The sequence below is a fragment of the Lissotriton vulgaris genome, chromosome 1_1 (assembly GCF_964263255.1).
Source record: "Lissotriton vulgaris chromosome 1_1, aLisVul1.2, whole genome shotgun sequence".
NCBI lineage: Eukaryota > Metazoa > Chordata > Amphibia > Caudata > Salamandridae > Lissotriton > Lissotriton vulgaris.
Genome location: NC_141685.1, coordinates 1,135,264,354 through 1,135,336,442, shown reverse-complemented (window position 1 = coordinate 1,135,336,442; position 72,089 = coordinate 1,135,264,354).

Here is a 72,089-nt window from a genome sequence, read left to right as displayed (position 1 = left end):
CAGAGTGGGAGGGACAGCAGAGTGAGAGTGACTGCAGAGTGAGAGTGACTGCAGAGTGAGAGTGACAGCATGAGTGACAGCAGAGTGAGAGTGACAGCATGAGTGACAGCAGAGTGAGTGACAGCAGAGTGAGAGTGACAGCAGAGTGAGAGTGACAGCAGACAGAGTGAGAGTGACTGCAGAGTGAGAGTGACTGCTGAGTGAGAGTTACTGCAGAGTGAGAGTGACAGCATGAGTGGCAGCAGAGTGAGAGTGACAGCATGAATGACAGCAGAGTGAGTGACGGCATGAGTGAGAGTGACAGCAGAGTGAGAGTGACAGCAGAGTGAGAGTGACAGCATGAGTGACAGCAGAGTGTGAGTGACAGCATGAGTGACAGCAGAGTAAGAGTGACAGCAGAGTAAGAGTGACATCATGAGTGACAGCAGAGTGAGAGTGACAGCAGAGTCAGAGTGACAGCAGAGTGAGAGTGACTGCAGAGTGAGAGTGACTGCAGAGTGAGAGTGACTGCAGAGTGAGAGTGACATCAGAGTAAGAGTGACTGCACAGCAGAGTGAGAGTGACAGCAGAGGGAGAGTGACAGCAGAGTGAGAGTGACAGCAGAGTGAGAGTGACAGCATGAGTGACAGCAGAGTGAGAGTGACAGCATAGTGAGAGTGACAGCATGAGTGACAGCAGAGGGAGAGTGACAGCATGAGTGACAGCAGAGTGAGAGTGACAGCATGAGTGACAGCAGAGTGAGAGTGACTGCAGAGTGAGAGTGACAGCAGAGTGACAGCATGAGTGACAGCAGAGTAAGAGTGACAGCAGAGTAAGAGTGACATCATGAGTGACAGCAGAGTGAGAGTGACAGCAGAGTGAGAGTGACTGCAGAGTGAGACTGACTGCAGAGTGAGAGTGACTGCAGAGTGAGAGTGACTGCAGAGTGAGAGTGACTGCAGAGTGAGAGTGACATCAGAGTAAGAGTGACTGCACAGCAGAGTGAGAGTGACAGCAGAGTGAGAGTGACAGCAGAGTGTGAGTGACAGCAGAGTGAGAGTGACAGCATGAGTGACAGCAGAGTGAGAGTGACAGCATGAGTGACAGCAGAGTGAGAGTGACAGCATGAGTGACAGCAGAGTGAGAGTTACTGCATGAGTGACAGCAGAGTGAGAGTGACAGCATGAGTGAGAGTGACAGCAGAGTGAGAGTGACAGCATGAGTGACAGCAGAGTGGGAGTGACGGCAGAGTGAGAGTGACTGCAGAGTGAGAGTGACTGCAGAGTGATAGTGACTGCAGAGTGAGAATGACAGCATGGGTGACAGCAGAGTGAGAGTGACTGCAGAGTGAGAGTGACAGCATGAGTGTAGGCAGAGTGAGAGTGACAGCATGAGTGACAGCAGAGTGAGAGTGACAGCATGAGTGACTGCAGAGTGAGAGTGACAGCAGAGTGAGAGTGACAGCATGAGTGACAGCAGAGTGAGAGTGACAGCATGAGTGACAGGAGAGTGACTGCAGAGTGAGAGTGACTGCAGATTGAGAGTGACAGCAGAGTGAGAGTGACTGCAGAGTGAGAGTTACAGCATGAGGGACAGCAGAGTGAGAGTGACAGCATGAGTGACTGCAGAGTGAGAGTGACAGCATGAGTGACTGCAGAGGGAGAGTGACTGCAGAGTGAGAGTGACTGCAGAGTGATAGTGACTGTAGAGTGAGAGTGACAGCATGAGTGACAGCAGAGTGAGAGTGACTGCAGAGTGAGAGTGACAGCATGAGTGTAGGCAGAGTGAGAGTGACAGCATGAGTGACAGCAGAGTGAGAGTGACAGCATGAGTGACTGCAGAGTGAGAGTGACAGCAGAGTGAGAGTGACAGCATGAGTGACAGCAGAGTGAGAGTGACAGCATGAGTGACAGGAGAGTGACTGCAGAGTGAGAGTGACTGCAGATTGAGAGTGACAGCAGAGTGAGAGTGACTGCAGAGTGAGAGTTACAGCATGAGGGACAGCAGAGTGAGAGTGACAGCATGAGTGACTGCAGAGTGAGAGTGACAGCATGAGTGACTGCAGAGGGAGAGTGACTGCAGAGTGAGAGTGACTGCAGAGGGAGAGTGACTGCCGAGTGAGAGTGACTGCAGAGTGAGATTGACTGCAGAGTGAGAGTGACTGCAGAGTGAGAGAGACTGCAGAGTGAGAGAGACTCAGCAGTGTGAGTGTTCCAGAGAGAGCAGGGTATGCTTGTGCGCTTACATGGTGTACTGACACACATGAGCTAAAACAAAGAACAGCTGAACACGTGTCTTGGAAGCTTCATGGAGGCAGCCACCCTCGGTGAGGGGAGCAGCAAGGAGGGGACGCCCCAACCAATCAAGCGCAACTACTCACAACCTACTGTACGATTACAACACAGGCCAAAGGGCAGAGCTAGGTCTTTTCGCATTACGTAGGGTGAGCAGTGTGTGAGTGTGTAGGGTGAGCAGTGTGTGAGTGTGCAGGGTGAGCAGTGTGTGAATGTGCAGGGTGAGCAGTGTGTGAGTGTGCAGGGTGAGCAGTGTGTGAGCATGCAGGGTGAGCAGTGTATGATCATGCAGGGTTAACAGTGTATGAGTGTGCAGGGTGAACATTGTGTGAGTGTGTAGGGTGAGCAGTGTGTGAGTGTGCAGGGTGAACATTGTGAGAGTGTGTAGGGTGAACAGTGTGTAAGAGTGTAGGGTGAACAGTGTGTGAGTGTGGAGGGTGAGCAGTGTTTGTGAGTGTGCGGGTGAGCAGGGTGAGAGTGTTTAGGGTGAGCAGTGTGTGTGTGTAAGGTGAGCAGTGTGTGAGTGTGCAGGGTGAACATTGTGTGTGTGTGCAGGGTGAACAGTGTGTGAGTGTGCAGGGTGAACAGTGTGTGAGTGTGCAGGGTGAGAAGTGTGTGAGTGTGCAGGGTGAGCAGTATGTGAGTGTGTAGGGGCAGTGTGTGAGTGTGCAGGGTACGAAAACCCAAACTAAGTCCACCACACACACACACATAAGACCACACACATAGTACCACACACATAAGACCACACACACACCACACACACACACAAACCACCAGACACACACTCTCACACCACACTCTCACACCACATACTCACCACCACTCACCACCACACACTCACCACCACACACTCACCACTACACACAAAACCACACACGCAACCACACACACAACCACACACACACACACCACCAGCCGTCAGTGCACGCTTTCACCGGGCACAAACACCACCAGCCGTCAGTGCAGGCTTCCACCAGGCACACACCACCAGACGTCAGTGCACGCTTTCACCAAACACACACACACCACCAGCCATCAGTGCACACTTTCACCAGGCACACACAACACCAGCCGTCAGTGCATGCTTTCACCGGGCACAAACACCACCAGCCGTCAGTGCATGCTTTCACCGGGCACAAACACCACCAGCCGTCAGTGCAGGCTTCCACCAGGCACACACCACCAGACGTCAGTGCACGCTTTCACCAAACACACACACACCACCAGCCATCAGTGCACACTTTCACCAGGCACACACCACCAGCCATGAGTGCATGCTTCCACCAGGCACACACACCACCAGCCGTCAGTGCACAATTTCTACAGGCACACACATCACCAGCCATCAGTGCACACATCAATTGTTAAACGCATTCACAATTAACTACTGTAGCAATCGCAGTATGGTGCACTTTACTTTTAAACATATTCATCTAAAGCGCAGCATGCCACTATTGCTACAATTCCAATCCAACCCACATAATTCCACTACACACCACATGCATGCACTTCATAACACATGGCTAAAAGACATTGCCATTCACAATGCCATTAGCTCTAACTCAAATAAATCCAAGACCTATTGCATTTACAATGCTTGTTTTTTTTGTTTCGTGCTTTCACACACACAAACACATATAGTCAAATATATACACTAGTGCACGTATTCACATACTCATAGGGCTTTAAGTGGGCCGGGTCTGAGCACCGGCAGATTTTTAAAGGGGGCCTCGAAAGTGGTCTCTATCGGGCTCTGTTTTGTGCCCTGGAACAGGCGGCCCGTTTTTTCCCAGACTGCAGTGACAGCAGGCACATGGATGTGCATGTGCGCACACTTCTCACTAGTGGAGAAGTTACGGCATGACGTCATGTGATGCCAGTTGAGAGTTGTAGGGGAAGGGAAATCCTTTAAAGAGAATTATTTTCTCTCTGGATTTCTCTTCTCTTTCTGAAACTCGGTAGCAGCAACATAGACATAGCTGACAGAAACAGAAAAATACATGTCAGGCGGCGCTCTATGCTAAGCACAGATTTTTAGCTTACGTGATTTTAAACCACGCTCTTAATTACACTGGCCACGCTCCTTAAAGAGACCCCCTAGTTTTGTCATCCCTCTTAAAGCCCTGCATACTCACAATTACATGGACACACATGCTTACACAATCTCTCGCACGAGATCTACCGCTAAAAGGAGCACGTGCTGGGCTGCTTTCTAGCGACTCTTTGAGTGGACAGTTTCTTTGTCAGTAACATACGTTTGAGATTACATACGTTATTGGGCGACGCAAGTCTATTTTATATTGAAATTCACATAGGCATGCACTTTGTGCATTATTTGGTGCTACTAAACCTGGCAGCATTTTGTAATGAACGAAGTGCCTGTGCTAGCTTCACGTTACCGCTGGCGCTTTACCACCTGAATAATGAGCCCAAAATATCATGGCATAAAAATATTGTAGCAAGAATACAGACAACAAAAATATCACGCAGGTAAAGTATATGTAGATAGACAGTTTACTAACACACAAACACACATAGCCAAATGTTTACACCGGTGCACGGATTCACATACTCACAATTACATGCACTAACTCTCTCACTCTCACTAACTAACTAACTCTCATACTCTCACTAACTAACTAATTCTATCACTCTCACTAACTAACTCTCTCACTATCTATCATTAACCAACTCACTAAATCTATCACTCTCACTAACTAACTAACTAACGTTCACTCTCATGTTATTTATACCCACCCCTTTAACAATAAAAACCATAATAAGCACCATTTGGACAGGCAGATGCAAGCTGCCAGCATTCAAACATCAAACAAAGCTTGTCTTTAATTAATATTAATACTTTTTTAATATAGTCATTTGGTTGTACATAATAATCTCTTGGTCATATCTAAGGTAACAAAAATGCTTCTCACACATCTTTATTATAACTTTTCAGCATACTGCAAACTTCTATACAACACATCTTAAAAACAAACACAAAGTCACTCTCTGCCTAAACAATTATTAGTTCCCAAAGGCGAGACCTATTGGCTAAGACCTTCAAGTTGGCTGGAATGGGTATAAAACTGTTATTGTGCAGTTATTTATGACAGCAGGTATTTTTATGAAGCACTGTGTTTGTCAACTGGTTTTCTTTTAGAAAAAAATCTGTGACCAAGTGTGCTGAATAAGTTATCAGCAATTAACTTTTTCAATTTGCAAGCAACCTAGAGCAGTGATTTTAACCTGTGGTCCAGGGCCTCTGGGGGTCCAGAAAGCTTAGAAAATTAAATATTAACAGATTAATAAAATGCATATAAATAAAGAAGGAAAATGTAAAATACATTTTTTTTAACATTCTGCAAATGTGAAGGAATTTAAATGGGAGTCTAAAATCTGTGGTAGTACCATTGAACAGCATGCACTTTGGATAATGAGTGGCTTCAGTTGAATATAGAAAAGCTCCAACCTTCCCATTAAAATTAAAGTTTTGATTATTTTATATTTGTTTGTGAATCAAATAAAATATTTCATCATTTGTGCATGTGTTTGAGGAATGCTTGTTTATTTATTTTTGTGTGTTTGAGGTTCAAATAATCAAAAAATGCTTAGGCTGGAGTCCCCAGCTTCCAATAAGGACTCAGTGGGGGTCTCTTGATTCCAATAATGATTCAGTGGGGGTCCCCGGGTTCCCAGTAATGGTTAAGTGGGGGTCCACAGAAGTCAAAAGGTTAAGAATTACTGACCTAGAGATTGTCTTGTGTACCTGTCGTGTGTACTGGTTTTAAAGTATAAAAGAGAAATATGAACAAGGATTTTTGTATGAAACGCCCCTTCAATGGCATTCATTTGCCCGCTCAACTCTTTCCTAATGGAGGCTCCGGTGGGTAAACTGGCGGAGGGACTACGAGACTGGGTGAGACACTGGGGGTTGGTGGATATTTGGAGGACACAACACAGGGAAGAACGTGACTTCTCATATTCCTCCCATGTCCATAGCCTACACATTCTGATAGATCGTTTTGTGTGCTTCCAAAGACTTACCCAAAACATTGTCCACTCTGAATATCTTGGCTCACTTTATTGACACCAGCACCCTCATTGCTCTCAAGCCAGGACAACCCCCCACCTACTGCAGGGCCACCCCGAAGCGCACCCACGGTCCCTTCACCTGCCAGAACTGCAGCTTCTCCTGCATCAAAGACACCAAGACTCCAGCCATGACAGAACACAACAAGCTCCGATGCATCCTGATCAACACCCGCTCCGCACGCAAACACACCGTCGAGCTCTGGGACCAACTTGACACCGCATCACCAGACGTCGCCTTCCTGACCGAGACCTGGATGAACGAAGCCTCCTCTCCAGACATCGCCATAGCCATCCCTGATGGATACAAGATCGTCCGCAGATACCGCACCTACGGAGTCGGAGGAGGAATCGCCATTGTCCACAAGAAGACCATCAGGGTCTGAACAAACACCGACAACACTCTCAGCACCGCCGAACACATGCACTTCCAAATCCACACGGACCCCAAGACCACCCTAAGAGGCGCCCTCGTCTACAGACCACCCAGACCCCGACCACAATTCTGCGACGTCATCGCCGACTTCATCAGCACGCACGCACTGACCTCCACCGACTACATCCTCCTCGGAGACCTAAACTTCCACCTGGAGAACAACAACAGCAACTCCTCCACCGTGATAGACAACCTCGCCAACCTCGGACTGGAACAGCTCATCACGACGCCGACCCACATCGCCGAAAACACGCTAGACGCCATCTTCTCCTCAAGCCCCACGTCTCCTTCAGCCACGTCTCCGAACCCACCTGGACCGACCACCACTGCATTCACTTCACCTTCTGGAAACCCGTCGCACACCACCGCACCCTACAGATCCCCGTCGTCGCGGGGGCTAAATCACCGAAGCACAACTACAGAAAAACCTTGCACTCAATCCTCCGACTAACACCGCCAACCCGACGACGGTGCGCGCACCCTCAGACGATGGATGGACGACTGCGCCAACACCCTAGCCCCGCTGAAAAAACAAACCCTCAAGGACACCATCAAGAGAGCCAACTGGTTCTCCCCGGAACTCCTAGCGTCTAAGCGCACCTACCGGAAGCTGGAGAACATATGGAACATATGGCACAGCGAAAAGTCATGTTGTCATCATTTGGGCGATCTCACAAGGTGGTATGTCCACACTGTACACACCACTAGTAAACACACAGTGGTAACTGGAAGCAGTGCTCAAAATAATATGTGTAAGTGAAAATGTGAAGATAAAACTGGATAGTGGAGACACAAATAATTTTAATGAGAAGTAACCACTTCCAAGATTAAAACCAAATAGGTGCAAAGTAACAGAAAATTAAATAAATTGGGTATCACCTGAATAAGTCAAGTCAAGTCAAGTCAGAGAATTTATATAGCGCACTACATACCCAGAGGGTCTCAAGGCGCTTAGAAAGGGGAGGAGGATTACTTGTCAAATATCCACGTTTTAAGTTGCTTTCTGAATGCTAGGTGGTTCTGGGTAAGGCGAAGGTAAGCGGGGAGTGAGTTCCATGTTTTAGCAGCCAGGTATGAGAAGGATTTGCCTCCCATGGTGGTCTTGTTGATGCGAGGTACAGTGGCGAGGGCTTGGCTGGAAGAACGTAGTTGGCGGGAGGGGGTGTAGAAGGACAGTCGTGAGTTGAGGCATTCTGGTCCGATGTCGTAGAGTGATTTGTGTGCGTGGGTTAGCAGTCGGAAAGTGATCCTCTTATTGACGGGTAGCCAGTGGAGGTCTTTAAGGTGACCAGAGATGTGTTCGTTGCGTGGGATGTCTAATATGATCCTGGCTGAGGCGTTTTGGATTCGTTGGAGTTTCTTCTGGAGTTTAGCGGTAGTGCCTGCGTAGAGGGTGTTTCCGTAGTCCAGTCGGCTCGTGACCAGAGCATGGGTGACTGTTTTCCTTGTTTCGGTGGGGATCCAGCGAAATGTTTTTCTGAGCATGCGAAGAATGTTGAAGCAGGAAGAGGATACAGCGCTGACTTGTCTGTTCATTGAGAGTGAAGAATCCAGGATGACGCCTAGGTTCCGTGCGTGGTCTGTCGGGATGGGTGCTTTTCCGAGGGCTTCCGGCCACCAGGAGTCGTCCCATGCAGAGGGGGATGTACCTAAGAGGAGGACTTCTGTTTTGTCTGAGTTCAGTTTCAGACGGCTTTGTTTCATCCATTCGGCAACTTCTTTCATTCCTTCGTGTAGGTTAGTTTTGGCGGTGCTGGGGTCATTGGTGAGAGAAAGGATTAGTTGAGTGTCATCCGTGTAAGAGATGATGTTGAGGTTGTGTTGGCGGGCGATGGCCGCGAGGGGGCTCATGTATACGTTGAAGAGGGTGGGGCTGAGTGAGGATCCTTGTGGTACGCCACAGATGACTTCAGTGGCCTCGGACTTGAATGGTGGGAGGCGGACTCTCTGGGTTCTTCCGGTGAGGAACGAGGTGATCCATTCAAGTGCTTTTCCTTGGATTCCGATGTTATTGAGGCGTTGTAAAAGGGTGCTGTGGCAGACTGTGTCGAATGCTGCAGAGAGGTCGAGGAGGATGAGGGCGACTGTGTCTCCATTGTCCAGTAGAGTTCGAATGTCGTCTGTTGCTGCGATGAGGGCGGTCTCAGTGCTGTGTTTTGCTCGGAAGCCAGATTGTGAGGAGTCGAGGGATTTGTTGGCTTCGAGGAAGGCGGCGAGCTGGTTGTTGACAGCTTTCTCGATGACTTGGCCGGGAATGGAAGGAGCGAGATGGGGCGGTAATTTTTGAGTTCGGTGGGGTCCGCTGTGGGTTTTTTCAGAAGGGCGGTGAGTTCAGCGTGTTTCCAGTCTTCCGGGAAGGTGGCGGAGTTGAAGGAGCAGTTGATGACGTCTCGGAGGTGCGTTGCTATGACGGAGTCTGCTTTGTTGAAGATGTGGTGAGGACATGGGTCTGTGGGGGATCCTGAGTGGATGGAATTCATCAGGCGGATTGTGTCCTCAGTGGAGATTGGGTTCCAGTCGTTAAGGGTGTTCACGGGGGGAGAATGTTCAGCAAATGGTAGGGTGGGTTGGTTTCCGGGTTGGTTGTCGAAGCTGTTGTGGATGTCTGCAATCTTGTTGTGGAAGAATGAGGCTAAGGAGTCGCAGAGGGCTTGAGAGGGGGTGATGTCGTTGGAGTTGGCCGAGGGATTGGAAAATTCCTTGACGATGTTGAAAAGTTCCTTGCTGTTGTGGGCGTTGTTGTCAAGTCGATCCTTGAATGCTGTTTTCTTGGCCTTTCGGATTAGTTGGTGGTGAGTGCGGGTGGCGTTTTTGAAGGCGTCCTTGGTGCTAGTGGTTGGGTCTTTTTTCCAGGCCTTTTCAAGGGAACGGCAGAGTTTCTTGGACTTCTTGAGATCATCGTTGAACCATGAGGCCTTTTTGCTGCCAGGTTTGCTTTGACGTTTCTTCAGTGGTGCTAAGGTGTCGGCGGTGTTGGATAACCATAGGGTGAGGTTGGCGGCGGCTTCGTTTGCGTTAGAAGAGTGGGCTGGGGTGTTTAGAAGGAGCGATGCGGAGATCTGGTCCGTGGTGATTTTGTTCCAGTTTCTTTGCAGAGTTGGTTGGAGGTGGTTGGTGGGTTTTGGTTTGTTGTAGGTGAAGTGAACGCAGCTGTGGTCAGTCCAGAGGAGATCCGTAGTGTGGCTGAAGGAGACATGATTGCTGGAGGTGAAGATGGGGTCGAGTGTGTGACCTGCGATGTGGGTGGGGGAAGTGACCAGTTGTTTAAGTCCGAGGTTGGCGAGATTGTCCAAGAGGGTGGTGGTGTTGCGGTCGTTGATCTTTTCGAGGTGAAAGTTGAGGTCTCCCAGAAGGATGTAGTCTTTGGAGGGGAGCGCGTGAGGAGTGATGAAGTCCGTGATGTCTTCACTGAATTTTGCGCGGGGTCCTGGTGGTCTGTAGAGGAGGGTGCCTCTGAGTGTGGTCTTGGGGTCGATGTGGATCTGGAAGTGAAGGTGTTCGGAGTTAGCGAGGTTGGCGTCAGAGCTGGTTGAGATGCGGATTGATTTCTTATGGACGATAGCGATTCCTCCTCCTGTGTGGTCGGAGCGGTCCTTGCGTGTGATCTTATAGTCTTCAGGGATGGCAATGGTGATGTCTGGGGCGGAGGAAGCGTTCATCCAAGTTTCTGTTAGGAAGGCGACGTCTGGAGAGATGGTGTCTAGTAGATTCCATAGGTCAATGGCGTGTCTGTGGACCGATCGAGTGTTGAGAAGGATGCATTGTAGGTGGTTGGGGTCGGGAATCTGTGTTGTGGTCGTAGCGGAGATGTTGTTGGTGCCGATGAATTTGCAGGAGTAGCAAGAGAAAGGTCCATGGGTGTGTCCAGGGGCGGCTTGGACGCAGTTGGGGGCGCGACCGGGGTTAAGGGCTAGGAGGGTGGTGGCATCGTAGGTAATGCGGGGGGGGCTGGGAGGGACGGGGGCCAGGGGGTCTGGCGCTGGGCGCGGTCCAGGCGCGGACGGGCGTAGACGGGCTTACCTTTGGCACACCTTCGGTGCGGATTGGGCGCGAACGCTGCGCGTAAACGCTGCGCGCGGGAAGAACTGTCATATAAGGATAGTGGAGGGGGAGGGGCGAGGGCGGCTCAGCTGGGAGGCGTGGCGGGCTCAAGGGAACAACAACAACAGAATCAAAATGGAGGGGAGGGCAGAGCAGGGCGCCGGGGGATAACACACGAGGTCAATTACACAATGCGCAGGTAAATATTGGAGCGAGCAAGCAAGCATCCGGTAGAGCAGGGACCAGGCGGTGAGGGACCAGCGCCTCCCCGAACAGCGCAGATGCCTGATCGGTGCACCGACGGACAAAGCGGTGTTCCCAATTCCTGAGCTGTAGCCAGGTGAGGAGTGGCGCTGGTCCCTCATTCTTCAGAACAGTGAGAGGACTTATTCAGATGATGCCCAATTTATTTAATTTTCTGTTACACTTATTCACTTTAGAAGCAGTCGCAAAGTAAACTTTTGGTCCTGAGGAAGCAGGTGACCCCGGTTGGGTCAATTTACTGCAGAAACATGTCGACCGTCAATATCATGCAGTAGATATTTGTTAAAACTACTGATACTTTGCACCTATTTGGTTTTAATCCTGGAAGTGGTTACTTCTCATTAAAATTATTTGTGTCTCCACTATCCAGTTTTATCTTCACATTTTCACTTACACATATTATTTTGAGCACTGCTTCCAGTTACCACTGTGTGTTTACTAGTGGTGTGTACAGTGTGGACATACCACCTTGTGAGATCGCCCAAATGATGACAACAGGGCGGTTCAGAGTGAGTAACTGATGGGTACATATATCACAATGTGATTAGTCCCTATGCAATATAACAATAAGACTGACACTGCTTGCATACAGAGACCTTAGTTTCACATAGACCCACAGTTATTGTTTGTTGATACAGGATGCTATAAGGGGTTATAACTGCATTTGGTCTTAAAATATTCCCTTGGACCCTACTCCCTCCGTGTTTGACAGCGAAAAGTCACCAGGCAGCCGCACGGCCAACAAAGACACCATCCGCAACCACCACCGCCTCATCAGGACCACCAAGAGAACTTCCTTCAAAAACCACTTCGACAACAACACACACAACAGCAAGGAGCTCTTCAAAGTCGTTAAAGAACTCTCCAACCCCAGCTCCAACGACATCCCACCGTTGCAAGCCCTGTGTGACTCCCTCGCCACCTTCTTCCACCGCAAGATCGCCAACATTCATGACAGCTTCAACCCCCGGACGACCCAAACAGGCCTCAACATGCCGGACTCACCTCACCCCCACCGACCACGACCCCCTGACAACCTGGGCCTACGTGAACATTGAAGACACAATCAAGACCATGGGCACAATCCACTCCGGCTCGCCGTCTGACCCTTTCCCACACCACATCTTCAACAAAGCCGGCAGCTCCATCGCACCCTACCTGCGCAACATCATCAACCTCTCCTTCGAGACCGCGACCTTCCCTGATAGCTGGAAATACACCAAGATTAACGCCCTACTGAAGAAACCCAAGGCGGACCCGAGCGAACTCAAAAACTTCCGGCCCATCTCCCTGCTTCCGTTCCCAGCTAAGGTCATCGAGAAGATAGTCAACATCCAGCTCACCCGCTATCTCGAAGACAACAGCCTCCTAGACCCCTCTCAGTCAGGATTCCGCAGCAACCACATCACCGAGACCGCCCTCATCGCCGCCACAGACAACATCAGGATCCTACTGGACAATGGAGAGACAGCGGCCCTCATCCTTCTTGACCTCTCCACCGCCTTTGACACCGTCTGCCACCACACACTACGCACTCGACTCCACGACGCAGGGATCCGAGACATGGCCCTGGACTGGACCTCCTCCTTCCTCTCTGGCAGAACCCAGAGAGTCTGCCTCCCCCCGTTCCGATCCAAAGCCTACAAGATCATCTGCGGCATCCTGCAGGGCTCCTCCCTCAGCCCGACGCTTTTCAACGTCTCCATGGCGCCCCTCGCACGCATCGCCCGACATCACGACCTCAACATAATCTCCTACGCCGACGACACGCAACTGATCCTCTCCCTCACCAAGGCACTGCCAAATCCAACCTCCACCAGGGAATGAAGGCCATCGCTGAATGGATGGAGGACAGCCACCTTAAGCTGAACACAGACAAGATGGAGAACCACATCCTTGGGCCCAACCCCTCAGCATGGGACAACTCCTGGTGGCCCGCGTCACTGGGGACACCCCCCGCACCCACTACCCACGCACGCAACCTGGAAGTCATCCTCGACTCGAAACTCACCATGACCAAACAAGTCATTGCCATCTCCTCCACCTGCTTCAACACCCTCCGTATGTTCCGCAAGATCTACAGATGGATCCCGACAGACACAAGGAAGACAGTCACCCAGACCCTAGTCAGCAGCAGACTCGACTACGGAAACGCCCTATACACAGGCGCACCGGCCAAGCTCATCAACAGACTGAAAAGAATCCAGAATGCCTCTGCACGCCTGATCCTCGACGTCCCGCACCGCGACCACATCACCCCCCACCCGAGGAACCTGCACTGGCTCCCTGTCGACAAAAGAATTTCCTTCAAGCACCTGATCCACGCACACAAGGCACTCCAGAAGACCGGCCCAGCCTACCTCAACAGTCGACTCTCCTTCTACGTACCCAACAGGAAACTCCGCTCCGCAGACCTCTCCCTGGCCACCATCTCACGCATCCGTAGAGCCACAGCCGGAGGCAGATCCTTCTTCCACCGTGCCGCCACAACCTGGAACACCTTCCCCCTCATCCTACGACAAACCGAAGACCTTCTAGCCTTCAGGAGACAACTCAAGACCTGGCTGTTCGACCAGTAGTAACAGCACCCCCCCACCCCCCTGCCCCCCTCAGCGCCTTGGAACCCTTGCGGGTATGTAGTGCGCACTACAAATTGTATTGATTGATTGATTCGACTACAGTCCTGTTTTATTGGGGTTTACACAGATGACATAGCCCCACCTGCCCCTACATAGCGGCTCAACCCGGTCTCTCTGAAGGACGCATGCTATTGTAATTCCGCGGCGGAGGTGATCACAGACTAATTCACTACTAAGTCCCGCATCATTGAGAATAATAGAATGGGAGGCCTTTAAGGTCGTGATAGGGGGCCACTGTATTGGCCAAACGGCTGGTACTCATGTGGAAGCCCCACCAAGGGCAGGACTGGCACATACAGTGGTGTTCCCGTGGTTTTTAGGATACATCTGCTCTAACCTTGCCAACGCCCACGTACATTCCAGATGATAGGCAGTCGCCACCTACGGTCACTGGAGATGGGTGGAGCAATGTTGATCAGGTCCCTTGTTTCTCTTTGTGCATATTTCCCAGTTACTTTGCATTTTTAGTTCTATAGGTTTCCCACTGTTTATTAAAGAATTGGCTCATCAGTACTCCTCGACTGTCATATTATCTATTCCATGATATTGCTCCTATATACCCCTTCCTAAAAGCAAGGGGAGATCTCCTCTAATTAACACTTGTGAGGCCCGATGGCAATATTTAGATATGAACGACCTAGAGTGTTATCCACTGAGAACAAGTTTGGATTGCGTTTTTATTCTGTTATCTCATGTCGCATTGCTGTAATTGTAAAATTGTAAAAGGTCTATAAATAGAACTTCAATGGCAGCAACAATATTGTTTGCCCACTAGGATGCTACGTCTCTGCTCATGGTCGACACATGACCTACAAAAAGTGCCTAGCCACGAGAGCAGATGTGTTTGTGGGAGGCTAAATATGATGCATTCATTGAGTCTGCCATCTGGAATGAGCTCTGTTGCTGTGTTGCTCTGCAGGACTGCTGGCCGCCATTTAATACCATATGTGTTGGCAGTGAATGAATTTATTGCACACACCCAGCTGGAACATGAACGTGATCCATCAGAGAAGCAGCAGAGCAGCGTGGGCTGGGAGCATGAAGCCTTCAGTCTGTGTGTACCTTCACATACCAATGTATATGAGAACATTCAGAGACAAATTTGGCTAATGAATGGCGTGCAATGTCTGTTGACTTCCTGGGAAACATGCCACTTCCTCCTTTGTAATAACAGAAAAACAAACATCCCAATTGGGATTTCCTAAAATTGTGTTTATAACATTGCAGAACGGGGGTTGGGAGCACACTGCCTCACAGTCCAAGCGCAGTTCACCCCTTTACATCCTGGTAAATGCAGTACACAGATCAAACTTGCTTTAAAATTAGCCAAAGTTGGTGCAGACATTGCTGTATATATCTAGACACGTGTTTCTGGGTTGAGCCCGTCATCAGTAGAGAGCAGCAGTATTAGAGAGCAAAGAAAACTCATCCGGGGTTGCTGGAAATGCTGCCAAGTTCCTCTCAGGTCAAAGTACCACTAGAAGGCACACAGGTGCATCTCCAAAGCTCGTCAACTTACTGGCTCAAGGGAGCCTTTTAAACAGAATAGGGTTTGGGAGCACACTGCCTCACAGTCCCAGCACAGTTTGCCCCTTTGCAACCTGGTAATTTGATCTCTACTGATGACAGATAAAATCCAGAAACACATGTGTCTAGAGATGTACAGCACTAACCTGAACCAAACTTTGGTGGAACACTCCAGCAAAATACCAAGTAAGCCGGCACTACAAACTGCATTTACCATAATGCTAAGGGGCGAACTGTGCTGGAAGGTCAGCAGTATGCTCCCACCCCTTCCTGTTCATAACATTACAGATCGTTATTGTCACTGATTCAAAGGGTTGACGTCACAGCAGTCCACTGTGGACTCATTAAAAAACAAGCATTTGGCAAAGCCAATAGGTCTCGCCAACGGGTGGGCTTTGGCTATCGGGTGTAGGTGGGGAATGGGACGGTTAAACAAAGCGCTATTTCATGGCACTTTTTTTTCCTTCTTTGTGTTGGGGGGAGGAACCCAGAGATGGGGGCGAGTGGGGAGATGAAGAAGCCGTGGCAGGTGGAAGAGGGAGAAGAAATAGGGGCCTGAGAAGAAACACAAGATGGTTGAAGGGGAAAGAAAAAACAGGGACAGAGGTGGGAGGAAGAAGAAGCAGCAAAGTCTCCATAGCAAAGCAAAAGAGTTCCTTCAACCTGCTGCTCATTTAACAATGCTGGGGTTACCCGCCGAGAATGAAGAAAAGGATGTGTCTGCATCATAGTGCTTTTTTAGGTCTTGCGAGGCTTCTTGTAATCAGGATATTGCAGAAGTGGAGGGGAAGCCCCACCCCTTCTTTCCATTGGCTTACGTCATCTTTCATGTTAAACACTGGATTTCCATTGTAATTGAGACTTGTTAGTCCCTCCTTGTTACCGCCCTGTCTCCTTTTGGCCCCGCCCACCCGGACTTGATCTTTTACTTGCAGCGTTACACAGTGTCTTTTAATTACTGGGTAAGCACTTTTTTTTACCATTTGTTTATGGTCGTTTAACATTGCGGTAGCTTAAATACTCATAATGGCTGTCATGTTATTGTGTTATTGTGTAACTTGATGAGTTTTTTGTTATGTGTTTTTTGACGGCCTTCTTCTGGCACCTCCTCGCTTCGATTCTCTGTGCTGTTTGTTTCACATGTTACATGTGCCGTGTTTTAAAAAAAAATATATATGGTGAAAAACTTGTAATTGTTTAGTTTTGTTTCCTGTGCCGGGGCTGCTTTACAAACTGGTGGAGGGAGGCTTCGCCCGATGAATACACCCACACAAACCCCTCCTGTCCTCAGGAACGCTGCCACGGCTTCTTGATATCGCGGGTCGTGCCTCCTGGGCTGCGGATGCGAGCGCTGGTGGTCACTCTCTGCGTCCTTTCCCAACACAGAGGTGAGAATCTGGGTGCTTTGTGCTGTTTTTTAAAAGGGGGGCTAGAAAGCGTACTTAAGGGCAAATAAGAGGAATAAGATAAGAAAAAGTGAAGAATAAAGGATAAATAAAGCGCAAAAAGGGGGCTCATGTGAAAAAGGGCAAGAAGAGAAATAAAGAAGACAGTGCAATAAGAAAAAGGAAAACAATAAGTGAAAGACAGAGAAAGGACATAAAGAAAAGACAAATAGACAAAGAGAAAGAAAACAAAAAGGAAATACAAAAGAAAGGAGCAGAAGAGAGTGAAAGAAGCCAGAGAAGGCTAAATAAAAGACAGAAAAGAGAGAAGAAGATAAAGAGAAAAGAAGAAAATAAAGAGAAAGGAAAGAGAAAAAAGAGAAAAAGAGAAAGGAAGAAAGAAAAGAGGAAAATAAAGAGAAAAGAAGAAAGAAGATAAAGAGATAAGAAGAAATAAAGAGGAAAGAAAAGATAAAGAGAAAGGAAGAAAGAAAAGAGGAAAATAAAGAGAAAAGAAGAAAGAAGATAAAGAGCTAAGAAGAAATAAAGAGGAAAGAAAAGACAAAGAGAAAGGAAGAAAGAAAAGAGGAAAATAAAGAGAAAAGAGAAGAGAAGATAAAGAGAAAGGACAAAAGGAAAGCAGAAAAGACGAAGAAAAGAAGAAAGAATAAAGAGGAAAGAAAAGATAAAGAGAAAGGAGGAAAGAAAAGAGGAAAATAAAGAGAAAAGAGAATAAAGAGAAAGGAAAAAGGGAAAGCAGAAAGAAGAAGAAAAGAAGAAAGAATCAGGACCGACTAGAGGACAGACGTGATGAAGACCGCTCCTGTGTAACTAATAAAAGGAAGATTATAACAAGAAGATAAAGAGATAAGAAGAAATAAAGAGGAAAGAAAAGATAAAGAGAAAGGAAGAAAGAAAAGAGGAAAATAAAGAGGAAAGAAGATAAAGAGATAAGAAGAAATAAAGAGGAAAGAAAAGAGAAAGGAAGAAAGAAAAGAGGAAAATAAAGAGAAAAGAGAAGATAAAGAGAAAGGACAAAAGGAAAGCAGAAAAGAAGAAAGAATAAAGAGGAAAGAAAAGATAAAGAGAAAGGAGGAAAGAAAAGAGGAAAATAAAGAGAAAAGAGAATAAAGAGAAAGGAAAAAGGGAAAGCAGAAAGAAGAAGAAAAGAAGAAAGAATCAGGACCGACTAGAGGACAGACGTGATGAAGACCGCTCCTGTGTAACTAATAAAAGGAAGATTATAACAACTAACAAATGTCCAGTGGTTGGTGTGTACTGCCGCCACGACGGACACTTTGTGAAAAAGAGAGGAACCCACACTTCAATGTGTTTTTCACCATTCGATTTTAGATGAAAAAGATAAACAAAGCTTAATATGTTTACCAAGGCGATTATTTACGCCGTTTTTATTCTTCAATTTTTGTAGAAAAAAGCTTGGCATGTGCGGAGAATTTACACTGTCATTTACGTACTGGCCAACAAGGTTGGAGTGACTAAACCACAAAAAACATAAATTTACAAACATAAACAATATGGAAGCATGAAGCAAGTGATAAACAAAGGTTTTTTTTCCGTTTGCAACAAGGTGAATAACAAAGTGAAAATGTGTCAAAAAAGGGAGGGAAAGATGTCAAGATATTCTTTCAATAACATCAGTAAGTTTATCACTAGCTTCATGCTTCCATATTGTTTATGTTTGTAAATGTATGTTTTTTGTGGTTTAGTCACTCCAACCTTGTTGGCCAGTACGTAAATGACAGTGTAAATTCTCTGCACATGCCAAGCTTTTTTCTACAAAAATTGAAGAATAAAAACGGCGTAAATAATCGCCTTGGTAAACATATTAAGCTTTGTTTATCTTTTTCATCTAAAATCGAATGGTGAAAAACACATTGAAGTGTGGGTTCCTCTCTTTTTCACAAAGTATTTGGGCCCTTACCCCACTTCTGTCCGCATGGGCCAAACTCCTTTTTGTTAGACAGTGCCACGACGGACACGGCATCTGCACAGGCCAGGCAAAGAAAAAAGGACAAAAGAAAAGACAATAGAAGAAAGAACAGAAGAGTGCCGGAAGAGCACGGAGAATAAAAGAGTACCAGGAAGGGCACACGAAAGAATGTCAAGAAGAGCACAGAAAAGAAGAAATGAAAGACCCACAAAGAAACAGGAAAGAGGAAAGGAGAACATAAAAGAAAAGAAAACAAAAGGAAAGACAGAAAGACAAAGGAAAGAAAATGGAAAAAAAGGAGTAACACGAGAGGACTTTGGCGCAGGAGAAAAAGCAGCAAACAGGCGCCACCCAGGAAATAAAGGCAAGAGGCACCGCATGGCCAAGACTAAAGGGGTTGAGACAGAAACAATCTGGACAATAAGAAAACAAGTTCCCCAAAGAATCACTGGTGGTGACGAAAGTAAAAGGATCGATGATACCGGCTGCCTACGACCAACGACGAATAAGAAAGAGACAGATAGCATTTCAAGGACAAAGAAGGCAGAGAAAGAAGAAATGGCAGCGACAACTGCAGCCACATGGAAGGTAGAAGATAGAGGACAAGGAAGCGATGGAGACATAGAGTCACGAATGACATGCATCAAACAACAGAGACTGATTGAAGAAATGTAGAATGACAAGTACTCTATCTCTCTCTCTCTCTCTATCTCTCTCTCTCTCTCTCTCTCTCTCTCTCTCTCTCTCTCTCTCTCTCTCTCGTTCGTTCACCTCCATCAATATAACTGAGAATGAGGACTATGATAAATGTGTCACGAACATTTGTTTGCAACAAAGGGGGAGATGTCGTGTTCCGACAGTGTGGGCGACGGACAGTAGGACGCTAGTACCCTGCGGGTCCTCAGGTAGAGTGACCAGGTCACCGGACACCAGATCCGGTGACGAGACAGGAAAGGGGACAGACACTGACCAGGACATGGACTGAGAAGGATGTGCTGACCAGCAGCTGCGCGAGCGGCTAACCAGCAGTGATGAGGAATGCCAATAAAGAAATGAGACACTAACCTGCGTCCCGTGTTTGGTGTAAACCCCGACATACACACACAATACGACAGTGATCAGGGTCGATGCCGCAAGCACATGCCTGGAGTGCGTCACGTCTTCTCATTGCCTGCCGGCGAGGGGTCCCAAGTACAAGCCAGTCACAGCAGTGGTCACCGCTGCAGAATCTTGCTATGCAGTGAACCTGCCATACGCTTGCTCCGGACTCTCGTCATTAAGCCTACTTTTATGCTATACAGCCTTTTCGCCCTATGCCACAGTATTGCTATTAATATCCACAACTGATAGTGCTATCGATTAACTGGATTTGAAAACAGTTGTGCATTTGAGAGACAGTATGTTAAATAGATATGTTTCCGGCAAGAGTAAAACATAGAACTCCAAAAAGTTGTGAAGATTGCTGTTAAAGGTTGCAAACTTTTTTTTCAAACTTTACACTGGATAGCACAATACTGTCTCTCACTTGTCTCCTCATGCTCCCCCCTACACCTCATGCCAGGAAACAGCAGTCTATGCTGTACTCCAGATCTTGTGAACTGCTGGGCAGTCTCCATGCTGTCAGCTGGGCGAGGATATACACCCGAAAAAGGAGGCCCTTTGATTGCCTCCATCAGGTAAAAGGCTATGGCCTTTGTGGAGCACATCTGGAACTGGTACCTTATCTGGTGCCTGCAGGGCAATACGTTGAAAATGAGTGAGTCTGGCAGTAAAAATATAAATGTTGGTGCGGTCTGACATGCTTCAAGCTCAGGACCTTTGGTCGGTCTCATACTTTGCTCTTTGACCGCTGCCTCTGGCTGCTACAACCTCCTCTGCATCTGAAAAATCCACCCCACACCTTGCCCTTCACTCTGTAAAGAGCCGCTTAGGGCACACAAGATCAGCAGTCTTCATTATTGTAATGTCCTCCTCTTAGCGCCCTCCCAATTTCGTTGCAGCTTCCAACCCCAAGGAAAAGGTGCTCTGGTTTGTCACAGCCACTCCGACCAACATTTCAGGGTTATCCTATGGAGAGCAAGCAGGCTGACCCTGGTCTACTTTATTCATCCTTTAATGGCCTCACCCCTCCATACCATGTATTGACAATTTCCTAGTAACAACAGATGACTTTGACTGTCTCCACCACCTGTAGATCATCTCCCGGGTATTCGAAATGGCAGCGAAAGGTGTTGGAGCGCTTTGTTAGTGTTTACAGCTCACCTCATATATAACTCTCACTGCACACTTTGTGTCTGTGTAATATACAACACTTACACACCTTCTTCACTGCACTATTTAATCACTACTTTGAAGACGTCACAAGACCGGTCGCTTCCTCTGATATTTACAATCTAAAAAGCGGTCAAAATGGTCATTTATTGTAATGCAATAGGTTTCGCATTTGCCAGAGTTTAAGCTGTTAGTATTGTTAATGACAATGCCTTTTATTTGTGTTTTAAAAGCCAAAACATAAATACAAGGCATTGTCATTTACAATGGGAATAGATCAAAGTAGCGCAATTTGAGACCTATTGCATTGCAAATGCTTGTCTTGTTATTCAACTTGGACAACGGAGACAAGGTAGGTAGGGCCGGAGGGGGCGCAACACGAAAGATGAAAGGACATAGGGTGAGTGGAGGGAAGGTAAAAAGTGAACGGGTGGGAGACCCACACAACCACGAGAGCAGGGCACAAGTCCTAAAAAATAAGTGGGGGGACTAACCTAGTTAATCAGTATGCAAGTGACATCACGGGCGCATGACATCACGGCGCGTAACATCATAAAAAGTGACATCATAAAGAAGTGACATCATATCTTAAGCCCTCGCATAGATGTTTAACATGTATATCATGAATACATTGGAGCACAATTTAAGTATACAGGGAAACCCTCCTGATTTATGCAGAAGATTCACACTTTTGTAAGCTGCACATAAAACAATGTTGCCTTTTGTCAGAGTAAACTTCCTCTGCCTATAGTACTTTACAAGACAAAATTGTGATATTTAAATTATTACAACGCCTTGTCAGGAGTATTAAGCACTATATAAATGCTATTTATTTTGTGTAAATACTGGGAAAGACCAACACATCTGACATTCTTACAGTGAATGCATATCTCCTAAACAGGAAATGAACAGAGTGAAAAGCTGCCTCTCTTAAGTATGTGTGAAGCACTAACAAGGTGTGAGCCTTTGTTTCCCCTCTTCTGTATTTGCTTCTAGGTGAGAGGCTCCTAACTGCTTCAAGCCAGGACGCTCAAACAAAAGAAGGCCTGATGACCCCTCAGATTTGGCCTTTGTTATGGGCCCTGCAGGAGTCTGAACTGAAAAAGCCCTCTCCCCGCCTGCACAATGTTGCGGATCGAAACCTGACAACAACGTGCAGGCGCTGCAGAATGTGTCCCAGTGTTTGCAAATTACACCAGGACGAATTCAGCATATTTTTCATTGGTCCCCAACTTCTTGGCAGGGTGGATGGCGTCCATCGTGTGAAAATAGTGGGTGACTGCCGTCCACCCGCGCGTACCCCCGACTCGTGCCCTGCACGAGAGGGAAAAGCAACACATAAAATAGGTCTGAAGGAACAAGGAAACGTGGACAACTGGAGGGTCAGAGTGAGCGGATGCATGGGGAAGAAATACAGGACAGATCCAGATACAAAAGATGCAATCTGTAAAGTGCTTCAGTAAAAAGAAAATAATAGCTCCCTAAAGCATAGGCAGTGAAGGACGCAAGTGCTTTGACCAGCCAGGGGAGGGCCTCTCACAAAAAAAGAACTTGGAGACTGCAGCGCTGACCAGTGGGAAACAAGCAACTAAGAGTGACAATGACGGTAACCAATGGTAAGTAATGGGTGGCCTCCTAGCAGGCCCGGTTCCAGCAGGTGGGCCGGGTAGGCCAGGCCAACCCAAACATGATCCTGGTCCACCCAAGCATGAGCCTTGGCCCTGGAAGTGACAGCTTGAAGGCCAATAGAAAATGTGCACTTTAATTTAAAATGCTCCTCTGAATGTTGTTTTTCTTCCTGTTCTGGGAGTTGCATGATTGGGCCTGGGTTCTTTCTCACAGGCATCCATAATCACGTATCTCCTTTTAGAAGGTGGGTTGTGTCGTGCAAGTACAATAAGGGCATGGCGAAGTGGACAGATTCTTTCTTTGGCACAGGCTGCGTAGATATTTCCTTTTCTGTTCAGTGCTGGAGAAACGAAGTTTGTTTATCCTGATTCACCTTTCCTGACCCCTGCAGCTGCAAATTTGGCTGTGAGGCAGAGTTCTATGAACCAAGTAGGAAAGAAAATGTGTGACTATTTGTTCTTATTCTGCAAAGGCCCAGAAAGGCACATACTTGTGTGTGCTTCATTTAAATAGTTTTTTTCATTATCATGGACATGGATGCTAGACAACAATAAGAATGTCGAGATAAATGGTGATTAATGATCGAGCTGGAGAGCAAGGCTTTGTCAGTTGGTAGTTTTGAAATACAGATAAACTGTATTTTATGTGGACAGCTCAATGGATTACTGAGTTTGTCACAGAGATTCTTGTTACTTTCAGTTCAGAAGTTACAATACTCTCATAGGACAGTGACCTATGAACTGTCATCAATGAGCTGCACACAAACCTGAATGGTATAGTTCGAACTTCACTTTTTTGTGTTGTGACATAGTTAGAACTTCCCCAGTCTTTCATTAGTCTAATGTTCCTTAAAAGAGTTTGTTTGGGCAGATATACATTTTCTTTAGTAAAGGCAACTTTCCAACCACTGGGGTATGCTTTAAATCTTGAGTTTGTGCTTCTCCAGACCAAACTCTCTTAAAATATACTGCCCACCAGTATGGATGAGAAGTGATTCCTACACCTTGTAATCCTCATTGGGTTATGTGACATACTTGTATGATTCAATGTCTCTGTGTGCAGGATTTAAAGTACTGTGACACCCTAGACTGATATGAGTTACATACAGACGAAGACTGTTGGAAAGTGGTAGTAATGGTATCTGTGGTGAAAGAAGTCATTAGTGGGGTGCCAAAAAAGACTTTCGCCCTAGCGTTAAAGCTGGCCCTGTCATGGACTTTCTGTTTTTGTTGATTTAATAAGCGGTCAGTTCATTAGGGCAACTGTGGCATATATTTTAAAGTGTGTGCTAATTATATTTACTGCTATATTCAATGTTTTACGTTTGAAGGTGATTTTACTAATGTTTTTCACCGGGAATAATGAAAGTGGAGCTGATTGGTGACTGATATTGGGCTGGGGCCTAAAGTCAGCTGTGAAATAAGGTGCACATGAGAGGGATGGTAGAAAAGTGGATAATTGGCCTGGAAGTACTTATGTTGAATCCTAGCCTGCTGGAATTTGAGGGTTTGCACTTCGGTCCAGATCTTGTTCTTACTTTCAAATAGCTCTCCACACGCTCTTGTATACACACGTAATCAATCCATTGTAATATGGTGACTGTTTTCAAGTAGATATGGTGTAATCTATGGCTTGTAGGCTACCTCCAGAAGCGACAAATTGGGCCTGCAATGGCCCACCGGAATGCACCTTTGGCCCATCAAAATAAAATTGATGGATCCGGACCTGCCTCCAAGCCAATTGATAGTAAACAGAATTTCTCAAAGACACAGCCATTGCGCTTTCTAGGCAAGACCTTAAAATTACCAAGTAGTTGGATGCATCAGTGTGCCAAAATGTAATCAATACTTAAAAGCAATAAGCCAATTCCTACACATCCAATTCCAAGAATGAAGGCAATTCATTATTCAGTAGTATATGTCACAAGGTGCTCAAAAGTGTGATTGGTCTGTGCAATTGATGTAAAAAAACAAAAAAGTGGCAACAAAAGTTCAATGGACTTGAGAATAAAAGGTGTACAGAGAAGAACATGGTGTTGGAGTCTTACTACGTGAGAGTTAACAGTGTTTCAACGTATTATGTAATTTGAAGGTCATTATCGGGGTTTACAAAATTAAGAGCACTAAGGGGAGAAGGGACCCAGGGAAAAGGATCATCTACAGGCACAACTGCTGAAGCAGAGGGGCCAAGTTTAAATACCTCCACATAAGTCAAGGTTAGTGGAAAAACTCCAAAGTAGCAGCACCAATATATCATTCAGAGAGATGAATCCACTCCAACAAAATTTGAGGGGTACAGTCAGTAGCAAAGGGAGTCGATATGTAGGGCGGAAATGACTTGTACCTCCATTCATGATTCAGGGCTGGCAATGATATTCTTCCCATGGTCCCCATATCTTATCATAGTTCCTTGGACGCCCCAATCCATTATAGACACGTTATCGGTAGTCCATGTCTGATTGTCAAGCTTCCACCATGGTGGAGTCTGCGGCCCCACCAGTGAGACGTGGGTCCCTTATTCACTTTGCCACTGGATTCAAGCTAGCCTGGCTGATGAGGGCTGTTAGCCCGACACCGGTCCCAGGATGCTTGTTTCTGGTCCAGGGAAGACATGGCTTGGCAGTTCGGGCTGGACTGTTCCCATGAGGCACACGGTCAAGACTGATTTGCATATAGCCATGTCTGAACTGGGGTGGCAGAGTGGGCTAAAGAATGATGATGGATTCAACTCAGATCTGTGACTATGGGTGAGTGAAAAGTTTCAGCGCCCCGTCCATCATCTCTTTGTGTTTGCTGCGTTCCCCATTTAACCCCATCAACTCTGTTAAGTGCGTCGGCTGAACCATTTAAAATGTTATGTTGAGTAAAACAACTATTGTCGCCCAGAAATATTTGCAAGAGCATCAAATGTGAGAATTTCTGCAGAAGGACGAATAATTATCAGCCATTTCAACAGGGACATTGCTGGACACATACAGAATATTGTGACAAAAATCCCCATTCACACTGCTTTTAGGGGCTGTTTCAGTACATATGAAAATGTGACACAAAATGGCAGAAGGGTGTGTGCTATGTACAGTCACGCTACTGAGCACCTGCTGTAGACAGAGTAAATGCAACCAATTTGCATAAAATTGCTGAATCACCATGCACTCCAAACAGATATTTGCATGTGAGCTATGGTGCTGTAACCTCAGTGCTGGTATCCTCCGCGCTGGCCCATCTACATGATTTAGCGAGTGGTGGGGCAGGTGGACATTTTTACAAAACAAGTATATTTCAGTAACAATATGTCCATTGGACGAGTAGAATTTTTCAACAATTCCACAACCCAGCTTATTTAGGGGCTTATTTACAAGGCCCTTGTGCCACTTTTGCGTCATTTTTAACATGGGAAAAGTGATGCAAAAGTGTTGTAAGGGCCTTGTAAATCTGCCCCATAATGTTTATCTATCCTGAGGCACTACTCCCCCTTGCACTCCTTTGTAGCCATCAATTGAGGGTGCCCAGCAGTATTTTTTAAGACCAAGTGGAGCTATGCCACTGTTTTACGCTTCTTGGGTGATTAGCCTTAAATGTCACTGTTACCATATCTTATTTCATCTGCATGTTGAATAGAGTTCACTTTTGAATGATTTAGCCTCAAAGTGCTGCATACAGACAGCATGCAGCACTACAGTGTCAAACCACTCAAAGATAACCTCTAGAAAAAATTCCCAGAAATGTACAATTCATGCCATTGAATTTTAAAGCAGTTCATTGGATTGTAGGGAGTTTTGTGGCAACTATGTACATCTTACAGCCTTTTGGAATATGTTACTCTATAGTCTCAAACATGCAAGGTCATGCTGTTTCATGAAACTCTGGACCTGATAGCTGACTTGGAGAGAATTCTCCTCGTCAGACATCTCTTCCTGGTCTTAAGACTCTCACCAGCTGCTGCAAACATCTAAGCAAACTAGAATGCACAATTACCACATATCAACAAGGTAAGAAAGAACACCTTCTAAACAATTAAAACAAAGTGCCACATCTTCCCATACTAGGGATACCAACAAACACTACAAGCGATCCTCAAACCCATAGATGCCAAGCTTGACAATGTAAACAGCCTACACCTTGGTGCATCAGGTTTCATCACATGCAAACTGCAACTAATCCAAAATGTTGCCGCAAGACTCTATCACCCAAGAGAATGCATGACTCCAGCCTTGCAATCATTGTACTGGCTACCTATTGCACAGCAGCAATGTTCAAGGCACTCTGGATGAGCCACAGACCGCCCATGGCAAAGGACCACCAAAACTACAAGTTAATTGCATGCAATATAACAAAACAAGACCCTAGGCACCAGGTTTGCACTAAGGTTCATCATACCACCTCACTATAGAAATTCCGCAGGACGCATTGCATTTGCAAGCTCTAGAGCTCACTGCCAGCCAAAATCTTAAGCATCCTGGAGCATATCCACTTCAGAAGTGAGTTGAAAACATGACATGAATTGAATGACCTCATTTACACTCGAGCATTTCAGCCGAGCACTTTTCCTGCCTTTCCCCCTGGTGCCACGAGGAACCGCCATCTTGGAGAGTTGGCGGTCTAGTTCCTCGCGCACCCGGGGTTATTTCAATCGCACGGTAGCCGGAGTCGAGAGCTATAGGGGGCAGATGTGTTTTGTACTTGCTGCATGACATTGTTGCTGAATCCTGATATTTTTAAATAGACCACATGACGCTGCTTTTGAATCCTTATATTTTTAAAATAGAGATTGTGCCTTTATTTGCTGGCCACATACTTGCACCTTAAAATTTAATTGAATTACCTCATTTACACTCGAGCATTTCAGCCGAGCACTCTTCCTGCCTTTTCCCCTAGTGCCACGAGGAACCGCCATCTTGGAGAGTTGGTGGTCTTGTTCCTCGCGCTCCTAGCACTATTTCAATGCATGTGGTGCGGGCGCTCCGATGGCGCGCCTAAGGCAAGCCCGTCTGCGCCTGTCAGCGTCCCGGAAGCGGCCAGCGCCAGCCATGCTGCCCGGGAGCCTCCAGGGTCTGGTAGGAGATATACGGCGGCTGCCTTGTGGGCTTTAGATCCTTGCTTTTACTGTCATGCTGGTCGTTGGAATCTAGCTGGGGCACTTAAAAATGCTTGCTATGCTTGTGAGCTTAGGCTATCTCTGAATTTGGGCACCTCAGCTGAGCCCAGTGTACCTCTCGAGCCACGGTCACAGGCCCTCTTAATCCGGGCTGCCCTGATCAATGTGCGCTCACTTAAGAAACATCATGCTGAAGTTTTCGAGCTTCTAGAGGACCGTGATCTGGATCTATTGCTTTTGACTGAAACCTGGCTCGACCCCTCAGCTGACCCGATTGTCACTCTGGCTGTACTGCCGGGTTATAAAATCTCCCGAGCGGATCGTCTGAAGGGGCAGGGGGGGGGGCGGAGTCGCAATTGTTTATAGGAAAAAGTGGACACTCAGGATGGGAGAGGCCACTTCGTGGGGTGGCTGTGAAGCCATTGATTTTAGTGTCCAGCTCTCAGCACATTTTACCCTGGGTGGCTCATTGATTTATAGGCCCCCTGGTCCAGTAGGTCCGTTTCTCCAGGCCTGGGGGGATGCAGTCACCACTAAAGCGGTCAGATTTTCCCATTATATAGTCCTAGGAAACCTGAACATACATTTGGACCAGGCTGGTAACAAGGATACACAAGACCTGCTTGAAGGTTTACAACTGGCTCTTCTTGAGCAGCAGGTTAGCCTTCCCACTCATCAAGCGGGCACATAATTGATCCTATCTGCACTAACTTTCCAATACAGGTAGATGAACCTCGCCCAGTTACTTGGTCGGACCACTTTATTACCTATTTTTCCTGGGAGGTTTCCAAGGTGGATCCTTTAGCCTTCTCGAGCCATAATTCAGGCTTAGGCAGGATTGATCCTGTTGAGTTCAACTCAGCCCTGGCTGCTTCCAGAACCAGGTTGGTTGGAGAGCTCGAGGACCAGGTCGCAGGGCTCTCTAGCTGGATCTCTACTACTGCTGCGTCAGTGGCTCTCCACGGTTCTGTTAGACTGGGTAGAGACTCGCCATATAAGCCTTGGTTCAATGCGTCCCTTAAAGTTCTGAAGAATGACTGTAAAATTCTGGAGTGGGCATGGAGGGAGAGGGGCTACTGTCCAGCTGCTAAGTGCAAGCTTAGGGACAAGCAAAAGATATATTAAGCTGGCTAAAGGGCAATTCTATTCAGCCCGTATCGAAGCGGCCAATAATAACTCCAGAGAAATCTTTGCAATTGTCCAGAGTTTTATGTCCCCTGCGGTCCAAGCTAGTGTGATGCCATCCTCGCCCTCCTGGTGCAATATGCTTTCCGGCTTCCTCAGAGATAAGATCTTGGCCATTCAATCTACTTTTACATATTGTAGTAGCCACTTGGAAACCACTGTGGAGTGCCCAGTGGCTGATGGGGGACATGCATTGTCGGAATTTAAGGCTGTTGATTCCTCGGATTGCCTGAATCTTCTGAAAAGTTTAAAATCAGGATCACCTGTAGACCCGTGTCCGGCGAGGCTATTGGCTTCTTCGGCTGAGGTTGTTATCGAGGAAGTGAATACCATTATTAATCTCTCCCTCCAGACAGCGGGGGTCCCTGAGGCTTGGAAAAAGGCAAAGATCTTGCCTCTTTTGAAAAAGCAGTCTCTTGACCCTCGCTGCCCAGTGAATTATCGTCATATCTCTCTTCTCCCTGCTCTGGCTAAGGTTTGCGAGAAGGCCGTTAATAAACAGCTTACTGACTATGTGGAGAAGGAGGGTCTGCTTCACCTAGCACAATCTGGGTTCCGGCAGTCACACAGCACGGAAACAGTACTGGTCGAGGTGGCAGAGGCCATACGGGACTGTTTGGATGCAGGCGGGAGGGCGGAACTTATTTTTCTGGACCTCTCAGCCGCGTTCGATACGGTCGCTCACTCTTTGCTCTTGTCACGCTCGGCCAGTATAGGGTTATCGGGTGCTGTGTGGGGATGGCTCCGGACTTTTTTGAGGGGGCAGTCAGAGCAGGTATGGATTCCTCCGTGTTCCTCTGCTTCGCAGTCAGTCATAACAGGTGTCCCGCAGGGCTTTTCCCTTAGTCCCCTTTTATTTAATATCTACATGACTCCCCTGCTATATTTAGCAGAGGCGATGGGGGCTAAGGTGTTGGCCTATGCTGATGACACCCAGCTGCTTTTCACCTGGGCAAAGGAGGATGACTCTGTGCTCCGGGCCCAACTTTACCTGTCATCTATTTTTAAATGGATGGCAGAGGCACAGCTTAAATGTAATGAGGGGAAATCAGAGATCTTAATTTTCGGTACATTCCCTCTAAATTTTAGAGAACAGCTTTGGCCCCCTGAGTTCCCATGTCCCACCTCTACTGGGCAGCCAGCAAAAAATCTTGGGGTCTGGTTCGACGAAGATCTCTCTTTTGCGGACCATATCAAGAAGCTGGCCGGCGGCTGCTTTGCCTTATTGAAATCTTTCAGATTTTTTTTCCCCCCCTGCCTCCGGCGGCAAGGCAAACAATTACTTGCACATTGATCCTGTCGCGACTGGATTATGCAAATGCCTTCTTCGCCGGTATTCCTGGTTACCGGCTGAGGAGGCTTCAGGTGGTACAGAATACCGCAGCCAGACTTTTATCGGGTCTGTCATCCAGGGATAGTGTCCATCTCCAGCTGCGACTGTATCATTGGCTGCCCCTGGCTGCTACGGTGAAATTCAATACATTGGTCATGGCACACCGTGCGCTTCATGGGCATGGCCCTATCTATCTTCAGAAGCGGGTCTCTTTTTATACTACTACGCGCTCTCTGCGCTCCTCGTCTTTACTTCTGGCCCAAGTTCCGAGTTTTAAGCGTCAGAGGATAGGGGGCTGTTCCTTTTCAGTTAAAGCGGCAGTTGCTTGGAATGCCCTTCCTCTGAGCCTGCGCACCATCCAGGACCTTAGTGTATTTAGGAAAAAATTGAAGACACATCTGTTCATGTGAAGCCCTCTGCCATCCCCCATGGTTCCGCGCCTGGACACTCCTGAGTAGCTTAGCGCGCAATAAATTCATTTAACATAACAGTTAACATAACATTTCCAAAATAACTACATCATCCAGCAACCCTGGAATAAAACCCTGAATGATCATCACATCTTCAAGTACAATCTACAGTTTACAGGCACAGATGTGAAACAGTCCAAAGCACACGCTACTTTCTGTTTTCAGGCAAGTTATGAAGGGCTGACTAATGACTAGCCTTTGCATGATATAGTGATGTCAATTCACAGATAGCCCTTCTGAACAGTTCTAACACTAATACTATAACACCCAGTGGTAGGCAGCTGATTGTAGATCATACAGGCTGCATAATAACTCCCTCACACTGCTTAACACTCTTACACTAACATAGGACAGACCTGGTACGGGCATTCCATCACCCAGTACTGTCCCAGCGTATACATCAGCCATCATCAACTGAACAGGCACGAATAACTGCAGAGATCCGCCACTTACGGCTGCCCAAACGGAGGACTCTAATCTAGTTTACCACTGCAGGCCCCAACTAGATACACACTGTAAGCACTTCTTAACATCTCACAATGATAATCGGATATGGGATGATAGTAACAAGTCCACCCCAGCAGAACTCTCCTTCATTTCGCCCTCCGACCATTCTTGCTAAGGACCATGCACCTTTAAACAAAATATTTGAGAAGGGACAACCCCAGTGCAGTAACCAGTAAAGTGGACTAAGATCATAATAAATACCATACAAGGGCCTGCAGAGCTACTCAAAGCGATTAGCTTACTGAAAACCATAAAGTGCACACCTATCATCTCAAACCTCATCATCCACCAAACTGATACGCCCTGTTTAGCAGGCTGCCCATGAAGCCAAGTGCTTCAGTGCCCTATATAGGGGTAGTAAGTGCTATATGAATGTGTAATATAATACAATACAATACATTACAATACTCATACAGGGAAGCAGTAACCTTTCATCCAGCATCATCAGTAAAGCAATGTTGCTATAGTTACCTGTATCAGTATCTAGCAAGCATTGTGCACAGAGACAAAGAGGGAGAGATGGCGCACAAAGGATGGAAAAGCAGACAGGGCTGGGCAGCTTGGCACAAAGAGAAAGAAGACCACTGCAGTGAGAATCAGAGAGATTGTATTTGCCCTGGACACTGCCCATGGAATAGTTTCCAACCATTCGTGGTGATTAAGAGAAGTATGGGGACTGAATGGAGTGCAGATGTTCTGCACACTAATGGCAGATACTCACACTGCTCCTTTGTGTGCAGCAAACCTACCTGGAAGATGGCGAAGGCATATTCGGACTCCATGGTTATCCAGTGCTTCGCCTCTTGGCGCAAATGGTCAGCAGGTCTGAAAGACAATAGCTATTATTGACTAAAGTTAACACACAACAATTAAGAACTAATCTGAGACCACAACCATATTTCAGTAGTGTCATCTAGGCTGTAGATCACAAGTGACGCAAACCAACTTCAAACCTTGTGCAAATCCAAGCAACTAGTCCTCCACACTGCTCAGCAAGATACATTCCGCTAAACTATAGACAATGCTGATGGTTTCTCAATGTTGGCTGTTGGTAGAATTCACTTTTTGATGCTCCACCCATTCCTATTTTCATATGCGAGTTAGCATCATGTGACTAACTGATAAAGTGCGTATATATATATATATATATATATGTGTCTGCATTACTCCTGCTTGTTACATGATTATTCAATTATAAGAGTGACAATATTAGTTTTTAGCTTAGCCTGTGTGCCTCCATTTTGTGCATCACTCTGTGTCTGCGAGTCGCACTCGCTCATCTGCCCCTCCCGTAGGAATAGAGAATTTCACTAAGACAGCAGTGCTAGTTTCTCAGCTTACTGTGGCCGAAACTAACAAGTCTCTTTATCAGTAATTCTCCCATGCCCCAGAGACGCTGAAGCCTAGCTCCGCGGCCTTGAGTAAAGATTGCGAGGTATCCCTTGCAGGTGCAGATGCCTACTGTATGAGGACATTGTTCCACTGTCTGGGTTTCAGTAACTTTCCAGAAGGGGCGTACCCTAATGAACTGTGTTGCATTATAATGTACTGCTGTGATGAAGAGAGTCAGTCCTCTCGACGCACTCTTTGGGGTGATGGTCGGACAGGGCCCTCTCATATGAGAGTTTTTGGCCAATAAAGATATTCTGTTTATTCTTCTCCACTGTCCGGCTGACTTCTTACAGAATTACTATAGGTGAGTGCGGTAAGTCACTCGGGTGGATTTGAGCCACGCTTATCAGATGGCGCCCGAACAGGGACCCCGCGATAAAGATCTTTCTCACCCGTAAGGGGGTAGCAGAAGACCGGGGACCCGCTGGTCGGCACGGTGGGCCCGGGTACCCATCTGATGCCGAGCTTGGTTCTCGCAGCGCCCTGCTGATCGGGAGAGGTCCCGGTTCGGATCTTACGCCGGGGTCCAGGAGGCGGAACTCGAAGCTGACCGTGTTGGTCCTGGCAGCCGGAGGTGGAGAACGGTAGAGGTCGGTACCGCCTACGGAAGGTGAGTTGTCCACCTGTGATTGTTTAAGGAACTGGAGTGTTTCGGGAGACTAGGGTGTCTCCGGTGATTTGAGGAGCCGGTGCGCTCCTGGGGCTAGTGTGCTCCGGGGAACTCAGAGTGCGAGCAGGCGCTCTGACAGACTTGATGAGGTTGGGAGAATATTTGGGTATATTGTTTGTAGTCATCCGACCGGGTGGTACTGTGGTGAAGGCGTGGCTCCCTACGGGTGGACTCCGGAACTCACCCTAAACTCCTAGTGTGGTGGTTCAGTGAAGGTGGGTCCTGGGTCTCCCGTGGTAAAGTGCGCAGTGATCCGTAGTGCCGCACGGGGAGCGGATGTGTTCTCCGTCCTCAGAACAGTTAGCGTACTGTTCGGTCTGCGGTAGGGTCCAGGTTCCCCAGGACTTGGTCGACGGGCCTTGTCCCATTTGGTAACACGTGTTTGGAGGAATTTTTATATGTGTGTGTGTGTGCGATCTCTTAACGTATAATTATATGTATGCACGAATTAGCTCGAGCTAGTGATTCAAGGTAACGAAGTTTGTGTAGAGATGCCGTGTTTCAGTAAGTTACGATGTTTTGGATGTTGTTGTCGACCCTCAGATACCAGGCTGGCTGAGAGCCAACCTGCACCCCCTGAGGGCTCTCCAAGCTTTGATATGTATATCAAGCATGGATTGCCCCCGATTTTGTTTGGCACTTTATGGCACCGGTACACCGCTGATAATGTGGATTTGCAGTGGCCCCTGACGGGTTCTTTTGATGAAGCTAAATTGGACTATTTGCAGGACAAATTGTTTGCCAGGCGTAGCCGTCAAAGCATGTTTGATTCTTTAAGGGTATGGCAAAAGGAAGCCAGGAAACGTAAGTTGAGAGAAGAGAAAGCGGCCTTTAAACAGTCTACGCAGACAATGGCGCTGAAAGCGAGAGAACATACCAAGAATGAGAATGAGCAACGTTTAGAGCGCGCAGATAGGCTTTGCAGGTTGAAAGAAAATAAAAGTTATGTAGTACGAGAGGACGAACAGGATGAAATGGAAGATATTTCTCCTTATGCTCCGCAGTCATTGTACCCCTCTCAGCCAGCTCCAGCCTCTACAAGTGAGATTCCGGGTCCATCGGCAAGTGCCCCACCCCAACATGGCGCAGCGATTTCTGCATCCCCGCTCTCGACGCCCCTCGTTTCTTTGCTCCAGACCACTTCACCTGCCCCCTCCCAATTCTCTTTAGCACTCCCTACTGTTTCAGCTAGCACCACCCCTAGTCAGGAGATGTCAACACCGAGTCGAGGCGCAGGTAGCGGACTGCTCTCACAAGTACGGAAGTTGCTTACGCGCTCTACGGTTGGTTTGGATGAGAAAAGTATAGTGGCCAACCAGGCATGCCAGTGGGCTAGGAATAACATTTATTCGTTTGAAGACATTTGGTCCACAATGAAAGATTTTGAGCCTTTGATGCAGCAGCACGCTTTGTGGCATATGTCAAATGTACTAATATCGCTATGCGAGCAGGGGTATGGAGGTGTGGCTCCGGCGACTTTACGAGATATACAGAACGGAGCCTACAGAACGAATACTGGGGTGAAGGAGGTAATGCGTAGCTTACGTGCCTTGTTGCAGTATAGAAATGAATTGCCCTCTGCAGGTGCGCCCCATTTTCCAGGTATACATCCAATGCATGAGGTGCACCTTATTTTTCATCCCGAGATACCCGAGATGGTAGACCCGGTTACGAAGACTGTCACCAGGAATAGGGTAGATGCACATTTCCAGGAGCAATGGGTGTATACACCATGGAAGAGAAGTGAGGTGTTAGCTTTAAAGGCACAGTTGCCGGACTCTAGAAAGAACCAGACTGCATACTATAAAGAATTGACGGAAGCTGCGTCTTCCACTGTAATGACTTTAGCTGATGTTGAACTGTTTTTCGGGCTTCTGGTCCCGGTTGATGTCTGGCGCCAGGTGAAGGGCACAGATCATTCGGAAGAGTTAGGTGGTACGTGGCAGGAGTTACAGGACTGGGATAAGGAACGTAAGCCTGGAGAAAAGCCGAAAGCTGAGATTTTGGCGTTGCCGGGGCGCATAATAAAATACATGCACGCTCTCATTCCCCCGAAGAAGGTAGACTGGGACAAGTTGACGGCTTGTAAGCAGAAAAAGGATGAGGCAGTCTCGGACTTCTTTACGAGGTTTGAAGAGACGTTCATGGATTTTAGTGGGCAAGATGTGTCACAGGATGGAGGATTGCGACTGTTTGTTAATAGGTTTGTCATGAATTTGTTGCCTGAAATTTCAGCAAGATTGCAAGAATCGGAGAGCACGTGGACAACATCCTCTCCCTCCGGTATTCTTAGCATGGCATAGTATTATGAACATAGAGAAAATGAGAGTAAGGACAAGCAGGAAAAGAAGGCTAAGGATTTGAAGACTAGGGTTTTGTTACAGCAAGTGTCGAGGGGTTGAGGAAGAGGTGCGGCACCAGGACGTGGTGGTGGCGGCTATGGCAGAGGCGAGAGTAGGGAAAGATTAGGTCCGAATCAGTGTGCGAAGTGTAAGCAAGAGGGGCATTGGTGGAGAGATTGCCCTCTGTTTCAGTCAAATGCCGGTTCAGGACGAGGTCGAGGAAGAGGTAGTGGTGATTCTGGGAGACAAAATATGCGGTCAGATGGAGGCGGGAGGCCAGGAGGTAATTATTTCGACAATGGGACGGACAGGCAGCAGTTGCAAAGGGGCGGTGGTCAGTACTATAATGATGATTACTCCGTGGATGATCTGACTGGGTTCTCCCATAACTAGGACAGCGTAGGGCAGAGCGAGGGACCAGTGCCTGTGGAAGTTGATCAGAGGGGACCCTATGTCGAGGCAGACTTATTGGGGTCTCATCAAAAATTTCTAGTGGATACGGGTGCAACGAAAAGTTCAGTGGCTCATTCTCGGGTCCCCGGGGCGGCTCTGTCTGGCAAGAACAATATCTCTGTGGGTTTTTCAGGTACCCCGGTGATTAGCCCCATTTCCAAACCCCTTACATTAACGATTGGTCCTTTCACTGTTGATTCACCGTTTTTGTTGACATCGAATTGTGGAGAAAATTTATTGGGCTTAGACTTGTTGAAAAGGTTGCACGCCACGATTTATTGTTCCCCGGATGGCGTGTACCTCACGTTAGGCCCGACTGTTGCTCGCCCACTGCAATGTTTTTCTAAAGATGACCCACTACCACCTGAATTTGAAGGAATACCCGACAGTCTGTGGGCTGTCAATGATACAGATGTGGGTAAAATGGATATTGCCCCGGTGACAATAAGGGTGAAGATGGGAGCGAAACTACCCAGGGTACCACAGTATAGAATTCCTAGGGAGGGAGAGAAAGCCCTTTTGCAAATAATACAAGACTTGATTCAGTCAGGAGTAGTGGAAGAGACGGATTCGAACATATGTAACAGCCCCATATTGCTGATCCTTAAAAGACGGTCACCTGATGCTGCAGATAATACTCCTGATGTCTATAGGTTGTGATTGATTTACGCCATGTGAATAGAGTAGTGGAGCCACAATACCCAGTGGTCTCGGACATCACTACGATATTGACGATGATTCCCCCATCTGCTAAATATTTTTCTGTTCTGGATCTGAAGAATGCTTTCTTCAGCATCCCAGTACATGAGGATAGCCGTTTTCTCTTCGGATTCTCATTGGCTGGCCGAAGCTTCAGGTTTAAGAGAATTCCCCAAGGTTACACAGAAAGTCCGAGCATATATAGTCAAGCACTGAAGGCACAATTGGATGAACTGGAACTTCCACCTGGCAACGTTATGCTGCAATATGTGGATGATATCCTAATTGCATCGGACGACGAGAAGGGTTGTCGGGATGCTACAATTAAATTACTGCATCATTTGGCAAAAAGGGGGCATAAGGTGTCCCTTCCAAAGTTCCAATATTGTCGAAAGGAGGTTACTTACCTAGGCCACCTCCTTTCGAAAGAGGGGAGGAGATTGACGCCAGAGCGCATAAAAGCGATCACTAACATGAAGGTACCTAACACGCAGCGAGAGGTGCGCGCATTCTTGGGCATAACATCGTATTGTCGCCAGTGGATACCTAATTATGCATTACTAACAAAACCCCTATTGTATCTGACTACCAAAGAAGTGCGCGAACCCCTACCCTGGACCCCTGCATGTCAGGAAGCGTTTGAGTTATTAAAAACTGCTTTATGTTCTGCACCCGTCTTGGGAACACCCGATTACCAGAAGCCTTTTGTTCTTTATGTGCATGAGGCGGAAGGTTGCGCGTTGTCTGTCTTAACACAATGTTTTGCAGGGAAACAGAGACCCTGCGCTTACTTTTCCGCGATGCTCGACAATGTGGCAAGAGCGCTGCCGAGTTGTCTGAGAGCCACGGCGGCTGCTGCGGTCTCTATAAGACAATCGGCAGGGCTTGTATTGGGTTCAGACCTCACAGTAATGGTACCGCATGCTGTGGACATTTTACTAAACAGAACACAGACGCAGCATTTAACGAGTGCTCGTCTTACCGGTTATGAGATGTCCCTCTTTGCACCTCATGTGGCAATAAAAAGGTGTGCTACACTGAATCCTGCCACATTGTTACCTATTCCCACAGATACAAAGGACGATGACATACATGACTGTCTGTTTCGGACAGAAGAGGAGACAAAGGGGAGGGTGGATCTGACGGACAAGCCCTTAGACGAACCGGATGGGGAGTTGTATGTGGATGGGTCTTGTTTCAAACTTGCAGATGGTACATCGACAGCAGCATATGCAATAACGACATTACAGACGGTAGTGGAGACATCTAGGATACCTTACAATTCAGCCCAAGCTGCAGAGATCATAGCTTTATTGAGAGCATGTGAATTGAGTGAGGGACTGGACGTGAATATTTATACTGACAGCCAATACGCCTTTGGCGTGGCTCATAACTATGGGCGACTGTTGGCGGAACGGGGATTTCTGACCTCACATGGACAACGCATACAGCATGGTCCGCTGATATTACGACTGTTAGCAGCATTGACGTTACCCAAACGATTGGCTGTGATAAAGTGTAGCGCACACAAGACAATAGTGGATGATGTGGGACGAGGCAATGCCTTTGCAGACGAAACGGCAAAAGAGACCGCTCGGACAAAATTACCACGGATGTTTGTGGCAGGGCCAGCTAGATGGGTACCAGATGTTAACATGTTTGCAGATACTGTACAAAGCGTGAAAAATATACAGGGAAAGGTGACTGAGGATGAATTGAGGACGTGGAAGGATGGTGAGGGGCGATTAGATGCAGATGAATGTTGGACAGATGTGACCGATAAGAGACGATGGTTACTTCCGAATGCATATGTTCTTCCAGTGGTGACAATGGCTCATGGGCCTGCACATATTAGTGCCAAAGGTATATGCAAGCTATTGGACCCAGTGTGGAGCAATAAGAATATCTCTAAAGTGGCGACTCACTTGGTCCGACAGTGCATGGTGTGTTTGAGGCACAATCCAGGAAAAGGTACCCCTGTCCCAGTGGGAAATTTTGCGCCTCCCTCTTTCCCTTTTGAGGTGATTCAGATGGATTATATTGAAATGGAAAGGGTCAACAATCTTAAATACGTCCTTGTGGTTGTATGCGCTTTCAGCAGATGGGTGGAGGCATTTCCAACAAAGGATTGCACAGCCATTTCTACTGCAAAGATGTTGATAAAGGAGTACTTTTCTCGCTACGGATTGCCTAGGGTGATCTGGAGTGATAACGGTACGTCCTTCAATGCTGAATTAATGAAGCAAATATGTAAATGTTTACAGATTTCCCAAAAGTTCCACACGGCCCAACATCCTCAGGCTGCAGGACTGGTGGAACGCTTTAACGGAACGCTTAAACTAAAGATGGCCAAAATACAGGAGAGTACTGGACTCCGTTGGCCAGATGCCCTTCCCTTAGCCTTGCTTTCTACGAGAGTAACTGTTAATTCCAAAATGGGGGTCTCTCCACACAAAGTAATATTTGGCCGTCCGGCCAATGTGTGGGGAGTACCCAGACCTAAGTGCTTCTCTGAAATACAGTACCCTCTGTTGATAGACTACTTGTATGCTCTGACTAAAGATCTTCGTTCTATTCATCAGCAGGTAGCAGACACCCTGAAGCCGTTGCCGGAGGGGCCTGGACACTCCATCCACCCAGGGGACTGGGTGGTCGTAAGAAGATATCAACGGAAATCCTGTCTGGAGCCAAGGTGGTCAGAGCCTCGACAGGTGCTCCTCACCACACGCACAGCACTTCGAGTGGAAGGTCGGAAGGCGTGGACACACGCATCGCATGTTAAAAAAGTTCCACTGCCGTTGCCCTATGATCAATGGGTGAGAGAAGGCATTGCTGATGAGGAACATGAGCAAATACCCAGATATGTTCCCTTTTCGGATGCTTCACTGAGGGGAGAGGAGAAAAGTGACAAAGAAAGTTCAAAGTCACGTGCAGAACAAAGTGCTAAAAGGAGCTCCGTTACTCCCGTTGCTACTAGTGAAGAGGTGTCAGAGAGTTCAGTGCCTACCATAGATACACCTGTTTTGTTTACTGACCCCGAAGTGTGAGGGAGCACTCGCTATAATCTGCGGCCCCGGAAAAAGTGACAGTGTACTGGACTAAACGCCGGAAGAAGGGCTTAGTTAGCATTCTGAGATGAAGAAGATTTAGTGGTAGGGATGGACTTGTAAGAGCCCTGGTGTTTAGCCGAAGATTGCATTCTATGAGACTATAGAGTGGTGGGGGGGCCCAGATTAAGTGCTTCTCTGTTTCAAATTGCTGTGCGTCAAGCGACGTTGGATTAAGGTATGGACGGTAAAAGCCTGCCTGTGAGGCTTTGAAGGACACAGGGAGAAGATCCCTTTTTTTAGGGTTGAAGAACCCCTTTGGCCGGTTTCGGTGGTTCGTCTGGAACTATTTTTCTTTCTTAGAAGTGTTTTTCCGTTTTTCTTTTTGGATATATTTTTGCAATAATAAAAATGTACCCTTTTGGTCGCCCCATCCTTGATGAGGAGCAGCCCTTCGCGGCTCCTCCAAGACCCGTGCCCGCTTCCCCCTGGTTGGCCCTTTCCCGGAAAGGAAAAATAGTGCTTCTTATTATAGTACTTATTGCTTTTCTAGTGACTCTTGGTATATTATTTTTCCTGGATAAAGCCTATCCCATTCATTTGTTTGCACCAACACCTACTGCTGTTCCTGAACATAATATGGTTACTGTAGATTATGGTGAACGAATGCTTAGGCGAGGTTATAAAGAAAATGTTTTTATAAAGACTTTGCACCATGCTCATGCCACTACCAATCTCACCGATTGTTGGGTTTGTGGGCTCCTACCTTCTGCTGCCTATAAGAAGGATAGATTTCTAGCGCTTCCTTTGACACCTGTAAATAGTTGTGTGGGGTGGTATACTCTCATAGGTCTTGTCAAATATTTTCAGCAGCCAGATTTTCTGACGCCTCGACTGCAGAATAGGGGATCGACAATGACAATGAGAGTACGTCCTCTGCCTCCCTCTTCCCTTGGACGGATATATACTGACGGACGTTTTGATCAGACATTTATAGAGACGTGTGAGAAAAAGGTGGGACGGTTTTTAATTCCAAATGACACTGACAAAGTAAGGGAAAGTTTTCTACAACTGAACTCCTCCTTGTCTTATAGACACCCACCAAAGGGGAATGATAGTGTTAAGTCTCTGATACCTCTGGCTGTAGTGGGTCCGCCACCATTCTTTTGTATAGAGGGTAGGGGCCCCATTAAGGTTGGTAATAGTTCCTGTAACGTGACGGCATTGATACGTTTGTCTCTCAGCCCCTCTTTGGTTACTCCCCCCGGCATCTATTTTGTGTGCGGAGATAATGGATACTTATGGTTGCCTGAAGGTTGGGGTGGGGTGTGTTACTTAGCCTATATGATTCCTCCTGTATATGTGGCACCCTCTGATTATCACAAGACTCATCGTAGGTTTCCCAGCCCACAAGAGCAGCGTAAAAGGAGGGACCTTCAGGTAGATGACGTTGACCAGACGGACACCTCTCTACAGCAATGGACTGATTTCTCTAAGGGTCTCCTACCTTTCTGGGGTCCGATATTTAATAGTAGGGCCATTCGACGACTGTCCAGGGTGATGGAAAAGGTAGTCCTCACGGAAGCTGACATTGCGACTAACATGTCCGTTGAGATTCAGGCTATGAGATTATTCACGATTCAGAACAGGATGGTGCTCGACGTCATCCTGGCAGATAGGGGCGGGGCCTGTCGCGTCATCGGGACGTCTTGTTGCGTGTATATTCCAGACTCAGCTCCGACTGTTAACTTGGCAGTACAGAAACTCCATAGATTAGCGACTGAACTCCATCAGGATAATGGGACATGGTCCTTGCAAGGGTGGCTCTGGCGCGCTTTCTCCTCTTGGGGTTGGAAAATACTGATAGGTTTAGCTGGTGTGGTGAGCGTAATACTGACATGTTGCCTTTGTGTCTACTGCCTTCCCCCATGTTGCTCCATGTGTGCTACGAATTTGCAACAACGAAAGAAGGTGCCAGGTCAATATACTGCCTCTATTATTACTGACGTTCCTGATGCCAATTGGATGATGTTTATTGCAGATGATGTTTTTGAATAAATATGGTACCCTGCCCCTAGACTGGATGCCGGCGCTACCTTTTGGCAAATAAATATGGCGACAGTTAGCCAATGATGCTAAAAGGAGGGTCTGATAGAATTCACTTTTTGATGCTCCACCCATTCCTATTTTCATATGCGAGTTAGCATCATGTGACTAACTGATAAAGTGCGTATATATATATATATATATATATATATATATATATATATATATATATATATATATATATATATGTGTCTGCATTACTCCTGCTTGTTACATGATTATTCAATTTTAAGAGTGACGATATTAGTTTTTAGCTTAGCCTGTGTGCCTCCATTTTGTGCATCCCTCTGTGTCTGCGAGTCGCACTCGCTCATCTGCCCCTCCCGTAGGAATAGAGAATTTCACTAAGACAGCAGTTTTCGTTTCTCAGCTTACTGTGGCCGAAACTAACAAGTCTCTTTATCAGTAATTCTCCCATGCCCCAGAGACACTGAAGCCTAGCTCCGCGGCCTTGAGTAAAGATAGCGATGTATCCCTTGCAGGTGCAGATGCCTACTGTATGAGGACATTGTTCCACTGTCTGGGTTTCAGTAACTTTCCAGAAGGGGCGTACCCTAATGAACTGTGTTGCATTATAATGTACTGCTGTGATGAAGAGAGTCAGTCCTCTCGACGCACTCTTTGGGGTGATGGTCGGACAGGGCCCTCTCATATGAGAGTTTTTGGCCAATAAAGATATTCTGTTTATTCTTCTCCACTGTCCGGCTGACTTCTTACAGAATTACTATAGGTGAGTGCGGTAAGTCACTCGGGTGGATTTGAGCCACGCTTATCACTGTCCTTGCCATGACCATCTTGGAAATGCATTACTACCCTGGGACACTGGCAACTACCAGAATACTAACAACTAAACATCAAGTCCTGACAAACTACCTACAGGTGTGAGGATGGAAGAGGACCTGGACAGCTGCCACTGCTACAGAAAGAGTACAGGTCATGCAATTCCACCGACAGGTGGCGTACTGGCCCCTACTCCACACCAGGGCAAGTAAACAAAAAGATCACCTGGAGTTTGTCCAATGCAGTCCATTAACTCTTGTACCCCTCTTTGCTTGCCTAGTGTAACTAAGTGTTGAAATAAGAAGGGGCTTATTTAGAATTTATTTCACCAAAGTTATGGTTCCTTCCAGTACTTAATTTGTAAAAGAAAAATTCCTTGGGGACAAGGTTTTAATCAGAAGCATAGGCCTGTTGCTATTGAATTCCAGCATACAAACACCAAGGCTGCATTGTCTGGATTCCAACTCATACACCAGACACTCCTTGCAGCTTTATCTCACTCTTGTTCCTACCTTCTCCCTACTTCACGGTTCTTCAGTTTTTCTCTTCCACCCTCTTTCCCCTTTTATGTATTTTTCACTCTCTTGCTCTGGGTCAAAAGTCTAATGAGAAAAATAAGCACCTGTCTCCAAATATGAGTGTCGGTGGGCCCCATCTTCAACCACCTGTTCAAATTAGGAATAGGTTGCCTCACTCTATGTCTATTTAGAAGCAGTGGAACTGCCATGTTTCTGTTGGCAAAAATCTTTGATCGACTGCCCGAATTGAGCTTTTGTCAATGGAATTCAGACCATCTGCCCTCCTGAGGATAGATGGTCAGACATCATTTTTTCCTCTTTGTCTCTGGAATACAATCCAGAATAATCATCGCACCTTCAAGTACAAACTACAGTTTACAGCTCACGGAAATGTAGGAGCCCACTGCGCTCACCACTTTCTGTTTCCAGGTAAGATATGAAGAGCTGACTTAAAAGTAGCCCTTGCACAATACAGTGATGTCAATTCACTGAGCCAGGGAAAGTCTAGCTGTCCAGTACAGGAAATATAATGAATGGCCCGCCCTGTGCTGGGGAAAAAACTGCCAGCGCGTAAGGGCCAATCAGTTTTTATTTCCCAAGGGCATACTCTTAATTTGGAAATGTGTTTTGCTGCCCAACATTTTTTGTTTTGCAGGTGCACTGAATGCGACGCCCAAACAGCAAACCATTGGTGTCTTCACACGACCTTCCATGGCTGTGGCTTCTCTGAAGACACACAGATCGCTGCCTGCCTGGTGGAGAACTCTAAATATGATGGGCTACAGTCCATGTGGGAGGTATGGGCGGAAACAGAATCGAGGAGACTTGATATGCTTCTCAATTTTTCAGTATTTTATTAGATGTATTGAGTGTACATGGAACAAGCATTGGCATAGCCAATTGGTCTCGCCTTTGGGGCCTTATAAGTGTTTAGTTATCCAGTACAATATCCTTGGTGCAACAACATCAACTGTTGCATGGCTAAACACTTGTAAGGTCCCAAAGGCGAGACCTATCGGCTATGCCAATCCTTGTTCATCTCTTGCTTTGGGTAAGCTCTGGTCTCAAAAAACGAGCCCACGGCAACCACCAGCTCAAATTAAGCATGGGGCTAGTTGAATGCAATACAGTAGCCTTGAGGAAATTTCGCTATCTTTTGAGATGCATCTATGACCAATTTGAGATTGTCAACACAATACAGAAGGCACTGTAGAATGCTTTTCACACCTAGTGTGGCCACCTCGCTTCATGTCATCACACACACTGCTGCCAGTCCTGGGCTTTTGACCTATAAGTCGCTTCTTTCCGGTATTTCAGTCTAATTATTGAAATGGAAGTGCACCAAGAGTAGAACACCCAGCATGCATTGCATTGTCATAGGAAAACCAAGGACTGGTAACAGTGTCCATGATCTATGGTATTAAAGTATGTACTCTGTTAAACATACTTTGGAGATCTACCTCAGCTCTTAAATAACCCTGGGCGGAGTTCGCAGAGTGGGGCTTTGCGGAGCTACGCGAAGTGGGCGAGAAACTACGCCCACCTCCGCACTCCGCGTAGCCCCACTCCGCAAAACCACTGGCCGGCAGCCCCGCAACCCGCCTCCCTCCCGCCCTCCCTAAATACTTTAAAATAAAAGAACGCAATAATTTTAAAAGCACTTACCTTGCCGCCGCTGGCCGCCGCGTTCCCCGGGGCTCGTTCTCTTCCGTCTTCCGTATTTTGCAGTAATGCGCATGCGCGGGCGGCTGCGCATGCGCATTTTCTCGTGAAAATGCGCATGCGCGGCCGTCCGCGCATGCGCATTACTGCAAAATACGGAAGGCGGAAGAGAACGAGCCCCGGGGAACGCGGCGGCCAGCGGCGGCAAGGTAAGTGCTTTTAAAATTATTGCGTTCTTTTATTTTAAAGTATTTAGGGAGGGCGGGAGGGAGGCGGGTGGCGGCCAGCTACGCTCCGTCTGCGGAGCGTGCGTAGTGCCGCCTGGCTCCGCCAGCTCCGCAAAATGCGGAGTAGGCGGAACTACGCACACTCCGCAGACGGAGCGTAGCTGGCCGCCCACGGTTACTCTTAAACCTGCTGAATTAAAACTAGAACTATTCACTTCTGATGCTGAGACTTGAGTGCTAAGTGTATTCATCGAGGCACGGTTTAATAGAAGAATAGGAATTTCTATTGGTTAGCTTGAAAGACTGATATTGGTTTTAGTCCATTCTGCTAAAGATAGGCCATGACTGATGTTAAATATTGTAGTGTATCAGAGTAAAGTTCTCGATAATTCCAACAGCTTCAGAGTACTGAATTGTCACCATAAAATGACACAAATTAAATGTATTTATTGCAGCAGCACGTCCAACAAACATTGATGTCTGAGAGAATCATGATTTTGACTGCATGGTACAAGAACGCAAACTGTTTCCGGTTCTTGCTCAGTCACCATATAAGGGCATTCTGGGACTTGTAGTCTTGGAGAGGTACAACGTAACCATTTGGTCTATCACATCTTCAAAATAGGATTCATAAAAGAAACGTACAGGCTTGGAATGGTGTGTTGTGGAAACATGAATTAATAGTCCCACACATATATACATACATATTTATGTCTAATTCATGTTATGTTAATGTTAACGTTAACTACATTTGTAAAGCGCAGCTGCTACCGAAGGTGTCCTGGCGCTGAGGTGAGGTCCTACCCGTGGATTGCAAAAGTGAATGTTGCTGGTTAGTTGTTAAAGAGCCAGGTTTTTAGGGCCTTCCTGAAGGCTAACAGATTAGTCATGCTTCTTAGATGTAGAGGAAGCGAGTTCCAACCTTTGGCTGCATTGGTAGTAAAACCTCTACCCCACCCCCCATTAAATTTTTTTTATTCGTGGTGTTGCTACAAGTTTGGCATCTGTTGAACGGAGTGTTCTTTTTGGTATATACCAGCGGAGTTGTTGCCTTAGCTATTTTGGCCCAAACTAAAACATTCACCAATTATTTTTTTAAGACCAGGTGCAGACCTCAAATAAGCAGGCCAGCAGCCCCAGGTGAAACGGTATCAGCAGAAGAAATTAATTAAGGGCTTTATAAAATACAGCACCTAGTAGTAATGGGCAGGTATTAAAGCACCTGAACCTACAGACTGTCAATACGAAGTTCAGTATTCAAACACACACTCTTACAAACAAGTGTTAAGTGTTAAAGAGGAGCGAAGCGACAGAGAAAGGGAGATCGCAATAACAGCAAGCGGCTGCGAACGAAAGTGAAAGCGCCAGGATATGTAGCCTCGCGTTGAAAGTAAAAAAACAAGGAATTCAAGGAACGCAGTGTCCCGCGAGTGGTGCGCGCGAGAGCGATCACCAAGCCATCTGTTTTGCATTATCGTGCACGCGTCTGGGCATGATAATTCAAAACAGATGGTGCCTGTGCAGGTAACTGCAAGCAAAAGGCCACACGCATGAGCGTGTTGTGAGCTTTTTGAAGCCCCCTACTATAAGTCTCGCCAGAGCAGCGCATGCGCGCTGCGTTAGGCTCGACCTAAAAATGGTGTTCCGAGTTCTGGTGTTCTCTCTTTGGTACACCTTCTCTTTTCTTCTTTGTTTCAGGTGGTCTTCTCCAGGAAGAAGTCTCCAAGAGGCTCGAAAAGATAAGAAAATGGCGGTGAGTATCTTTTGGGTTTTGTGAGTTTGGTATAGGAAAGTGTCCTTCACCACACCCGCAGTGAAATGGGAAGGGGATTGACTCAGGCACTCTGGTCTAAAAACAGGTGAGGGGTGAGAGGATGAAGATGTCAGAGTAGATTCTCTCTCCCTTTCCTCACACACACCCTTCCCCACACATATCCTCCCCCTTTTTCTCAGAAGTGAACAAAAGGAAGAATCTCCCCAAAGACAAAGGAATATGTTTTACCAGTAATAAGCAACAAGAGAATGGTCCGCAGCGTGGAGGTCCGGGGGGAAAAAACAGAAGCTGTCTGCCGGAACCAAGCCCTACCCTGACATACGGAGACCAGCGGACTTAGGAGGATTGTTTGGGGCATTATTTTGTGTACCTGGGCTTGTCGCAGTCACGCCGGAACACCAAGGCGGACTCCAAGTCCCAGGATCCTTTCTGCTCACACCTGGACTGGGAGTAAGCCGCGCCCCCACCCTCAGCCAACACAAATTGACCTCGCGGCACCCGCTCTGCGGGTGCCGCAGCGTGGAGGTCCGGGTGGAAAAAACAGAAGCTGTCTGCCGGAACCAAGCCCTACCCTGACATATGGAGACCAGCGGACTTAAGAGGATTGTTTGGGGCATTATTTTGTGTACCTGGGCTTGTCGCAGTCACGCCCGAACACCAAGGCGGGCTCCAAGTCCCAGGATCCTTTCTGCTCACACCTGGACTAGGAGTAAGCCGCGCCCCCACCCTCAGCCAACACAAATTGACCTTGCCGCACCCGCTCCGCGGGTGCCGCAGCGTGGAGGTCCGGGGGGAAAAAACAGAAGCTGTCTGCCGGAACCAAGCCCTACCCTGACATACGGAGACCAGCGGACTTAGGAGGATTGTTTGGGGCATTATTTTGTGTACCTGGGCTTGTCGCAGTCACGCCGGAACACCAAGGCGGACTCCAAGTCCCAGGATCCTTTCTGCTCACACCTGGACTGGGAGTAAGCCGCGCCCCCAGCCTCAGCCTATTTCACTCGTTCACCCATCCCGCACCGCGGGACGCGCGCGGGGCAGCTCCCGGGGCTAAGCCCGGGCGAAGGGCGGGCCCTCTGTGGCCCTCAGTGGCACGAGGAGGACGGGGACGGGCCACTTCCCTTGGCATCTCCATAAGAGAAGGTATAGTGCCTATTACGACCTATGTACTTCTGTTTTAACTAAAATAGCCATATTACATAAATCATGACATCCAAGGGGGCCTATCCTATTTTTATTCAAAAACGCTGCCCGGCCCAGGAAATGGATACGCACATTCAGAGCCATAGGACCCTTACCACTATCGGCGAAACAGATACCGATGATTGCCGTCAACCCCTAGATCCAACTCAAATCCTTTCACAAACCCCTGTCAGTACGGAAAAAATGTCTTATTGGGAGGAACTAAACACTTTTTGCAGGACTAATCCAACTCAAACCCTTCCACAAACCTCTGTCAGTCCGAAAAAATTGACTTATTGGGAGGAATTAAATGCTTTGTGCGGGACTAACTTTCTTCCTGTTATAGCCCCTTCCCCCGTAAAAGACTCTACTATCGACCCCCGCGTAGATAGACCTTGCCATACACCCCTATCACCTAAGGAGGATAGCAGCCAAGCTAGTGGACTGTCACAAGGCCAAAATGCGAAAAGGAAGCACGACAGGGTTTTTGATCACGAAACAGAAGCCAAAATACAGAGACTCAGTACTGATCCCTCATCACCTACCATAAATCCTACCATATCCAAGATGCACACTGAAACTCTGGCTGACGAAGTAGCACCCCCCCATCTGCAACTATTGTCCCAGTTTGAATTGATGTTAAGATCTGTAATAGCACCCCTGCTTGATCAAATCAACACCGTAGGGGATAGGTTGACAAGCCTAGAGACTACTATTAAAGCCAATTCTTTCTCTCCCGCAATGATTGTTAGATCTAATTGTTCCACTCCCCCTATTGCTTCCAAAGTACCTCATTCTATTAATACTGTCCCAACTGTAAGTCAATCCCCCAACTGTCTACTTCACATCGCTACCAAAATCGCCCATACATCTGTGATCAATACCACAAAAAATGTCCTAACCGATAGACAACCTCCCAAGAGACTACCTTCAACTGCCACCAAAATTGCCCGTAAACCCGCGCTACCTAAATACTCTGCTATTAGAGCAGAACCTAACAGAGTAGCTTGTATAGATTTGCCTTCAGAAGCCGCCCCCTTTGTGCTTGTTCTTGCAGGAGTACCTGCACCCATCCACGGGAGACCTGAAAGGCATCAGGACCTATTGCACAAGGTCCTGTTTTGGTTATCAAAAAATAGACCCCTCCCACCCAACAAAGACGGTGGCATCCTGAGTGTTAGAAGGGTGGGTTGGTTAGGGTCATCACCTAAAGAAATTCCCGGGGACCTAGTTCTAGTCAAATTTAGGGACAGGCACATAGTCCCCTACTTACGATCCTCCCAGCCCCATGAAAATGACGGCTCCATCTCCGTTTGGGATCTGTATGATTTTTATCCGAGTACCCCACCTATCCCCCCACAAAGACCAACAGCCCTACACAAACATTTGCTAGGTAGGGGTACCATCAATTCTCCTACCCCTATTAGATCAGCTCTTGCTATTAGAAACTGATAGTGAATGTTTATGAAAATCAGCATTATGTAAATATGTACCGTGGTTTTATTGTAGCTTGTGTTTTTATAATGATGTATACTTTTATGATTTCTTTGTGGAATCGAAATAAAGTTATTTGATGATGTTGATGATGAATGGTCCTCTTATACTCAGTTTCTTGAGAAAATGTAAAGTGGAGCATCAATAACTGAGTGCCATGCGGTTTTCACTTATGATTCTAACCCCGTTTGATCAGCTATTGGCCCTAGTCACATCCAGGGTTCAGTGCCTCACCCTGTACAACAATACACACAAAAAAGAAGGCAATGTGATTTAAATAAACAATTTGCAGCCCTCCGGCCGTAAATCTCACACAACCACACGATGTGGCATAAATTAACACAGTTCAACGTATTTTCGTTTAGTTTTAATCTCTTTAGGGCACTGCATTTTTCCTGCTTAAGGTCTAGGTTCATCCCGACCTTCCTTTCCCTTATCTCCTACTCTTTCCCTTTTGTCTGAGTCACTCACCGTCAATGTCGCAATTCTCCTAAGTTGCGGCGGTGAATAGGCCTCTCCTGTGGGCGTCCAAAACTCCTCGCTCCAGTCCTCTGGAGTCTCCTTGCCGGTCTTTGCGTCTCTGGTCCCAATGTCTTCACTCAGTTTCGCTGCTTCCTCCAACTGCTTTCCTCTTGGGCTTTCCTTTGAGGAGTCTTCTGGCCTTCCCCAGCTCTGACCTTCGTTTCCAGTTATGTGCTGTCTTTCTTGGGTGACGTCCTTTTCTCCTGCGTACTGGGACCCTGATTAGTCCAGCTGTTGGGTGGGTCCACCTTCTTCCTGCACAGAACTGTCCAAAGCGAGAGGTGTTTAACTCTTTGTGTTCTTTCCTTCCAGCTACGAGACGACTGCATCTTTTCACAGCAGGAGATTGGGGTCGCGAGACGAAGGAAATAGGGCTCCAGAGTGCATGGATCTGACTCTTCCTTACATTCCCCATCCCTAACTTTCTGGCTTTCAAGAAATTAATCGAGAGGGTATCTAAAGAGATAGTCAGCATTGGTTTGGTCTTTCCCCTTTCTATGATGGGTGGTGAATCGAAAAGATGGTAGGGCTAAGAACCAACGTAGATTTCTGTCATTATGTCCTTTGTTCCGAAAGAGCCACTCTAGTAGGCTATGATCAGTTTATAGGGTGAACTCACGGCCGTCAATGTAATACCTCAAGGAATCAACGATCCATTTGATGGTTAGGGCTTCCTTTTCCACCACTCCATAATTTTTTTCTTGGGGAAATAGTTTGTGGCTGATATATATAATACGTTTTTCCTGTCCTGGGAATCTGTCTGGGATAGGACGGCTCCTAAGCAGTATTCTGAGGCATCAGTTTGTAAAATAAAGGGTTTGAAATAGTCAGGACTAGGAGGACAGGCTTGGTCGTAAGGGATTATTTTAGTCAGTGAAAAGCCTGTGAGGCGTTTAGAAATGGTTGTCTGAGTGAGTTATTTTTGGGTTTTCACATCCTTTTTTAACAAATCGGCTAAGGGGGCTGCTATTCGAGAGAAGGAGGCTATAAACTGCCTGTAATACCCCAAGGTGCCCAAAAAGGCTTGAAGGTCTTTTTTGGTGTGAGGAAAGGGCAGGTTAAATATGGCTGCTATTATCTCTTCTTGTGGTTTGATGCACCCTTTGCCTAAAAGGTATCCTAGGTACTTCACATCTCTGGCAGATAAATGACTTTTGGCTGGATTAATGGTTAGGTCACCTTCCTTTTATGCTTGAATCACTTTCATAAGATGGATTAGATGATTTTCCCAGGAAGCAGTATGGATAACTATGTCATCGATATAGGCAACGTCAAAGGCTTTACAGGGTAAAAGGATCATATTCATAAGCCTTTGAAAGGTGGCAGGAGCTCCAAGTAAAACAAAAGGAAACATGGTGAATTGATACAGACCCCCAGGAGTGTAAAAGGATGTCTTTTCTTTAACTTGTTCCCTTAAAGGCACTTACCAATAGCCCTTACATAACTCCAATGTGCTAATGTATTGGGTCTTCCCAAATCTCTCAATTATTCCATCAACTCGGGGCAGTGGGTAGGCATCAAATTGGGATATTTTATTGACTTCTCTAAAGTCCGCAAACACAAAAGCATTAGGTTTCCGATACCAATGTAAAAAGCAAGGGAACCCTGGTTAGAAGTGTAGATCTAATTGCTGTAATGTAGTCTAAATAGGTGTAGGAGGCCATCCTTAGTTGAAGAGGATACCACACACACAATATTGTGCAATGCTTCATCCTAGGTATCCTCTCGACACCTTGGTAAGATGGTACTACCAGGGCGGACTCAACCTCTGCAAATACGTTTTGGCTAGAGGAGGGAGTTCTTACATAAAACATACAGGACAAAAGTTCAAGTTCAAGTTCAGGAATTTGTATAGCGCACTACTCACCCAGAGGGTCTCAAGGCGCTTGAGGGAGGGAGGGTGCATTACTTATCGAAAAGCCAGGTTTTTAGCTGCTTTCTGAAGGAGAGGTGGTTCTGTGTAAGGCGGAGGTGAGTGGGGAGAGAATTCCAGGTTTTGGCCGCTAGGTAGGAAAAGGATCTTCCTCCCATAGTGGATCTGTGGATGCGTGGAATTTCGGCGAGGGCTTGATTGGATGATCGTAGTTGGCGGGTGGGTGTGTAGAAGGACAGTCTTGTGTTGAGGCATTCGGGTCCTAGGTCGTAGAGGGCCTTGTGAGCGTGGGTGAGGAGACGGAACGTTATTCTCTTGTTGACGGGGAGCCAGTGGAGGTCTTTCAGGTGACCGGAAATGTGAGTTTGACGAGGGATGTCCAGTATGAGTCTGGCTGAGGCGTTTTGGATGCGTTGGAGTTTTTTCTGTAGTTTGGCAGTGGTTCCGGTGTAAAGGGTATTTCCATAATCCAGTCGGCTAGTGACCAGTGCGTGGGTGACTGTCTTTCTTGTTTCGGCGGGGATCCAACTGAAGATTTTTTTTAGCATGCGTAGGATGTTGAAGCATGAAGATGAGACGGCGTTGACTTGTCTGATCATCGAGAGGGAGGAGTCCAGGATGAAGCCCAGGTTACGTGCGTGATCCGTAGGTATGGGTGCTTTACCCACGGCCGGTGGCCACCATGAGTCGTCCCAGGATGAGGGGGATGATCCTAACATGAGGACTTCAGTTTTGTCTGAGTTTAGTTTTAAACGGCTGTTCTTCATCCATTCGGCTACTTCTTTCATTCCATCGTGTAGATTGGTTTTGGCGGTGTTTGGGTCTTTGGTGAGGGAGAGGATCAACTGGGTGTCGTCTGCGTAGGAGATGATGTTGAGATAGTGTTGACGCGCGATGGATGTGAGGGGACTCATGTAAACGTTGAACAGGGTGGGACTGAGGGATGATCCTTGTGGTACACCACAGATGACTTCGGTGGCCTCTGATTTGAAGGGGGGGAGGCGGACTCTCTGGGTTCTTCCGGCGAGCAACGAGATGATCCAGTTCAAAGCTTTTCCTTGTATTCCGACATTGCTGAGGCGTTGTATGAGGGTGCTATGACAGACTGTGTCGAAGGCGGCGGAGAGGTCGAGTAGGATGAGGGGGACTGTTTCTCCGTTGTCCAGAAGCGTTCGGATGTCGTCTGTAGCTGCGATGAGGGCGGTTTCGGTGCTGTGTTTGGCTCGAAAGCCGGACTGTGATGGGTTGAGGGAATTGTTGGATTCAAGGAAGGCGGCGAGCTGACTATTGACGGCTTTCTCAATGACTGTGGCAAGGGAATGGGAGGAGTGAGATGGGGCGGAAGTTCTTAAGTTCAGAGGGGTCTGCTGTGGGTTTCTTCAGAAGGGCGCTGAGTTCGGCATGTTTCCAGCTTTCCGGGAAGGTAGCAGAGTTGAAGGAACAGTTGATGACATCGCGGAGATGGGGTGCGATGATGGAGTCTGCTTTGTTGAAAATGTGGTGGGGACATGGGTCGGTTGGTGAACCTGAGTGGATGGAGTTCATCAGGCGTATGGTGTCTTCAGTGGTGATGGGGTTCCAGGCACAAAGGTTGTGAGAGAGCTGTTTTGGTTCGGAGGTGGGTGGAGTGGACTGTTCTTCGGATTTGTTTTCAAAGCTGTTATGTATGTCGGCGATTTTGTTGTGGAAAAAAGAGGATAAAGAGTCGCAGAGGTCTTGAGAGGGAGTGATGTCGTTGGTGCCTGCGGTGGGGTTGGTAAATTCTTTGACGATGTTGAATAGTTCCTTGCTGTTGTGGCCGTTGTTGTCGAGTCGATCCTTGAATGCTGATTTCTTGGTGGATCGGATTAATTGGTGGTGTTTGCGGGAGGCGTCCTTGAAGGTGGGCAGGTTGTCGGTGGTTGGGTTTTTTCTCCAGGTTTTCTCGAGAGTACGACATAACTTCTTGGATTTCTTAAGGTCATCGTTGAACCAGGGGGCCTTTTTGTTACCTAATTTGATTTGGTGGTTTTTCAAGGGTGCTAATTTGTCAGCACTGTGAGTGATCCATTGTGTGAGTTTGGTGGCAGCATGGTTTGGGTCCGATGATATGGCAGGAGGGTTTTGGTTAAGCGATGTGAAGAGTTGGTCGGTGGTGATTTTGTTCCAGTTTCTTCCTGGAATAGGTTGTGGGGGGTTGTGGGGGGTTGTGGGTCGTGGTCTTGTTGTAGCTGAAGTGAACACAGCTGTGGTCTGTCCAATGGAGAGCTGTGGTGTGATCGAAGGAGATGTGTTTGCTGGAGGAGAAGATAGGGTTGAGCGTGTGTCCGGCAAGGTGGGTTGGGGTGTCAACAAGTTGTTTGAGTCCGAGATTGGCCAGGTTGTCCAGAAGGGTGGTGGTGTTGCTGTCGTTTTTCTTTTCCAGGTGGAAGTTGAGGTCTCCCAGTAGAATGTAGTTCTCGGAGGTGAGGGCATGTGGGCTGATGTAGTGAGTGATGTCTTCGTTGAATTGTGTGCGGGTTCCTGGTGGTCTGTAGATGAGGGTGCCTCTAAGTGTGGTCCTGGGGTCGGTGTGGATCTGGAAGTGAAGGTGTTCGGCGGTCGCGAGGTTATCGTCGGAGTTGGTCGTGATTCGGATGGTGTTCTTATGGACGATGGCGATTTCTCCTCCTGTTTGGTTAGTGCAGTCTTTTCGGATGATCTTGTAAGCGTCCGGGATGGCTATGGCGATGTCGGAGGCTGATGATGCGTTCATCCAGGTTTCTGTAAGGAATGCGACGTCCGGCGATGAAGTGTCGAGTAGGTCCCAGAGTTCAGTGGCGTGTCTGTGGACTGAGCGGGTATTCAGCAGGATGCATTTCAGGTGGTTAGAGTGGGAGCTGTGTTTGGAGGTTGTGGATATGGTGTGGGTCCTGATGCAGGCGAATTTGCAGGATTGGCAGGCGAAGGGTCCATGGGTGTGTCCTGGGGCGGCTTCGCAGCATTGTGGTGTGCGTCCAGGGTTAAGGGCAAGGAGGGTAGCGGCGTCATACGAAATGCGGGTGGAGTGGGTTTTGCGCTGACCAGGGGGTCTGGCGCTGGGCGCGGTCCAGGCGCGGACGGGCATAGATGGGCTTACCTTTGGCGCACCTTCAGCGGGCATGAGGCGCAACCGCTGCGCGTTACCGCTACGTGCTGAGGCATTTATCATATGCGGATAGTAGAGGGGGAGGGGCGAGGGAGGGTCAGCTGGGAGGCGGGAGCGGGGCGGAGATCCGGGCAGGGAGGCACAGAAAACAACAACAAAATCAAAATGGCATCAGCCAAAATCGAAACCGGATTGGGGCACAAAGAGGAATAACGCGATGCTGATGGCAGTGGCACCGGTACAATCAGGCAGCAATCAGTTAGACAGGCAGCGCAGCAATCTTTAAAATATAATTACAGCGTAGTTTGGCAAACAGAGTGCTACGATTTCACAATGCTCAACTAATTAACAAACTCCCAGGCAATCTAGCGCTACAGGGTACTTGCGACCTCGAAGCAGGCAATGGCGTATGTGGGAGCGAGGTGAAGAAGCAGAAAGCAGTCCAGGTGGCAGGCAGAGCGGGGAGCAGCGTGAGGAGCGACCGTTTCTGTAAGGAACAGGACGGTCACAGCGCTACAGCGGGGGGAGCGGGGCTTATGGTATCAGTGGGAGGGAGGGTCAGCTGGGAGGCGGGAGCGGGGCGGAGATCGGGCAGGGAGGCACAGAAAACAACAACAACAACAAAATCAAAATGGCATCAGCCAAAATCGAAACCGGATTGGGGAACAAAGAGGAATAATGCGATGCTGATGGCAGTGGCACCGGTACAATCAGGCAGCAATCAGTTAGACAGGCAGCGCAGCAATCTTTAAAATATAATTACAGCGTAGTTTGGCAAACAGAGCGCTACGATTTCACAATGCTCAACTAATTAACAAACTCTCAGGCAATCTAGCGCTACAGGGTACTTGCGACCTCGAAGCAGGCAATGGCGTTTGTGGGAGCGAGGTGAAGAAGCAGAAAGCAGTCCAGGTGGCAGGCAGAGCGGGGAGCAGCGTGAGGAGCGACCGTTTCTGTAAGGAACAGGACGGTCAGGAGGATCCAGTTTAATTAAAAATACCTTCAGGTGCCTTGGTTATCACCTTTATTCACGGGAACCTGAGGTAGGTTAAAACCAAATATGTTGATGGGCCCTGAGGAGAGAAATGTCTCTGATCCCTCTTACAGTAAGCCAACATCTTTCTGCCTACACAATGAGCCATAGAGATCTGGGGCATTCGTCAGGGCTGTCGGATCCCTACTGAAACTACTTATTGGGTGTCCCCTATATCCCTACAAACTAAAGTAGGGGAGTACACCTAAAGTGTGCCCAAGTGAATCGTACCTGAGCTACTCTCATGCGCCAATCATCATGTACCAGGGCTTTAAGTGGGATGAAAAAACTGGGGGGTCTCTCAAAGGGGCGTGGCCACTAATTAGGGGTGTGGCTTTTAAACACTTGCGCTAAAAATCTTTGTTTAGTATAGTGTGCCGCCCAACTTGTATTTTGCTGTTTCTGTCATTGCATCCAGATATGTGATACAATAAGTAACATCATACCTACAACAAGTAAGGACTATTGGCTTTGTCAATGGTTATTAGTTGCATAAGATAAATAAGCTGCGACTACATCTTGTTACATATAATATTGAAAAAGCTTCCAATTAAAGCCCTGGTGACCCTACCACAATGTTGCTGCTCTGAAGTTAAATCCAGAGAAAAAATGACTCTCTTTAAAGGATTTCCCTTCCCCCACAAAGCTCACCGGGTATGACGTCATGCCGTAACTTCTCCATTAGTGAGAAGTGAGCAGTGTGGGCAGCGCACATCCATGTGCTTGTCTCAAAACGGGTCTCTATCTGGCTGTTTTGTGCCTTGGCACTTTTTTTCCGGACTGCAGTGACAGTAAACTGCTGTCTCTGCAGTCTGGAAAAAAACGGACCGCCTGTGCCAGGGCTCAAAACAGCAAACAAAACAGGTGATGGACCGAATGTGGATCACTGTCACACATTCACCCCAGTCCAAAGATCTGGGCCCAAATCCATCGTTTTTTTGCACTCCACACCACCCCGGGTTAGACAATGGCGATATGCAAATCAGCTCTGACCCTGTGCCCCATGGGAACAGTCCAGTCCGAACTACAAAAGCCACGTCCTTCCCAGAACGGAATCAAGCATCCGAGGACCAGACCGGTTTTGAGGTAACACCTCTCATCAGCCCGGCTAGCTTGACTCCAGTGGTGTGGAGTGCCTGGGACCCACGTCTGAGCATCCCCAGCGCACTTATGGCGGAATTTGCAATCAAAACAGGTGATGGACCGAATGTGGATCAATGTCACACATTCACCCCAGTCCAAAGATCTGGGCCCAAATCCATCGTTTTTTTGCACTCCACACCACCCCGGGTTAGACAATGGCGATATGCAAATCAGCTCTGACCCTGTGCCCCATGGGAACAGTCCAGTCCGAACTACAAAAGCCATGTCCTTCCCAGAACGGAATCAAGCATCCGAGGACCGGACCGGTTTCGAGGCAACACCTCTCATCAGCCCGGCTAGCTTGACTCCAGTGGTGTGGAGTGCCTGGGACCCACGTCTGAGCATCCCCAGCGCACTTATGGCGGCAATTGCAAACAAAACAAGTGATGGACAGAATGTGGATCAATGTCACACATTCACCCCAGTCCAAAGATCTGGGCCCAAATCCATCGTTTTTTTGCACTCCACACCACCCCGGGTTAGACAATGGCGATATGCAAATCCGCTCTGACCCTGTGCCCCATGGGAACAGTCCAGTCCGAACTACAAAAGCAATGTCCTTCCCAGAACGGAATCAAGCATCCGAGGACCGGACCGGTTTCGAGGTAACACCTCTCATCAGCCCGGCTAGCTTGACTCCAGTGGTGTGGAGTGCCTGGGACCCACGTCTGAGCATCCCCAGCGCACTTATGGCGGAATTTGCAAACAAAACAGGTGATGGACCGAATGTGGATCAATGTCACACATTCACCCCAGTCCAAAGATCTGGGCCCAAATCCATCGTTTTTTTGCGCTGGGGATGCTCAGACGTGGGTCCCAGGCACTCCACACCACTGGAGTCAAGCTAGCCGGGCTGATGAGAGGTGTTACCTCGAAACCGGTCCGGTCCTCGGATGCTTGATTCCGTTCTGGGAAGGACATGGCTTTTGTAGTTCGGACTGGACTGTTCCCATGGGGCAACAGGGTCAGAGCTGATTTGCATATCGCCATTGTCTAACCCAGGGTGGTGTGGAGTGCAAAAAAACGATGGATTTGGCCCAGATCTTTGGACTGGGGTGAATGTGTGACATTGATCCACATTCTGTCCATCACTTGTTTTGTTTGCAATTGCCGCCATAAGTGCGCTGGGGATGCTCAGACGTGGGTCCCAGGCACTCCACACCACTGGAGTCAAGCTAGCCGGGCTGATGAGAGGTGTTACCTCGAAACCGGTACGGTCCTCGGATGCTTGATTCCGTTCTGGGAAGGACATGGCTTTTGTAGTTCGGACTGGACTGTTCCCATGGGGCAACAGGGTCAGAGCTGATTTGCATATCGCCATTGTCTAACCCAGGGTGGTGTGGAGTGCAAAAAAACGATGGATTTGGGCCCAGATCTTTGGACTGGGGTGAATGTGTGACATTGATCCACATTCTGTCCATCACTTGTTTTGTTTGCAATTGCCGCCATAAGTGCGCTGGGGATGCTCAGACCTGGGTCCCAGGCACTCCACACCACTGGAGTCAAGCTAGCCGGGCTGATGAGAGGTGTTACCTCGAAACCGGTCCGGTCCTCGGATGCTTGATTCCGTTCTGGGAAGGACATGGCTTTTGTAGTTCGGACTGGACTGTTCCCATGGGGCAACAGGGTCAGAGCTGATTTGCATATTGCCATTGTCTAACCCAGGGTGGTGTGGAGTGCAAAAGAACGATGGATTTGGGCCCAGATTTTTGGACTGGGGTGAATGTGTGACATTGATCCACATTCTGTCCATCACTTGTTTTGTTTGCAATTGCCGCCATAAGTGCGCTGGGGATGCTCAGACGTGGGTCCCAGGCACTCCACACCACTGGAGTGAAGCTAGCAGGGCTGATGAGAGGTGTTACCTCGAAACCGGTCCGGTCCTCGGATGCTTGATTCCGTTCTGGGAAGGACATGGCTTTTGTAGTTCGGACTGGACTGTTCCCATGGGGCAACAGGGTCAGAGCTGATTTGCATATCGCCATTGTCTAACCCAGGGTGGTGTGGAGTGCAAAAAAACGATGGATTTGGGCCCAGATCTTTGGACTGGGGTGAATGTGTGACATTGATCCACATTCTGTCCATCACTTGTTTTGTTTTTTTTTATTAAATTTTACTTTATTACAACTCCAGGTCACATACACAGCCAACATCGCCTACAACCCGGAGGCCGGCGGCATCAGGAACGGGAAAGGGGAGAAAAAACACATCTATCAAACCCCTGCGTAAAAGTAAATGACACAGCCGTAACATCCAACAGCCCAAGGGCCTGGCGGCAAGAGCGCAGGCGCGGAACCAGTGTGTAGAGGTAGCAGAACATATCAGCTACCGTCGGAGAGCTATAATTTGTAAGCAGGATGCAAGTACCGCAATGCAAACAGAGTCAGACCCAGGTGTAACAAGGCGTGTCAGAGTAGGAGGATCGACATAGCCATCCGGGAAGGACTGCGTAGAAACCCAGACCCAGATCAGAACAAACCCACCCTCCCCCAAAGAAGAACTAGCCAGACTACCTAAACCCGTGTCCACCACCCACCCCCCACCCTACACTACTACCATTAACCCTCCAGCTAGGCTGAGGGGGAATGAACAGTCGCCCGCGAAGGCGAGATGACGCTCCAAGAGGGGGACAGTGGTTACCGCCAATCAGCGCGGCCGTCACAAGTCACATCCACCTCAAACACCTCAAACGCCAGGCGAGAACCATCACTCTGACACAACGTGGAGGTTATCAACCATCATACTCCTCAAGCACAGCTGCTGCAGCCCCATCTTCCTGTAGTACATCAAGCTCCACACTCTCTGGGTCCGATTCATCACCCTCCCTCGCATTCTGGAACGCCCGAAACATACCCCAAAAGTTTTTGGGTCTACTCTTAGGCGGTAGGAGTTCACTATACACCTCCGATTGCGTGCAACAGTAAAGCAGGTCTGTTTCCCATCTTTTTTTGGTAGGGACCGGCCCCCGCATCCAGCATAATGCTAACAGCCGTTTCGCCATGAGCAGTGCCATGTCCGTGAGTCGTCGCAGAGCCACAGGAAGGGGTTTTGAAAAACCAAGTAAGGCGAGCGCCGGGTTGGGCAAGATCACCTCACCAAGGATGGTACTGAGGTCCGCAAAGACTTCCACCCAGTATTTGTGTATTGCAGGACAAGTCCAGGCCATATGGAAAAAGTCCGCTGTGTGAAAGTGGCAGCGCTCACACTCCGCTGAGTCTCGAAGGCCATACCTGTGCAACCTCTCAGGCGTGTAGTAGACTCGCTGCAAGAATTTAAAATGCACCAGTCGGTGCCTGCCGTTGAGAGAGATCTTCCTAGTATTAGTGGCACAATACCGCCACATGTCGTCTGAGATAGGAGATTGGAGGTCAGTCTGCCAGGCCAAGCGGGCCTTGGAGGGGGAACACTGCCGCTGACCATCGCCCAGCGACCTAAGAGCCGTTATCAATTTGCGCGCTGAGGGGGTTTTGATGACATAGGTGAGTTCCGGCACTACCGGTGGTTCGGCGAGGCCCGGGCCCAAAACGGCCAGAGCCGCTCTGCGGACCCTGTGATATTGGAAGCGATGCAGCATCGTCGCCCGGGGACAAGACTGAAGGACGTGATGCAGCGTTTTCAGAGTGCCCTCTGAAAAGAGGTCCCCCATGGTAACAATGCCAAGGTCACGTAGCGCCGTCAGGACACCCTTCTCCGTTAATGGAGTCAACCAGGCCGCCCATTCTATCCGGAGCAAAGGTGAATACAGCAGGGGGCACTCGCGGGGGCCGATCAGAGCATGCCAAGCATGATTCGTGGCAGCTATGGAGTCCAGATTGCCGACCCGTCTATCGGGCGGATAGCATACCGTCGCCGGGAGCGGGACAGGGTCTGCAAAGAGCCGCTCCAATTTCACATGAGGTATGTCCGGGTCCCCATGAATCCACGTATGAAGGTGGGCACCCTGTGCGAGTCTGTAGTATCGCTCCAGATCTGGCGCCCCCAGGCCTCCCTGTTCGTAAGGAAGGGTGAGCGTTTTCCACTGCACCCGCGGCTGTTTGCCTCCCCACGCTAGGCGGACAAGTGCCTGCGTAAGTTGCCGGAAAAAGGTTTTGGAAAGGACTATTGGTATATTCACGAATAGAAAAAGGAACCTGGGGAGCACCACCATCTTCATGAGTGCAATCCTGCCCATGAGTGAAAGTGGGAGCCTAGACCACACCTCGACGTCATCCGTCAGTCTGGAGTAGGCCACTCCGTAATTCTCGCGGATCAAAACCTCCGGATCTGTATGGATGTGTATCCCCAAGTAGCGAATGGAGTCCGTGGTCCATTGCAAGGGGTACTCCGAGTCAAAAGGGAGCGTCACCGGAGTCAGGGGCAGTGCTACTGATTTGGACCAGTTGACGCGGAGGCCCGAAAGAGCCCCAAACCTCACCACCTCTCGCAGCACCGTAGAGAGGTTGGTCTCCGGTTCTCGGACATATAGTAGAGTGTCATCCGCGTATGTGGAGATACCAATTTGGTACGTCGGGAAGTTGATCCCTTCAAACCGGTGGTACTCTCGCATAGCGCAGGCGAGAGGCTCCGCTACCATAGCATACAGTAACGGGGAGAGGGGACAACCTTGGCGCGTGCCCCTCCCAATTTCGATGGGAGCAGTGACCAGGTTACCCATCCTCAATCTCGCAGTGGGTTTGTAGTAAAGGGCTCCCAGCATTTGCAAGAACGGCTCCCCGAGGCCGAATTTACGAAGGACCTTCAGCATGAACGGCCACTCGACCGAATCGAAGGCCTTCTCCATATCCAAGAATATGGCCACAGCCTTGCTTTCGTGTTTGACATGCTGGATCGTGCCCAGGACTGTGCGGATATTGTACGTGAGATTGCGTGAGGGAACAAATCCAGCCTGCTCTGGGGCGACCAGATCCGGGACCAGCAGCGAAAGGCGAGTCGCAAGAATTTTAGCATACAGTTTCGCGTCCACATTTATCAGGGAAAGCGGCCGGTAGGAGCCACATTGGTCAAGGGGTTTGCCAGGTTTAGGGATGGTGATGAGCAGCGCCTCTCTCATGGATTTCGACATGCTGCCCTGCTGGCAAATATCATCGAACAAGAGCATCAGATATGGGACCAGTTGCGCCTTGAAGGTTTTATAGAATGATACCGTGAGACCATCCGCACCAGGAGCGCTGCCGGATTTCATGCATTCCAGTGCCTCCGTTATCTCCTCCTTCTGGATGGGGGCCATGAGAAACTCCCTTTGCCAGTCAGCCAGGAAGGGCATCTGCAGGTGGCCTAAATAGTCGTCGATTTCCTCTTCGAGGTGTGCGTCCCTCGAGGAGTAAAGGGCAGTGTAGTAGGCGTGGAATTCCGCCAAGATATCCTGCTCCTCTGTAACCACCGCCCCAGCAGCTGTCACCAACTTCTCGATAACCAATGGGGGCCTACTGTTGCGCATAAGTTTAGCTAGGAGGGCACCAGGCCGCTCCCGTTCCCCATACGCCCGCGCCGTCGCGTATTTGCCCATATGTTGAATTTCCCTGTCCGCCTCCTCCTGAAATTCATCTAGTAAGGTTTTGCGCTCGACTGCAGCAGCCGTGTCCCCCGAGTCCGCCGCCCGACCCTCCAAGTTCGCTAGCTGCGTTTCTAGCAGCTGTAGGCGCCGTCTGATGGCTTTGAGCACTCCTGAGTGCTTCGCCATAGTCATCCCCCTGATGTAAACCTTAAATGCGTCCCAGAGAACCTGAACGCTGTCCACTGAGCCCACATTGGTCGCGAAATAGGTCTCTATGTCGTCGGCGAGTTCCCCTCTGAAGACCTCATCTAGGAGGGAGTATGGGGGGAACCTCCACGTGAAGGGGGGGATCCTCTTGGGAGGAGCAACAAGCAACAGGAGCAAGGGTGAGTGATCAGACAGCGTGCGCGGGAGGACCGTGCAACCCTTAACCATGTCGAGTAAACTGCGGGAAGCAAGCCAGTAATCAATGCGTGTGTGGATGTTGTGGTAGGCCGAGTAGTGAGTGAACCCACCCCGCCCCGAGTGTTTATGCCTCCACACATCAAATAAATCAAGTTTCACACATTCAGACAAAAGGAGGGACGCGGAGGGCACAGGGGACCTAGGGGGACCCGCAGATCTGTCAAGGGCCGGGTTCAGCACTAGATTAAAATCCCCCCCCCACAGCATTCTAGATCCCACAAACTGCCTGCAGCTGTCCGCAAGCGAAGAGTAAAACTCCGGGGAGTCGTAGTTGGGGCCATACACATTCACCAGCAGGAGATCATGATCTTTTCCAACACAACGTGTAATCACAAACCTCCCCTCCGGGTCACCTGCCACTCGGGTCAGCGTCAGTCGGGACCTGGGATTGGCCCAAGTGAGCACCCCCCTGGCATGCGTCGTGAACCCCGCGGAGACACAAGCGGGGCCAAGACCCCTCACCTGTAACATAGGGCTGGAAGGCGGCAAATGTGTCTCCTGCAACAAGGCAAGGTCAATGTGATGGCGTTGCAAATAGGCCAGGACCTTCCTGAGTTTGCGGAAGTCGTTGAGCCCCCTCACATTCCAGGATAGCAGTCGCAAAGAGCTCGGAGAGCCCTCCGCACTCAGTGAGTCAACATTAGACATAGCAGATTAGAAAGTAGAATATCGCAGAGCAGGCAGTGTGGCAGACACAGTGCAGTAGTCGGCAAAAACAAACCCCCCACCCGGCAAACCCCGAACCCCAAACAGCATGTCAGCAATAATGCACAAACAGTCAAGGAAACGCCCCCCCCCCGCCCACAGCCGACCATCCCCAACCCGGTCAGACAGGAATCATCACCACCCAACATCCCCCCGTGTTCAACTATAAACTGTATAGAACCCCAAATAGCTCCCGAGGGAGCCGGAAGCCAAAAGCGCAGAGGCAGAGGGATCTAGCCAGCAAACTGCTCAGCTGGGAAACCAGAACAAGTAACCTCTCGCGTGCTCCCATCCCGCCCCCCGCCCAAAAGTAATGAGCCCTGCCAGCTCTAGTCTTTACAGTTCCTCAATACCAGTCTCTCATGTAGAGGGGCTTACCCCCGATCTCCCCCGGCAAGTGGAGCGGCCTCCCACCCAATCAACGGTGTTACCCAACCAGATCAGGAGTAAACAGGTAGATCTCACCCAAAAGACATATCCCGGTGGGTCCACACCGGTCGTGTGTAAGTCTTTGCGCCGTCCAGTGCCAACAGGTCAGCAGCGTCCCTCATGTGCTGGGCTACTCCTGGTCACTCAAGTGGGAGGAGGCGCCTGGGTCCTCCCGCCTATTCCCCTGATTGTTGCGGTTGTCCCTCTCCCATTCCTTTAAGGATTTCTTAAGATCCGCTGGGTCAGTAAAGAAATGTGAGTGACCTTGCCTGTTGATGCGAAGTCTCGCAGGATACAGCATGGCGTAGTCGAGCCCCAGGTCCTTCAGCTGTTTCTTGTAGGGGGCGAAGCGCTTCCTCTCCTCTTGCACTCTCGCCGTGAAGTCCGGGAATAGGGAGATGGCCATGCCTTCGAATTGTAATTTCCCCTTTTCTCTGGCCAGCCGCAGCGCCAAGTCTCTGTCCCGATAATTAAGCAACTTTGCTACGATCGGGCGCGGCGGGAGGCCAGGTTGTGGTTTCGGCCCCAGAGTGCGGTGGGCCCGTTCAACAATAAACATAGGGGAGAATGCATCTTCCCCCAGCAGGGCCCGCAGGAGTTTCTCCACAAACAGCTCCATTTTACCGGTGCTAGTGGATTCCGCTACGCCCGTAATGCGTAGGTTGGAGCGCCTCGAGCGTGCCTCCAAATCTTCTGTCTTATCTTGGATAACCTGGAGCAGCCGATTAAACTGTTTGCGGTCCTTATCCCACTCCGTTTGAGCCTCTTCCGCCTCTGTGAGCCGTCTCTCTGCCATGTCCAGCCGCTCCGCGTGTTTGTCTACCCTCTCGGACATGCGGTCCATCCGGTATGTCAGCGCATCGATTTTGGTGCTAATCTCCGTCATGCTGACTTGAAGACCTTTCTCCATCGTCCCAAGCATGTCCCGTATCTCAGAGCATAGGGAGGACTCAGATGTCGTAGGGCGCAGCGGGGAGGTTTGTGTTGTCCCCTCGGCTCCTTTCGCTTTCCTCTGGTCGAATGTTAGCTTTGGCTGTGACTTGTCTCCTTTCCCCATGGTGGCTCTAGTGGACATGTGGTCAACAGGGTCAGACGAGTGGAGACTACTACTCGGGATTCTTGATCAGGGTCAGCAGTGGGCGCAGGGTCGTGGGTCTCCCTCGGTTAGGGCGATGCGTCGTGGGGCCGGCGCCCAAGATGGCGACTCCCTGCCCCAGAATGCCAATCCAAACGTTCCGCAGAACGTGGCGTTGGGCAATGCCCTTTACTGTCCGGTCGCCCAGATGGTGGGCAAAGTGTCTCAGTGCTTGGGATCCGGGCGCTCACCGCAACTTTGAACTCCTTCCTCCTTGTGGCGCTAGGTGCCGGGGGTCGGCGGACGGTGCCCCTCGCCGTCAATGTAGTGATTCTCTTCAGGGCCTCCCCACAGGCGACATTGGCTCCGTGCACCCCCTGGCAGCCCTCTCCGCACGTCGCCTCCAGACAGGGGGATGTCCTCTCCGCAGCGTCTCAGTGCCGGGCGCAAGCGCTATCGCCGACCAGGAGACTCCGTGGGTGGCCGGGTCCGCCGCGGGCACGCACGCCGCACGTACTGCGACGCAACCCGGGTTGCTGTCTAGGCTAGGTTGGGGATCGCGGCCTGGGTCTTCGTCGCTCCGGGTACTGCGGCACAAAGTCGCACCGCGTCCGGTCTCCGCCGAACAAAGGGGCCGCCGTCTCACCGAGGGGTCGCCCAAGAGTTCCCCACAGGTTTCAGTGCCGGCAGGGTCGATTAAGGATTAATTGCCGAAGTTTGGCGGGTTATCGGCAGGGAGCTCCGCGCTCGCGCGTCTTACATGGACGCCGGCTAGCTCCGCCCCCTCCATCACTTGTTTTGTTTGCAGGGCTCAAAACAGAGCCCGATAGAGACACGTTTCGAGGCCTCTTTTAAAAAACTCCCGGTGCTCAGACCCCTTGAGACCCGGCCCACTTAAAGCCCTGTCATGTACTCTAGACTTTAGAGGGTACCACAGATACGGTCTGAAGGAGGGATGGTGGCCTTCTTAGTCTCACATTCATCAGAGGGACCGTCATGTTATGGCGCCAACTACGTCCGCTCCCTGCCGGTCTAAAGTCAATACAAAACCTGATTGTCCCATCAGGTTTGGGTACTATCACAACGGGTGAACTGAACTCCATTCACTATTGCATGGTTCGATTATTCCCATTTTCAACATTTGCTGTATTTCATTCTCAATGACTTCTTGCTGGGACTCGGGTATACAGTAGGGCGTAGCCGTATCTTTTTTCCTGGGTGTGTATGCATCGAATGTTTGATCGAAGATGTTTTTCCAGGGGTTAAAGAAAACACATTCTGAAGGGACAATACATGTTGGCTCAACTCTTGTTGTTGCTGGAATTTTAAGTCAGGGTCTATACTCTGTTGGCATAACGGGGTGGGGTCTTCTATCTTCCCTAGAAATGCGGATTTAGCTCCTTCACATTTTTTTAATATGATAAATGTGAGTATTGTTCTTAGAATTCAGCTCGAGACCTAACAATTTATGGTCAGAAGTAGGCATCATTAGCAAGACTAAGTCACCTATTTCTAGGGTTCGTTCTTTCGTCTTTTTGTTGTACTGTCTTTTTTGGGCATCCTGAGCTTGTTCTAGATGGGTCTTAACAATGTTTCGAATTTTGTTTAAGTGGGATTTTAAGTTATATATTTATATTCTGGAAGTGGTTTGGCTCCTTCAGGTTCTTCTTCCCATTCTTCCTTTACCCTGTCCAACAAGGTGTGGGGCTGCCTCCCATACAACAGTTAAAAAGGGGAATAACCCGTACTTTTTTGTGGCTTACAGCAGAGGGCAGATAGGGCTATAGGCAACATATCTTCCCATTTCCTGGTTTCAAGTTCTAACAACTTTTTTAGGGGGATTTTAAGGGTGGCGTTACTGCTCTCTACCAATCCATCTGTTTGTGGATGGTAAGCGGCAGTACGTATCTCTTTTATGTTCAGTTGTTGGCAGACCAGTTTCATTAAGTTGGATGTAAAGGGGGTTCCTTGATCAGTTATGATTTCCCTCTTGAATCCTATCCTGGAAAAGATATTAATCATGGCCTTTCCAATTTGAGTGGCATTGGGCTGTCTTAGCACGACTGCCTCTGGAAACCGGGTTGCATAGTCCACTAGGACAAGGACATAACGATGCCCACTACGGGAGGGAAGAAAGGTCCTGATTATGTCCATTCCAACCCTGGAGAAAGGTTCTTCTATTACTGGTAGGGGTTTCAACTGAACTTTTATTGGTAGGGTTTGGCTCTTCTTTTGACATATCAGGCATTCCCTACAATATTTACGGACTTGATGATAAATTCCTGGCCAATAGAACTTTTCCCTGATAGCTCTTTCCATTTTTTCCCAACCAAAGCGCCCCCATAGTAAATGACTATGTGCAAGAATATTTTTTCTCTGTACTGTTAGGGAACTAACAATTGTGGCGTGAGACCTTTTTCCCCTTTTCGATATAGCAATCCCTTTTTAATATTAAACTGGGTGCCTACTTGACAAGGGTCTTCTGTTGAAGAGGCTCTGTTCCAGGCCTCCTGTAGAGTAGGGTCTTACTTTTGGACGGCATGAAACCCTCGATCATGCTACCCGATACCAGACATACCGAATTGGGCACGGGCAATTCGGATATAGTCTTTCTTTTCCCTTCTTTTCTGTCCTTTACTTTTCTGGGGTTTTCCTTGGGGCCATTCTTGGTCTGATAGATGGGAAAAAGGAGCTGTTGTTCTTTACTCATCTCACTCGGTCCATGTCTCCTTTATTAGACTATTCATATAGGGATAGTTGTTGCCCAAAACAAGGTGTGCTGGTAAATTTGGAATCAATCCTACTCTAAGGGAAACTGGGTCTACAGAAGGCTCATGTTGTACAAACACACTTCCAAGGTTGGATATTGTTTATAGTCTCCAATGTACGCATTGGATGTTAACAACCTCGGTAGTGTTTTGTACTCCTCCGGGGACAGCCTGGGGTTGCATGATGCTTTGAAGACACCCTGTGTCCAGCAAGGCCTTTCTGGGTTCTCCATTAACCGACACTTGTCAGTGATAGGGTAGGGCTATGTCCTGATTGTGCACAATAAGGGATCTTATCAGTCTCACCTCCATGGGTTCATCTTTTTCAGTGCGCAGGCGTGCAATGTGTCCGAACATACCACAGTGGAAACACTGAGGTCCAAGATTAGTTGACGGTTGTGTCATTGCAAGTAGTGGTTCTGGTAGGAAGGCTACAGTATTTTTATAGAAGGGACTCTATGTGTTTTAGATGCTGTCTCCCGGAGTATTTCCATTGGGTTTCTTCTCACCCCTTTTTAATTTCTTGTGCTCTACTGAAGGCACTAGCAATTTTTACTACTCTATCCAGACTGAGGTGAGTAGGTTGTCAGACCCACTTTTGTATGGGTGGATGTAAGGAGGATAGGTATTGCTCTAAATAATAGTTCTCTATTATTTCCTCTTTGGAGGAAGTCAATGGCTTCAGCCATCGGTCCGCCATGTCTCGTACCCTATAATATAGGGCTCTTAGGGTTTCTTGCGGACACTCTCTGATTTGTCAGAGTCAGATCTTGTATGTTTTTTTGTCCATTCCCATTTGTTCCAAGATACTCTTATTAACGTCTTCGTATGGCATCAAGCCAAGCAGGTTAGCTGCTTGGTATGCAGCTTGGAGATCTCCGGAGAGAAGTGGGACAAAATACTGTCCCCATTTATCATTTGGCCATGCAGCAGCTCTTGCCATTCTCTCAAAGTTTGAAAAAAAGAACGTCACATCCACTCGTTGACATATTTCTGCATGCCCACCGAGGGGAGGGCAGTCCTTTGTTGACTGAGTGTTTCTGCCAGCTTGCCTATCACAGTCTCTTGTGTTTGACATTGTTCCTTGAGTGTTTTATGTGATTTTTTCCAATCCTCTTCAGCCACGGCTAGTAATTTCTCCATTATTTTGCCCATCTTGTCCTGGTTTTTTCACCATTTTATGCATAACAGCCTCCATTTCCCCAGATCCCACTTCTGGCACCACCTGTGGGAGGGCTGGGTGGAAACAGAATCGAGGAGGCTTGATATGCTTCTCTATTTTTGCTTGGTTGCTCGGTTTCGCTGCTTCCTCCAATGGCGTCCCTCTTGGGCTCTTCTCTGTGGCGTCTTCTGGCTTTCCCCAGCTCTGCCCTTTGTTTCCAGTTAAGTGCTGTCTTGCTTGGGTGGCGTCCTTTTCTTTTGCATACTGGGCTTTTGATTAGTCCAGCTGTGGGGGAGTCCGCCTTCTTCCTGCACAAGAGAGAGGTGTTTAACTCTTTGTGTTCTTTCCTTCTAGCTACGAGATGACTGCAGCTTTTCACAGCTGGGGAATGGGTTACGAGAGGTAAGTAATAGCGCTCCAGGGTGCATAGATCTGACTCTTCTTCACAGGCCACCATATTAGCGAAGTACATCAGAAGAGTACATCTCTCTGCCGGCCTGGTCGAATGGAGAACAGCCCACCAAAGGCTAAAGCTCAACATCTTTTATTGGCAAGACAAGTCAATAAAAGGTGAGCAACTGGCTTGCAGACTACAAGAAAAAGACGGCTGGACATTTAACATGTTGTAATAGGGTTCATAGAACCCCATAACCCAGCTACAACCAGCTACATACAAACAGAACCAATCCAAAAGCCTATTTGAAATACCTATAGCTCTGATTAGGTAGGTCAGACAGATTTTAAGCATTTAATCAATTTTAAGTGTTCAACCCACCACTAGTGGGGGGCGATACAAGGATAGACAATCACAGTGCAGTGCAATTAAGAGAAAGGAATTGGAAGTCAAAGCGAAAGTATATACAAAATGTAATTAAAAAAGTAGTAATTTGGGGGCGTGGCTTGGCGGGCGAAGATGGCGGTCGCAGCCTTGTAGAGCTCCCGCCGGCCCGGACTAACTTCGATCATTTATCCTGACCCCCGAGCCCACTGTTGGTGCCCAGTGCCTGTACTCGATCTGGTGAAGTCTCCAGTCTGCATTGGTGTGTAGATCCTGTGATTCCTCCCTTCCTGTGATCGAGGGGAGCCGGCGGCGGAGTGCGGCCTGGTGGCCGGCCGGAGACCGGGGTCCTCGAGTTTCGCGACGCCTGGTGGCGGCTGTGACCTGACGGGGGCGGGTGGCATCCGCCACGCCGTCCTGGGCTCATCTCTCCGCCCGCGATCGCCTGGAGTTTGAGGCGAAACCAGCGACTCCTACCTATCGGCTCTTCCCCTGCACGACTGGCGAGTGGTGGCGGCGTGGCCGGGCCCTGCGACAGTCTGGTGGCGGGACTCCTTGTGCCCGGAGGCGACCGGGGCTGGACTGGTGGTCGGCTGGCCCTCCTGATCCACCTCCCCTGGCTAAGCCCGCTGGATACGGCGACCCATAGACCGCGGACCCGCTGATTCTTCCTGCTATATCCTGGACGGCTGCCTGTGGGGACGAGTGTGGGTGCGGCCTGTCCTGCTGGGGTGACGCCGGGGCCTCGATTTTCGCGACATCCGATCGCAGCGTCCCGCCCTGGGGCCTCCTCTGGGCCGCCCCGTTCCAGTTCTTGCGACAGTGCCCGAGAGTGGTGTTGGCCCTGCCCGGCGCTTGCCATGACCAGGGACAGAGGTGGTGGCCCGCCCAAGCATGGACCCATAGATAAATTCACAGGGCCGAGTGGTGGCGCTGGGGCGACCGGTGGCAGCGGCGGCCCCGGGCCGGACAATGCAGCTATCCTAGCGGCCATAACCCAGTCTCGGGACATGCTCGATGCCAAGATAGGAGCAGTCGGGGCGGATGTCACGCTCTTACGCCAGGACCTTCGCAATGCAGTGGAGCGGATTGCTGGGGTCGAAACCCGTATCACGGAGACTGAGGCGGACATTAGTGGCCTAAAGAAGCGCCTTGCGGAGGTGGAAAGCGTCCAGAAGACACTGGCGGCCCGCGTGGAGGATGCAGAAGGGCGCGCGCGGCGCAACAACCTCCGCTTCATTGGTTTTCCGGAGCGGTGCGAGAAGGACAGCATGGAGAGGTTCCTGACCGGGTGGCTGGAGAGCTGGCTCCCTGAAGGGGCGTTATCTAAGTGTTTCGTGATCGAGAGGGCCCATAGGGCCCTGACCCAGCGGCCGCCGGAGGGTGAGCGCCCGCGGCCGGTTATAGCCCGCCTGCTGAACTATCATGACCGCGATGTTATCCTGCGGGAGGCGAGGAACAAGGGCTCCCTCGCCTTTGAGAATCATACCATTATGATTTTTCCGGACTACACAAAAATGGTGCAACAACAGCGGCTCTCCTTCATGGACGCTAAGGCCAAGCTCCGGGGCCTCAAGCTCCAGTACTCGCTCCTGTATCCGGCTCGCCTGCGGGTCATATACCAGTCTCGTACCCACTTCTTTGACTCGCCAGAGGAGGTGTTTCGCTGGACGGATGAGGCGGTGCGGCTACGTCCCCACGCCCAACCGGGACTGGACCCGGGCAGGTCTCCAGGTTCGTCGCCGGAGCGGACACAACGCCAGCCCAAGAAGGGCCGACATCGGAGGTCTCGCTCCAAGAAAAGATCGGCTTCAGCCTGTGCGTCGCAATCGGGTGGCACCAGGGACTCTGAACACTCCGATGCGGGCAGCTGAACACTGTTGGGCCTCCACACATTCTGTCTGCTGCATATGGACTTGCTCTGCCCTGGCTGGTGAGACTGTTTTATTTTGTCCTTGATATACCAGCCGGCTCCCATGTGGAGACTTCAGCTATAGACACGGGGTCGCTGTGTGGCTCGGAGGGTACCGTATACGGGCCTCAGACCCTCACGGATGTGAGTGTTGTTGGGGGGGTGGTGAATGTGCGTCTTG